Source organism: Periplaneta americana, chromosome 3 (genome assembly GCF_040183065.1).
Source record: "Periplaneta americana isolate PAMFEO1 chromosome 3, P.americana_PAMFEO1_priV1, whole genome shotgun sequence".
NCBI lineage: Eukaryota > Metazoa > Arthropoda > Insecta > Blattodea > Blattidae > Periplaneta > Periplaneta americana.
Window position 1 is genome coordinate 41326925 of NC_091119.1, and position 72089 is coordinate 41399013.

Below are 72089 nucleotides of genomic sequence, written 5' to 3' on the forward strand. Positions count from 1 at the left end.
CCATGCAGTTGGCCCTGCACGACCAATCCAACGACCTGGGAAACGCCGATCAAGTAGTTCACGAACCTCGACGCGGTAGTGAGGAAGTGTCTCATCTTGCTGGTAGTGAATGCGTCCATCTTGGTCACTTTCGTCAATCTGCGGAATGACGAAATTTTCGAGCATGTGTTGAGACATAATAACGTCTATGGTGAATTTCGTACTACGACACTACACGAGTTAAACTTGATGTATTGTCCTTTAAAATGACACCTGAAGCGATTCTGTAAGGTATGTGGTTAAATTTCTATAAACTTCTAAAGTTATAAAGTCCTTTTTAAAACAACCTGTATATTCAGTCTTTTGCAATTATTCCAAAGAGTGGAGTATCAGCCCTCATCTTTACCTAAAGACTAAGGTAGCTCCAATCTTCTAAAAAATATTAAGCCTATAATCTATACTTCATCAGTAATGAAATAGTGCAGTCGAAATCATGTTTGAATAAGCTACCATTACTGCACTTTCCCTTTTAAAACAAATGCTTCCAATCATTAAGTTTCATTAACAACGATTCACACATGTTAAATGTAATACACTTAATCGTAACATTGAAGTTTGCAACACCCACCCCATTAGTTAAAAAAGTAGGCCTACTAATGAAGTCATCGAGATTAAGACTATACATTTTGTACATTTTTCAATCCACCATTAAACGAGATCTCTAATACATGACATTAATTTCATTTCTCGTTGTTCCCATGGCACCGTGAAACAATTGAAAAGCAATATTTATGGTAGTTAAAAGACGGAGATAGAATATTACGACTCTAGTTCCGTATTTCGCCACATCTGTATGAAACAGTGGAGGGGTGTGGCGTTGTGATCTGTTGCATCTCCCTAACCACCCCCTACCCTCGCGTTCGCGGTGCCGGGATTGATCCAAAGTGCAAGGGGTCCGCGCGTCTGTGGGATGGACCATTATCTGACACAGCATCCAGTCACATCTCCTGCCTCTTCCATCAGCATCATGAAGAAATAAGACAAGTTAAACCTTCCAGTGAAACAAGCAACACGATTTTACACTTCAACCTGCAACGGAGGTAGTCTCATATATTTTTTTATCTTCACTACATTCTCAGCCATAATAGGTGAGGCATCCATGTTCATATCGTGAAAATGGCATGACGTTTACACAGTTTAAAGCAAATTTTTACGTAAGTACGTGAAAGATAATAGTTTGGTGTTAGAAAACATAGAAATGGAAGCATATTTCTAAAAATAAAATAAACTAAGGCTTAGGAGATAAAGAAAATAACCTTTCTGTAAAGGTTGTCTTCGTGCATTAAACACGTACTCTGTTACAACAGGAGGATTATCTTGGATTAAGTACCAAGTATGGCCGTGCTGAAAGAACTGCGAACTGTAGGGTCTCTAATTGTTCTAACTCTATACTATTGCAAAAATGTTTCAGTAATATAGTAAGGAAATACAGTATTAGAGGAAAGGAAAAAAAAAGCACGATATATTGATTGGAAGTCTGTAATACGCGGAGAAAAATTTGTGAGTGGTACTGGCACGTTGTTATTGATTTCATCACATGATTTCAACTACATTTATTTGATAAACTTGAAAATTTTCTCTATTTAGAATTGCTCTTTTACTATGAGTGAAAACTACAGCTGATTTCTATACCAGATAAAGTCGCAGTGTGAAAATCAATTACTAAAACAAGTGAAGATCAGAATCACAATGGTCACGTTCGGAAGTTTCACAGTGCCGCCCCTGAGGGCCACCCTTAATGTGGCCTGGGAGACATTTAAAGCCAGTATGCCGGACAGCAGTCCGTGCTTTGAAGTTATGCGTAAAGCTGCTGGTGGAGGCGGCGGGGGGCGACCCAGGGAGCCCGGCGAACATGTCAGGTTCGCACAATTCGGGGGCGAAGGTCACCAGAGGATGGGAGAGAGCACGGAGATGGCGACGATGCCGGGTGAAGGTGGCGACTACGGAGGGGCTGAAGGGGGAGTTGCCGAAGACGGATTTATAGAAAGACAGCAGAGCTACCAGCACTCCAGGGGCAACGGGAGTCTGACCAGCGTGGATTTCGGGAGCGACGGAGGGGGTGGAGGAGAGTTCGGCGAGGGCAGAAGCAAGCACAAGATCGACGAGTGGCAGGCCGCATGGAATGTCACCAATGCCATCCAGGTAAGCTCTGATATTACCACAGTCTACTATATACAGTCGCGAAGCTTGAGGTGATTTTTTGCAAATCTCGTGATAAAGCGCTCCAAGCGGTTAGCAACTAGAAACAATAGACTGTCCACGGTCGACTTTGGACTGTGTCGTATTTCCATCGAGTGCTAGCTCGTTGCGTATTTCACATTGATGCTTGTGAAATGTTCGTTATTGGTTGTAATGAAAATGTTAATGGCTAAAATACAATAATTGGAATAATTATATTTTACTAGAGACGTAGAAAAATCAAGTTTGTTTTAATGAAATTTATTGATCACGTTTTATTTTCAATTCTGGTGGGATTATTATTGCTTAGGCCTACTTTTTTTTTTCAAAGGATGTTTTTAATTATAGCTGTTAATTTTGTTGTTATTTTTATTTGTTACTTTACTAGACACGTAGAAAAAGTCTGTTACAATAAAATTTATTGATCACGTTTTATTTCCAATTCTGGTGTGATTATTATTGCTTAACCTCATCCCACTTTGTTAACTACGTAAGCCTACACTACAAGTACCGGTACACGTAAGTTACTTACTTACTTATTGGCTTTTAAGGAACCCGGAGGTTCATTGCCGCCCTCACATAAGCCCGCCATCGGTCCCTATCCTGAGCAAGATTAACCCAGTCTCTACCATCATATCCCACCTCCCTCAAATCCATTTTAATATTATCTTCCCATCTACGTCTCGGCCTCTCCAAAGGTCTTTTTCCCGCCGGCCTCCCAACTAACACTCTATATGCATTTCTGGATTCGCCCATACACGTAAGTTACTCCATTAATTCGTATTTCCATTATTATTGTTGTAAAGGGAAATGCAAATTAATATTTATTGGTTTCGTAGTTAATTGTCGCTATAATCTTGAATGAGTGAAACGATTATAGTAAATTTCAGTTTGTTTTGCACAAACAAAAATAATATTAACCTATTTCTTGCAGGTATCTTCGAGTTTATGGTGGAATTTAATATACTTCATTAAAATAATAAATTAACTTTATGCATTTAATATTTCAATAATGGAAGGAAGGTGTTAATATTTCCAAAAGAACACAGCGAAAGTGTAACATATTTTGTCGTCTACTAGGAGAGAGATCTGCGATGATGAGGCGATAGTAGCGATCCTAGTGGTGGGCAACTACCCATGTTTGCATTTTTACTACATATTGAGCTTCGCGACTGTATATAGTAGACTGTGATATTACCATGACAACCACAATCAAATCATCATATAGACACTATAGAATGCAATTTAATACAGTCTACAAGGAATTTAACACGGGAAATAAATTTTTACTAGTGGCTTGTGCAACAAATGCTGCAAACTAAGTTCATTAGACGTTCAAATAAAATTTTTTTCAGATTTCTTTTCAATTAAAAATACCGGACATTTCGAACGTTATTTGTTTCCATAACAATGAAACATACTCCCTCTGAATGATTTTTTTTTCATGTGGGAGTAAAGCAATAGCTATTTCAGGTCATTGCGGATTGTAGGTGAAATTTAAAGAAAGTCAGTTTTGCTATGCTTTCGAACAATAGACATAGAATCTCAGTTAGAGCTTGAAATGTGGAGGGTAAAATCATTTTATACTGCTAAGAGATATTGCTGAAATGATCATGAGACTACAAAATTTTGTAGGCGTCTTATTTTATCAGTAAGTAATACTGTCTTTCTTTAGGAACTGTAATTTTTGTGCTCTCTCGAGCCAATACTGAATCTACACCACACCGCCATTAAGTATATGAAAAAGACCCAACCCCACTTGATTAATAACTGTAACAATATTTGATTTTTAATAACAATATTATCTCTTTTTTTTAATTAACAGGAATATGTATGGTACATAAGTGTCAGCCTTAAAAGGCTTTTACTTTAACAGAGATGGTTAACAAACAGGAACATTTATATTTTTAATTGAGGTGACCGATCTTGACGGTAGTTATTTTATACTCTTGTTGCCAGGGCTCTTATCAGAGGATTGGGGTGGAACAGCAAGTCCTTATGAAAGTTTTCTGTAAATTTCTGTATAATGTCGTAGAATGATTCTATTTCAAGCATGTCTTGTAGTTGTTTATTGGTGGTTCTATAGTCTGCACCAGTGATAGTTAGGGATACTTTTCTCTGCATAGCATGAAGACGTCTGATAATTTGAAACTTTGCATTGCTCCAGATTTCGCAGCCATAGGTCATTTGAGATCTTATAACAGAAGTGTAAAGGATTTTTTTCAAGGGCAGTCTGTTGTAAGGTGACTTCAACAATGGATATAGATGAATGAATCTGGCTAATGCTTTGTTACGAGCTGCTTCAACATGGTGATGAAATCGAAGTTGTTTATCAAGTGTGATGCCGAGGTATTTTACAGATTGTTTATAGTAGATATCTTCGGAGAAGAGATTGAGGTGACCTGGTACTTTTGGCTTTCTTCTGGTAAAAATGATGGCTTGAGTTTTACTTATATTGACTTTTATTCTCCAGTTACTTAGCCACATTTCCAATATTTTTAGTTGTTTTTGCATAGTACGTTGTGCGATGTTGATTGAAATGTCACTGGTGAAGTAGGTGGTGTCATCTGCGTATAATCCCATATTGCATTCGGCAATCAATGGATTATCATGTACATAAACTGAATATAAATGCGGTGCTAAGACGGAACCCTGTGGAACTCAGGCTTTGATATTCTTGATTATTGATAATGTGCCATCCATTTTGACTTGAAAGGTTCTATCTGTTAAGAAATTATGTATTAGGTGAATAAGGCTATCATATATTGACAGTTTAATTAATTTTAATAAAAGACCCGAGTGCCAAACTGTGTCAAAAGCATAATTATGCTATATCCAGAAATGTAGCTATTTTACGTTGGCCGGCTTCAAAGTTATTTGTGATATGGGTTGAATATTATCTTACGCAAGTTTTGTAGTTTATATATTAACATCATGGCATTAACTATAATAATAATAATAATAATAATTCATTTCTAATGGCAATAATGTCATCAAACCACCTCAAGTTTTGTAGATTTTAATATCCAATACACAGTTTTACTCAGAAAATTACACACCGCAGAATCAGACCTGTAAATTATTTTTAGTAATTCTTGAAGCTTTTAATAACCAATTGATCTACATATGTCAGCAATCCTGCAGGTTATGGTCTTCGTGTAATAGCCTATTGTTTATTGTAGTGTGTGTTTTGTTTTATTTTGAAATGAAATTAGTTCTCAAAACTGACGAAAGATGGATTTTTGAAAATAGGAAAATTATGTAGGAAAACTGACATTTCACTGAAAACTACTATTTTTCTGAAAAACTTTGGGTTCCAAGCTTCAAAATGACGGGTCATTCATTAAAATCCGTTCAGTCGCTCTCCCGTAATTTCCATTACCAGTTCAAATTATATATATAGATATACGATCTTTCCATTCTCCACAGCAGTGGTTCCCAAAGTGTGGGTCGCGACATCGTGAGGGGTCGTGAGAAGTTCTGATGGGGGTGGCGAGAGGATTTACAAAATAAACAAAAAAAGGCGTTATTAACATAAATTTATGTTCTATTTAGAAGCATATACACGATTGAACATCAAAATAAAAATGTTTCAGTAGTAATACAGTAAAAATAATTTATTAATGCGACTATTTCGTTTATATGACGTCATTCCATTTTCGACCAATGAAGTATAATGAAATTTTGAATTCCAATCAATCACAGTCAAACGTCGCGATAATTTCTGCAGCTAGATTTATCGCTATCAATTTATCGCATGGTCGTTCTTTTGTTTAGTTGGTGTCGCCAACTGTTTCCCCTTAAATCGATGGATATGAATCCATTAAGATACATCTACACGGTTAAACTTTTCTCTCAACTTTAATAATAATAATAATAATAATAATAATAATAATAATAATAATAATAATAATGATTTATTTTAGCTGGCAGAGTTAAGGCCGTAAGGCCTTCTCTTCCACTCAACCAGCAAAAAGTATACATACATATGTATCAACTTACAAAGAATTCAACAATTTGATTTAGATAAGAGCTACATGTATACAATAGTTATTTACGATTAAACAACAAAATACTATGAACTATTAATTAAACACTGAAATACAAACTATGTAGCAGAATTAAGCTAAAATACATAGAATGTTAATATATTTCAAATAATGTTAGATAATAGAAAGAGATTATTATGAGACAATTTTGAAAATACAGCACTATCAGGATGATAGACGGTGATAATTTAAGTCAGTATGATTGGAAGAAGGTTATCTTTTAAGCTGCTTTTAAAAGTGTTTATTGTCTTGCAGTCCCTAATACTTTGTGACAGGGAACTCCATTGTCGCGAGGTGGATACTGTAAAAGATGATGAATAACGAGATGTTCTATGAAGAGGTATACTTAACGCGCCACAGATAAGTGATCTGGTATTTACGTCGTGGTTAGAGTATAGATAAGAGAAACGAGACGAAAGGTAATTTGGTGTTGAAGTGTGCAGAATTCGAAAGAGCAATGACAAGGAGTGTAAAGTTCTAAGTTCTTTAAGTCGGAGCCACGAAAGACTTGCGAAGGACGGTGATATGTGATCGTATCGTCGGATGTTGCATACGTATCTGACGCACATATTCTGAACTCGCTGTAACTTGACTGACAGATCAGAACTTAGGTCACTTAACAAAACGTGACAATAATCGAAATGCGGCATTACTAGGGTTTGTACTAGGGTAAGTTTTAGTTGCTGGGGCAAGAAGTTTCTTGAGCGTCTCAAACAGTGAATGGAGGAACAGATTTTTTTTATCGTTTCTTTAACTTGAAAATTCCAATTTACGCATTCAAGCAATGAATGCAAGATTGATATTTAATATTAATATATTTACGCAGTGAAGACGACGTTTAAAGCGGCGCACCATGTAGACACAAAATCTTCATGCATCTTAATTGAACCCTAGATCATATTTGTAAATATGATCTAGGATTGAACGTACGTTTTTAAACTTGATTATTTCAATATTCTTTCCAGACTGCATGTTATACGCGCATGGAAAATTAACTGTGTAGATGCAGCTTTAGTCCTGTTACACACTACAGTCTCCACACATATTGCATAGTTCTTAGTTCTCGGTGTAGTGTGCAATGTAACTAAATAAAGTACGAAATTCTACTTCCACATCTACATCTTCATGTTCTAATTCCATGTCCATTGTAGGCTATCTGAAGAAAATTACACTCCTTCATTCAGATTTGATAACTGCGTTTTCAACAATTCTTCATTTAATTAATGTATTAATCAGATTACTGTAATTATATTATAAAATTTTAAATTAAATTATGATTTCAGCACATAATGAAAATGTATTTATATTATAATAACAAGATAAAAGTACAGTACATGTAATTAACATTGTTAAACCTGTATTTCGGTTTTCGCAATTGGCATTACTGATTAATAACATCGAATTTCTTTTGCAGTAATCGATATTCATCTATTTCAACTTAATGTCTGAATAGGTTAAGTATTCGTAAATATACAATTATTAACATTTTGTAATCGAATTTTAGGGATATATTATTTACATTTTTATTTTATTCACGAAATAGTCCTAACAAATATCACTCGAAGTCTGAGATTTCCCAGATAAATCTCAGACCTCTCGTGACATTACTACAGACAAAAATGCGTCTGTTTTTGAGAAAGTAGCTTCTCAAATCTGAACTCTACATTTACATACTATTATAATTTTCGATTTCTCGCTTTTTGTTTGATGACAATCATATACTAGAAACTTATTTTGTGTAAATACGAATTTGCAAATAGGCCTACTATAAAAATTTAGTAGCTTCTTTCGCAAGGTCGATGTATTATTGCCTTCTTTTGATCCAAAACTGGTCTACACTCTACGAAAAAGTATTGTTTCAGCGTTCCATCAATTCATACATATTTCAATTAGTCTTATATATATATATATATATATATATATATATATATATATATATATATATAAAATCGAATTAAAGCCAGTTGAACTTAACTGTGTAAAAACGGATTCAGTATCCAACTCTGACAGCCACAGTAAGTTGTGTTGTATTTTTTCTATAAAATACGCAAGAGCTGTTGTTTAGAATTGTGCAGACTTAATTATAACTTATATCCATAAAAACAAACTCAGTACTTTTCGTATCATTACGGTACGCAGATAAAATTTTCCATGAATTTTTTAATGCACTGGAAGGTATAAAATTTCTTTTTTGTCAAGTGATGTCGACCAGAAATAAAGTTTCATTGTTAATCTCTTGATTTTATCTCTGGCTATTATTATGTTAACATCTTGGCCTTGCCAAGGTAGACTAGTATTCTGTAGGAACAAAAAATTAATCTTTACGTAGAGTAAGGTAGACTAGTCTAAGAATCCAAAGAGAATTGCAAAATAGGTTTGCATATTCCGATATTTGGTCTTGCAGCTACCGGTACATTAGCAGTTGGGTGGTTTTCGCTGGTTTTAGTAAAATTATAATTATTTTCGATTTTACAAGGATTTGTATTTTTCGAATGTGGTTATGTGCCGGTGCGATAGTGCAGGGTCGCAAACAAATGTATCGCCCAAAAGTGGGTCGCGCCTTCGAAAAGTTTTAGAATCACTGCTCCAAAGGAAAATCTTCCAAGGAAAAATGTTAAGGGACTAAGAATGCATCTAAATGCACTAACAATTACTATTTTTCTGTCCTAATAGGTTCAGAAAAATTAATAAAACATTGTAAAATGTAACTTCATTTACTTTTTAACATTTTATATTTGTTTCTTCTACAGGCAATTACTTTTTTTCATTTCTGTTGTACTTAACCCTTAAATTCGCAAAGTATCCTATAGGATACAACAGGTTAATAGGCTATATGCTATAATTTTAATAGAAAAATAGAAAAAAAAAATTGGTAGGAAAATTAAAATTTCACAATACTATAATATTGTACAACATATAAGATATGGACATTGCGATGGTTGTTTTCTTTACAGTCCGACACGGTTAAATAAACTAGTGTGAGAAATGAAGTTTTGCCAATTTAAGGGTTAACATCGATCTGGACCATCCGTTTCCGAGGCTAATTTGAGAACTTTTGCAAGAGAAAAAAAAAATTTACGAAGGACGGAGTGCAGGTCCGCCGCTACAACCCTCAAACTGAAGGACCAGGGCGATTGGCAAAACCGGAGTACCTGGAAGTTGAGAAGCGGGAGACGGCGACAGCCGTAAAATTACTCGCAATACATACATATAGGGTTAACATCGTATTTCACACATCGAGTTTCATGAAGTCGTAACAGAAATAACACAAAATTCAGTAACATTTTTAATAAAGCAAATGAAGTTATATTTTAGAATTTTATTTAATTATTTCATCTGAATCTAGTAAGAAAATAAACTAGTCAGTGTATTTCTATGCATTTTTAGTCCCTTAACATATTTCCTTGTAAGATTTTTCTGAGAAGTATATAGTGGAGACAGCATGTACAAATAATTGATTTTGCATGTTAAATTCCTATGTTTAGTAAACTGTGTTGCACACTGTAATATATGAACATTTTCGATACCTACCAAATATCTTTGCAATAAATTTCAACCTCAAAAATGTTTATTATACACAGGGTGGAAGTGAAATAACCCTTCAGAGTTTCAGAGCTCATGCTGTATGTAACAAAAAAGTGTGATACCATATTGATGGAAAGTTCATAGTTTTCTCAGAAAAAGAAGTTTTATCCCAAATGTTTAACGCCCTCTTATTCGGTAACTATTGTGAGTAGGATCTTCATTTTTGTCCATATCCATAGAAAATATAATAAAGATTAATTTCTTTCTCTAGTGTATTTTCATAGCGTGGACGATTTTCGTGTAAATTTAATTTTAAAACCACTTATTTTAAGCCACTGAACAATATGAACAGAGTGAGAAGGAGAGATTCACCAAGGCAAAGGCCACTCGACATTACAACAGAGTTGTAGCTGGCGTGGAAATTGTAGCAACTGTCTCCTATAATAATAATCTACTACGAACTACAACCTTGGAATACTTACAAATGTCACAACGTTCTTACGTTTAATGTTAAACTGATGATACTATACGTAAAATCCAGAACTCTATGTACAATATGTGCATAATGAAATAGATTCATACAAGCGATTTATTCTGAAACTGTAATATTAAGTATGCTTATTGAAAAAATATTTAATTAGTTAATTACATGATATATTATTTTCCCCCTCACATAATGAATAATACATTCTAAACTATTGCTATTTTTAATATTCTGAAGTATGGAAAACAGTCCACAAAAGTTTTCAGCCCATCTCTTCATTGGACGTCCAGTTGATCTCCTGCTTCTAGGTTGGTAATGCAGGATTGCATGAGGAATTCTAGTCCTCGACATACGCCTCATATACTGACGCCAGTTATCTTGATAGTGACATATGTCTGCTAGTGTAGAGTTCATTTCAAGTTCCTTTACGATGTCCTCATTTCTTTTATGGTTCCACTTAGTATAGCCATGAATCTCATTTCAATAGTAGTGATTCTACTTGCGTCACATTTACTCAAGAGTCCATGTTTCACTTCCTTAGCGTAGGTCTGGCCGTGCTAAGGTTTTATACAGACGAGTGCGTGTATGTCGCTGAACTAGAGATGGTTTCAAATGTTATATTTTATTTAACGACGCTCGCAACTGCAGAGGTTATATCAGCGTCTCCGGATGTGCCGGAATTTTGTCCCGCAGGAGTTCTTTTACATGCCAGTAAATCTACTGACATGAGCCTGTCGCATTTAAGAGAAGGTTTCATGATTCTGTTTATGATGCCCATTGATTTATTATACTGTAAAATTTTGTCATGAATGTCTAAATCTTCTAAGAAAGATAATTTGTAGTCAAGATATTTAAATTTTTTAATTATTTCCAAAATATTTCCATTAATACAAATCTTGCTAAGAACGGGTTCTTTGCCACAAAAACCCATAATTTTAGTTTTGTCGGTAGAAATTTTCATAGAGTAATAGTCTGCTGTGAGTTTCGAATTGTATATGGACCTTTGCAAATCGTCTTCTGAACAGGCTAGCAAAGCTAAATCATCTGCAAATAATAATACGTCCAAATTTAAATTGCAGTTTATTGGTATGTGACCATGTCTTGTTTTCCTAAATTCACGTATCATGGCATTCATATATATGTTAAACAGAAGGTGGGACAGTGGGCATCCTTGTTGGACACCAGAAGAAACCATCTTCTAGGCTGACAATTTATCTGCAATTTTAATTCTATAAGATGTTACGATTTACATGATCAAAAGCTCTTTAGAAGTCCAGAAATACAATGTGTGTTTCTATATTGAATTCTCGATTTTTCTCAATCAAAAGTTTCATTGTGAAGTAGCCATCGCAACATGATCTGCCTTTCCTAAATCTGTTTTTTTCTTCGCACAAATGTTCTCATAATATTGATATAATTTACCTTTTATTAAATATGAAAATATTTTGTAACTAGTATTTAATCAATTAATTCCCCTATAATTTTCACAATTCTTTCTATTCCCTCTCTTGTAGATTGATATCACAAGTGATTCTGATTAGCAGTGAGGATAATAATAATAATAATAATAATAATAATAATAATAATAATAATAATAATAATAATAATAATAATAATACCAGGCAAATTTATTTAGATATAAAATGACATTGACATCGACAGTAGATTCCAATCAATACAATTCTGTTCCGGTGATCTCATAATCTTTGGTGTTACTGTATGCATATATGATTGAACAGAGTTCATATTTCACCTTACATAGCAAGATAAAGAATTAAATGCTCTGCGGCATCCTGTTGACAAACACAATTCAGTTAAAACTAAGAAATAAGCACATTTTAAAATATTATTGTACTCGATACTGTGACGTAACTCATATTTGTATTATAATTAAATATACAATTTTATATTATTTAGTTATAACCTTTCCATCAATGAATCCTGGCATCACACCACAAAAAACTGCGCTAAAGTTTGTCGTGGCTAAGTCTCTCGTATTTTTGTGATCAGAAGCTGGCCACCTTAGATCCTGAATTTTTCAACAGTTAGAACAACCCGATCCATCTGCGTGACAGACTGTATGTTCAGGCATCTCAGCCACCAAAAAGTTCCCAACAATGTTACAAATACTCGTATTACAACGGTACACTAATTTGTCTTACAGAGATACATAACAGCAGATAGGCAAACAGCTTTAGGTCAATGTGTAGGGTGTGTTGCATACATTCTAGGAGATCTCAACATTGTTTTTTGCGAGAAACTTATTTCAGCTACACCTGTGACCAGATTACAAGACGAGAGATTAACGGCAGTGGAAATGGGTTTTTGAAGGAGGTCAGAAAAAATAAAATCCAAAATAATACAATTAGAGAAATTATGCAGGTGTATTGGGGTTCGACGGAGCATGAAGAGAAAAGGGCAGTGATGATGATGATGATGATGATGATGATGATGATGCTATGGACAGGGACATTTGGCAATAGTAGATTGGTTTATATTGAAGGGGACTCATTGTATAACGGAATATTCCTAATTATTATTATTATTATTATTATTATTATTATTATTATTATTATTATACTTTTATAAAACTACAACAAACTGTCGAAAAATCACAAGCGTCTCATCTTTACATCAAAACTAAAACCACTGCAAATAAGTGAGTCATTCTCCTACGAATTTGCTACATAAAGTACTATCGGAGGCATTCCCATGAAATGTTTACAGACTGAAAAACTGTTTCAAGGAAAATTACTTTTATAATAAACGACTTGTAATCAAGCCGACATTGAATAAATTAAATATGGTGCTTCAATAATTATTTATTATTCAAGTTACAAACGAATTTATTTCTTCTGAGAGGTCATTCACGAGACCAAGACGTGTGACAGCCTGGAGATGCGAGGTCTGGATTATAGTAGTACTGTCACAGTCTAGTATATGTAGTCACGAAGCTCAATACGTAGTAAATATGCATCCATAGATAGTTGCTAACTACTAGGGTCGCTAATATCGCCTCATTACAGAAAATGCGGAATAGTACCGGCACATTCTATTGTTCCTAGCACCCTCACAACTCAAGTTTCGTGACTGTATATACTAGACTGTGGTACTGTCGATCGATCAAAATATTTAATCGATTAAGGATTTGAATTTAAGATTAATCGAGCTTTGATCGATTTGAAAAAAATAATAGGCCTACATTTGTGTTTTTTGATAAGTATAAAATGTAGTATATATGTATATATTGTATCGTATTATAAAACAATATTATTTTAGTTATTTACTAACATATTATGTAGGCTTATAATTTATTGCGTCAATTCTCCAGGGATTTTTGAGACAAACACAAAAAAGGTATGAAGACTCACCTAGTTAAAACTGCTTCATCTATGACTTTAAACATGTGAGTGCATTCACATGCTTCGAATTAAGTGCTGCTCTACGTTTAGTAACAATGTTTCCTGCATCACTAAACACGACTTTTTCTGTCAAGCACTTCTTCACGATCGTTCATTTTAAATCTAAACTTCCACCGAGTTTACTTCTCAAATTCTCACAGGCCTATCACATAATGGAGTTTTCACTTTCTTCACAGACCACAGAAATCTGATTTTTTTTCTTTAGCAAACTAAATACACAAGCTTCATCTAGAATAGTACATTATGCAACGAGCCTATAATGAAGGTAATTAAGAAGTGAGTATGGATATTTATGAAACGAGCTTCTTAATTACAATTATAGGTGAGTTTCATACGACTTTTTATGCTCGACCATATTTCTAACTTGATATTATTAATTTTTTAGCAATGTCCCGTATGTTGTGAGATGTGCGCAGACGCGAAAGTATTGATTTTTTCCGAGGAACAGATATCCACATTGACCTTGCTAGGCCATAAGAACCTACAGAGATAACATTGACATTAAATTAGACATTGAAAAACGAGATGACAAATTGAATTTATTTGAATATTATTTACAATTAACGCTAATTATTATAGTAACAGAACATAACCTTCTGCGACAGTATTGGATTTCCAGCCTCCGTGACTTTTCGCTAATTCTCTTTCGATTGCATATCCGAGAATAATCGATACTTGCGGTTTTATAACGGTAGAAAGCTGACCTGTCATTGGCTGAACAGTTGTAACCTGAGTCGTCATTGGCCGAAAGACCTGACCTTTAATGAGTAGGTGTACTTTAATGACATGCATTAAAGGTCTGCTACCAGGTGTGTAATTACTACATTTCGGCATGGTCGAGCACAAACTCAGTAAAGAAACTGCAACAGAACAGCAGAATAGCCCCTATTGTAATCGGGTTACAAAATTTTAGAAAGAGAAGAAAATAGTTACACAGTGTAGCCATGGCTAAGGGATGTGGGAGGCGAATTCCAGATATGTATGTATTTGATATGGTAGAAAGAGGAGTTGACAAACTTAATAAGGGTTTCGCATTGTGTTTCAACTTTCAATGGGGCTAGCCCAGGTCACTGTCCTCATATCTTAATCTCTTTCTGAAGTGTTTGTGCAAAGATCTGCCCTATGATATATCGGCTACCTGCTTTACAGTTACAAAATAACGGTATTATCGTGTTTGAAGTAAGTAATTTCTGAGAGACGAATATTGTCGAAAATTTTACTCTGAGTCTGCATTAAAAATGATTAATATAAAGTACAACCGATTAATTTTCATCGATTCGATTATTCGATTAAATATTTCTTATCGATTAATCTTACAATAGAAATTTATCGATTAATCGATTAAATCCCACAACACTAGTTATAAGGAATATGTAGCAAAACTTCTCAGCCTAGTTGTTCAATACCTTCCAAGGTAGTCGGAGTACAGTGTACATCGGCGTTATCGTAAAGAAGAGACAAGTACATGGTGACCAATTCCAAACTCAGTCTTTTTTCAGACTAAATTATCTTCGGCCATTTTGAAGATACAAATTGTTCCTAAAGAAAATAATATCATCTTAAAAATACATTAATTCTGTTGCTTCTTTTTACAAAAGAGTAATTAGTAAGTAATATGATATTTCTTAAAACAAAAGTTACAAGTTAAAAAATATTTTTACACATTTATGTAAAAAGAAAGGCTGAAAATACACTTAAAACTTTAGCAATGTTAGAGCTTAGTTGCAAACAAGATTTTTAGTACACCAACGGGAAGAAACAGTAATTTACTCTATACTTTACTCGTGTATAGCACGTAGAAAATAATTTAGTTGCGAACAAAATTAACCACTTTCATCATAAAGACAATCAGAACTGTAGGCCTAAAATCTATTCAGGGAAGAACTAAAATTTTATTTTACTTGGAAATTTAAATTCGCGATTCTACTAAGTAACATAAGGATCATCCTGGATGAGCAAATTAACTCTCGGCCTGAAAGCAGCAAATCCAACTATCGAAGATCCCACTCCCACACCCTGGTTACGGCGACAGTGCAGTATCAGTGATTAGACAAACCACAAACTATTAAACTCGACCCCCAATCTAACTCCAGTGGCTTTTATCTCAGGAAAAACTATAAAAAAAAATCGAGGTAGGCTTTATCGGAGACAGCCGCAAGTTTTATCCGTGAATACGTCGCTGATAGAACTGCTGTTAAGGTAAACGCCAACAGTAATACTCAACATCCCTTCTTTCCAGATACTCTGAAAACCCGAAACATCTTCGCTGCTGGGACTCTCGGGAGTAGCCATTTTGTCGGAATTGAGAGTAAATATTTCGGTTGCTGTGGTAACCATCGTGCTCTATCATTTGCTACTCGTTGCTGCGTATGTCTCGACATTGTGAATTTTCCTTCTTTACTTCACTCGCGAATTTTTTTAATTTAATTTGTAGATGCTGATTATTGTTCAATTATTGAAATTGTATCTTGGCTCGTTATGAATCGTTTGGCACTATTGTTGAAGTGCTAAAGCTTCGCATTCTCAAGTTACCTTGCTCTGCTCCTGTGCGACCCGTCAAATCATGTATCAACCAACGAGTTAGATACTAGCTCGTTGGTATCAACTCCTCCCTTCTGCGTATCGCTAGATGACGTCACTCCAACTCAATGTCATGTTGGATACATTGATTCTTCGTCTGTCGACCGCCGTTTATTTAATTGGAAAGTGACATGTAATTTAGAAATTATAGGCGCGACAAAACTGGTCTAAAATATATCGGTCGACTTTCTGGGATGGAATTCTAGTACTGTATCAAAACTACAGATGCATTCATATCAAAATAAAGTATGGGAAAAAATCGCCTCCATTTCTCAATAGAATCTGCGGTAAGTAACTCGTCATTTCTTAAGAAAGCGTCAAAAATGTTTGGAATAAGAAATGAAAAAAATGTAGAATCTCCTTTCTTAATTGGGTGATTAAATAACATTTAATAATATTTTAAATTAATAATCTGTGGTGTATCGAATCACCGATATCGCGCTGTCTCCGTAACCAGCACGTGGCAGCGCTCCCGCCTACAGTCAAAATTGCCCCTCCCGGCTGGAAGATAATTTGCTCACACAGTGTAGTCTACTTGCCCCCAGGTGTTCAGGTCACACGTCCATCAACATGATAAAAAAATGGCACGAGATTCGTAGAATCCTTGTAATTGCATGGAACGTTTAAGTGGTTACTGGTTGTGTGATTTCAAATAATCTTAGATCACTGCTTGATGAGAATCATGAAAACGTTTCTCGTGGATCTTTTCGAAGTTCTCCTGATACCGAAATCACAGATCTACAGCAACTTTTTTAACACGGCTCTCTTGATTAAAGACATGAATCAATTAAATAAAGAAACACCAAAATGCATTATTCATTATTAATATGTGATCGTTATTGTTGAAATTGCCTATATAAGAGAAGACACCTGGATGGCTAGGTTGTTTCTTTCAGAAAATACTGCAATGCACATAATCTATTAAAATATAAAAACAAATGAGGACGGGGCCCCAACATATTAAGTAACTTATAGGTTACACATTCCATTTGATCAATGTTGTAGTTTTGGGACATGCTGCGATGCACATACCTTCTTAAAATAAATAAATAAATAAATAAATAAATAAATAAATAAATAAATAAATAAATAAATAAATAAATAAATAAATAAATAAATAAATAAATAAATAAATAAATAAATAAATAAATGAGGATAGATCTACTAACGCTGATCCGGAGCTGCGCTCGGGCTTGGGTTGGATCCCCCGTTTGGTCTCATTGATTGGTTTCTTCCGAGGTTTTTCCCAGCCGTGAGACTAATGCCGGATGGTCTATGGCGAGTTCTCGGCCTCACTTCATTTCACCCCCTTTGCTCTGATTGGGTTGGGTTTATTCCGAGATTTTCCTCAACCATAACGCAAATGCCAGGTAATCTTTTGGCGAATCCTCGGGCCTCACCTCATCTCACTACATCTCGCCAAAATATTGTAAAAATTGTATAACATCGCAAAATTGTAAAAGTTGTAAAAATTTTATAAAAATTGTAATATGTAATCTTGTAAAATTTTGACTTGTTCCACATCATTGCTAATGTAAGATCTATGGAACATAATAAATGAAATGAAAAAAATAAAAAATAAAATGAAATAAGAACATGTTGAGCACTCTACTAACTATACAGGGTGTTTCCGGGCTAGTGTTACAAACTTTCAGGGATGATGGGGACGGGCACATGTATCAATTTGAGATAAGGAACCCTGGTCCGGAAATGACCCAGTCGAAAGTTACAAGCAAAAATAGTTATGTGGAAATGAAACAATTTTATTCCTCTGTACACCTTATTTATGTGTATTTATCTGTACGTCTTACACATACTGTATTCATCTGACATTGTTTACGTTGTCTACTTACAGTATTCCATTCAGTGCGCTGTCTGAGGGATGGGGACAGGAAACTACACTAAAGCAATGCAGATAGCGTAATGTGCAACCACACAGTCGGTCCTGATATGCACGTCTGTAGACAGCAGTGTATGTGTACAAGTTACAGTGTCCAGTCGATCAGTCCTAGTGAAATGGTGAAGTATACACGAGAGCGGAATATTCAGACCTGATTTTCGAATACGTATTAGCCAATGGGAACAGTAGACAAGCTCACCGATTGTATCGGGCAAGTACCCACTTAGGAGACATCCGGCCCATACCATCTTTTCACGACTGTTCCAAAAGTTAAGGGAAGGAGGGCACGTGGTGCTAAATTACAATTCCATTTCCACACAACTATTTTTGCTCATAACTTTCGACTCAGTCATTTCCGGACCAGGGTTCCTTATCTGAAATTGATACATGTGCCCTTCCCCATCATCCCTGAAAGTTTGTAACACCAGCCCGGAAACCCTCTGCATACACAATTTAAATTACACACTTATAAATGCATCCACTTCATATTTATAAAACTTCCTTAAAGTAACACAAAGAGATTAACTACAAGCATCTATCAGCGAGGGAACGACTGGCAAATGTTTTGCAAGTGGACTATACAGGACTTTACGCCTGACCAGGTTAAATCTCAACGGTCTTCAAGCTTTAAGATCTTTCGCGCGAGCTGTACTGAATCTGGTGTCATGATGGGGGAAATGTGTCGAGAGACTTGGTTTCTGTGTTAAAAAATAGATAAAACCTGTAGCTTTTTTCAGCATTATTTCGTTTTGCTTACCTATTAAATACGTTGCCACAAAAAATTGTTGTACATTAATTTTCGATCCTCCCTCATATTACTGTTTATAGTTTGAACTGTTATATTCAAAATACATACGGTATATAAATTAAATCATTTAATAAGCACCAAAATAAAAATGCTCTAGTTTTCTACATTACACAAAACAGGAATTCTCTGCAACATTGAAATCGAGACTAACTTCGTTTTACAATTTGTAGGACTCAATTAGATATAAGCCTATGTGATTAATGCTTCACAAATTTATATAAAATAAAAATACAAATTTATATTAAGAGTAAGCGATTTCGCGTCTTTGTAAGGCAGGAATGGGGGAAAAGTAGAGGAACTCGCTTTTTGTTTTATTAACCCACACCACTTTTCAACAGCAACGATACGCTTGCTTGCTTACTTCCTTCTTTGAACTTCTGTTTGTACACAAGACGTCACGACGTCACCAATGGTGGAACGCGATCGGATTATAACTATTTCGATCTATTGTTATTCAAATCAATGAGGTACTGCACAACTACACATTAATATATTATATTTAATTAAATGTAACCAAAATAATATTCTTTCATTACAGAACATGAACATAGTAGGTACTATTTTATTACATAACATAAAAATAATACTCTTTTATTACAAAATATAAAACTATAATACTCATTGTTACGGTTTTTACGACTATCTGCATGACATTATCAAGACATCATGCTTTAGCACATAATGCCTCTCTATGTATTATGCAGTGAATTGCAACTAATTCATCTCATGATTCATTAATGGATTTTAGAAATCGTCGTAATATACTGTAGCTACGAAGCCATTATGTTTCCCTATCATTGCTGGGGTGCCATCTGTGGCTATACAAATCAATTTTTCCCAGGATAATTTATATTTTGTCACAACTTCAAAGACAGCTTCGAAATATCATTTTCCCTTGTATTGCCTCTCAAGAAAACCTCCAAATATATCGAGTTCAGAATCTACACTCCGTGGAAAAATGGCCATTGCACAGTGTCTTTTGTATCTTTTCGTAGATAGCTAAAGAGAACCATATCAACTCTCTCAATTTTACCTTTTGCTGATATTCAACGTCCTTAGCTATTTCCATAATTTTGTCTGTGATAGTTCGCCGAGAGAGACTTATTGATTTAAATACTTCAGTTTTTTTCCGAACAAAGATGCTCGGAGACAATCATCAAACATTCTCTAATAAATTCTCCTTCCGAGAAGCATTTTTAATTTTCGGCTATGTGCTTACGTTTGTTCCTAAACAAACTGAAGCGGGCTCATGTCTAGTTTCATTTAACTCATAACTTTCTAAGACGGTTTGGGCGTATACAGAAGGAATATAAAAAGTACACTTTTAAATATGCGTAATTCGGAATATCTTAAAATCACAAACATTTTGTAAAAAATAGTACACATTATATAATGAGACAGCCAACTATCTATATAACAACCACAATGTGAAAAATGAAATGAAATAACAATTGAAATACAATGAAATTAAAATGTCGTGGCACATTAAACAGGGCAGAATAGAAAAAACAAAATGTCTTATCATTATAAGCGACACAAAAGTACTTTAGTTCCCCTTCGAGTTTGAAAACATATTTTTTTGCTCTATCACGAGACATGACTCCACCACTGATGACCACTCAAATGTTATGAACAGGTTTCGGTCTTGGCACAGAAACGCAGGGAGTTCAAAACGCACGGACTATAGTGTTGTGTTGGTCGAGTGGAGTAAGTGATGAAGAGCAATGTTATTTCGTGTCTCAACATGTGAACAGTCCGTCACAGTACGGCACAAAATATATTTCACCCTGTACAGATACAGTATATACAGTACATTCCTAATGTAGACAATAAATGGCTACCATTAAAGTATTAACGTGAGTTGTAACCTTCAATCAGGTGTCCCTACGCCGAAGCCTGTTACACGTACCGTAGCCAAGCAGCAATACTGGGTGTTCATTTCAAATTTTGTCATGACGTCACTTGTTGAGTCACCGATTTGAAGCGAGTTTCAGCTTATATGTCAGAGAAGTTGCCTATTATTCAAGGCGTCCAATCTGAACTTGTGAACGTGTACGGTATAACTTGAACGTCGTAGCAACAGATGGCGGTCTGTACGGTCTGTGTGCTACCATAACCTCTTTCGAACTGTGTTTTGCGCCGGCAAGTCGTACGCAGGGTATTTGTTATCATCGGTTGCGTACGGCAACATTCCACAACACAAATCAAATGCTCCGTGTCCATGTTGACCGTCGAAGTTAATGTCAACAAATACGTAAGTAATCTCTTAACCCTCTCCCCATATCCCGACAGCACGTGTTTCCAAACAGTTCACATTCCTACCACTACCGGCGTCACCGTACGTATCGGTAAGTACTCTTCAGGATGAACGCCGTATTTGCTAGGCAACTTCTCTGGCTCATAGGTAATATACATCTGCGGAAGTGTAGGAAGATTGAATTCTCTAGGCTCATCGGCTAGCCACATGACGGCATACAGCGAACCATGACACACTTTGAACTGAACACCCAGTACACACAACGGTAATGCACATTACGGACCCACATGTGCTGTTGCAGTCACCCTTTCACACGGGTCATGACGTCATTTATACTCCGTGTACTCTAAACCTCATACTGTCTGTCTCCTTAGGCCGAAGCCTGGTTATGAAAGACATACTGGTGCTTGCCTAGTAAAGGCAGGCAAGTCGTGGTAGTGGGTGAAGGGGTTAAAACACGGACAGAGGGGAGGGAACACAATGAGGCATTTTTCCCCATGACTGTTGTAAGGGAATTGGAGGCTAGGAGGAGGTCTCTATGTGAGCTCCAAGCCTGTTGGTCATTTGTCCCACTCCGATTTTCGCGTTCCGTTCTAAGAAATGAGAATAGGGAAAAGCCAAAAATGGACTAAGGTAATAGATACCACATGAGGGAGATGACTGTGTGGAAAATTTCCGCAAAACTTATAGTCGTGCTGTGTTCGATTTGAGACCTGAAACACACAGCAACACTCCTATTCAGAGGCGTACCAGGTGAATGTACGTAACATGATGAGCTCCAAGGCGCATTTCAGTATTTCAAAGAGGCATGGGAAACCTAATATTTTGTTGTTCTAAATAATGCTAAAGCTGAATGTCTGATCTGATCTTTTCAATTACACTGCGTTACATAAAGCAACTGGCCTGAAGATTTCACGGAGAGAGTGTTGCTTCCAATACCGAAGAAAAATAATGCCAAGAAATGTAATGAATTCAAAACTATCAGCCTGATATCGCACTCGGCGAAGATTCTTCTGGAAATACTGAATCGACGTTTATATTCTAAAATGGAACAATGGTTGGAAGAAGAGCAGTTTGGCTTCAGGAAGGGAAAGGTACGAGAGATGCAATTGGACTGCTACGAACAATCGGCGAAAGATACCTAGAGAAGAATAAAGAAGTGTATGTGGTATTTGCGGACCTAGAAAAGGCGTTTGACAGAGTGGATTGGAATAAACTGATGGGGATCCTAAAGAAAATTGATGTGGATTGGAAAGAGAGGAGGCTGTTCAGTAATATTTATATGAAACAACGAGTAAAAGTCAGGATAGGAGAAGAAATGTCAGAAGGAAGTGAAATAGGGAGAGGAGTACGACAAGGATGCCCTTTAACATCTACTCTTTTCAACATCTACTTGGAGGATTTAGTGAAGCACTGTTTTCAAAACACAGGAGGAGTGATAGTAGGAGGAAGAGGAATAAAGTGTGTAAGATTTGCTAATGACAGGCTACGGCGTTGTTAGCAGAAGGGGAGATGATATTAAGGAATATGCTACTGGAGCTAAATGACAGCTGTGAGCAGTATGGAATGAAGATAAATGCAAATAAGAGAAGACCATAGTCATAGGAAGAGAAATAAAGAAGGTAAACTTGCGAATTCTAAATGAGGCAGTAGAGCAAGTGGACAGCTTGAAATACTTGAGGTGTACTATAAGCAGCAAAATGAGCTGCTGCCAGAAAGTCAAAAGGAGGATAGTTAGCAATGGCCAAATAAGTTTTTAATAGAAAAAGAAGCATCTTCTGTGGACCTCTGGAAAAACTAACAAGGGAAGTACCCCAGCTCGAACGGCTAAAACAGAGTGTAAATGCGTTTAAAATACAGAGCTGTGCTTGTTCTACCACCCATCAAGGTTATTTATCTGTAAAACTCCGCAGTCGTGTACAATCAATGACTGAAGGATAACGAATCTAATGACTAGAGAAGCACAAATCGCTGAAGAAACAACACCGTGTAACAGACAGTTATGACAAGCAGACCCACAAAATACATAAATGAGGTATTATGTGGCAATGAGCTACACGGCATTTGCTTTAAATAATATACGAGCATAGGGTATTTCGAAAGTCAGTTCAAACATTAAACCGCTATAAATATTATAATATGAGACAGGGGAAAAAACAAAAAAACATCACAGTGTTGAGTAAACAACGGGGTTTACAAAACATTGGGAAGATTTCCGCCGTTCTCTTGTTCAACGTACAGCATTCTGTCTGCTACACCATGCACAGCATTTTGCAGATAATGTCTTGGAATATTGAAAATTTCTTGCGAGATGGCATCTTTCAGTTGTAGTAGAGTTGTTGGATGTGTGAGGAAAACTCGTTTATTAAGATAACCCCGCAACCAAAAGTCGGCCGGATTGAAATCTGGAGATCGCGGAGGTCACATCGTTGGAAAGTGCCTACTGATGACACGATCGCCACACATCTGCGTAATTAATTGTTTTTCAGGGATAAAGATGTGGGTTGGAGCGCCATCTTGCATGAAGATTATGTTTTCCATACCGTGATTCCTCAGTCTAGGGATGACGAAGTTCTGTAACATGCTGTAGTAGCGCTCCCCGTTTACTGTAACAGTCTGTCTTATTCCATTATTGTCCACACTTTTAGAGTAACGGTTAGCGCGTCTAGACGGGAAACCAGGTGGACCGGGTTCGATTCCCGGTCAGGTCAAATTACCTGGTTGATGTTTTTCCGGGGGTTTCCTTCAACTCAATATGAGAAAATGCTGGGTAACTTTCGGTTGTGGACCCTGGACTCATGTCACCGGCATTATCACCTTTATCTCATTCAGACGCTAAATAACATAAGATATTGATAAAGCGTCGTAAAATAACCTACTAAAATAATTAATGGTGGAGTTAACACGCGCAATTAAGGTTCGTTTTCCGAACAAAGCCATCAGTAGGCACTTTTCAACCATGTGACCTCTGCGATCTCCAGGTTTCAATCCGGCCGACTTTTGGTTGTGGGGTTACCTTAAAGAACGAGTTTTCCTCACACATCCAACAACTCTACTACAACTGAAAGATGCCATCTCGCAAGAAATTGCCAATATTCCAAGACATTATCTGCAAAATGCTGTACATGGTGTCGTAGACAGAATGCTGTACGTTGAACAAGAGAACGGCGAACATCTGCCCAATGTTTTGTAAACCCCATTGTTTGCCCAACACTGTGATGTTTTTGTTTTTTCCCTATCTCATATTATAATATTTATAGCGGTTTAATGTTTGAACTGACTTTTGAAATACCCTATACTCATATATTATTTAAAGCAAATGCCGTGTAGCTTATTGCCACATAATACCTCATTTACGTATTTTGTGGATCTGCTTGTCGTAACTGTCTGTTACACGGTGTTGTTTCTTCAGCGATTTGTGCTTCTCTAGTCATTAGATTCGTTATTCTTCAGTCATTGATTGTACACGACTGCGGAGTTTTACAGATAAATAACCTTGATGGGTGGTAGAACAAGCACAGCTCTGTATTTTAAACGCATTTACACTCGGTTTTAGCCGTTCGAGCTGGGGTACTTCCCTTGTAAGGAAGAGATTAGTGAAGTGCTTTGTGTGAAGTGTGGCACTGTATGGGACAGAAACATGTACATTAGGAGGAAGTGAAGAGAAGCGAATGGAAGCATTTGAAATGTGGATATTGAGAAGAATAGAACGTGTGAAGTGGACAGACTGAATAAGAAATGAAGCTGTGTTGGAAAGAGCGAGTGAAGAAAGATTGATCCTGAAACTGATCAGGAAGAGGAAAAGGAATTGGTTGGATCACTGGCTGAGAAGAAACTGCCTACTAAAGGATGCAGTAGAAGGAATGATGAACGGGAGAATAGTTCGGGACAGAAGAAGATATCAGATGATAGAAGACTTTAATATATATGGATCATATGCGGAGACAAAGAGGAAAGCAGAAAATAGGAACGATTGAAGAACGCTGGGTTTGCAGGGAAAGACTGCTCTTGGCCAGAACACTGACTGAATTGTTATTATTATTAATATTATTATTATTATTATTATTATTATTATTATTATTATTATCATTATTATTAGGCTATCAATAGCAAAGGAAGCTTTCAATAGAAAAAGGAGCATCTTCTGCGGACCTCTGGAAAAAGAACTAAGGAAGACACTGGTGAAGTGCTTTGTGTGGAGTGTGGCATTGTATGGGACAGAAACATGTACCGGTACATTACCGACGAAATGAAGAGAAATGAATAGAAGTATTTGAAATATGGATATGGAGAAGAATAGAATGCATAAAGTGGACAGATAGAATAAGAAATGAAGCTGTGTTGGAAAGAGTGAGTGAAGAAAGAATGATGCTGAAACTGATCAGGAAGAAGAAAAGGAATTGGTTGGGTCACTGGCTGAAAAGAAACTGCATACTGAAGTATGCAGTGGAAGGAATGGTGAACGGGAGAAGAGTTCGGGACAGAAGAAGATATCAGATGATAGACGACATTAAGATATATGGATCATATGAGGAGATAAAGAGAAAGGCAGAAAATAGGAAAGACTGGAAAAAGCTGGATTTGCAGTGAAAGACTTACCCTTCGGCAAAAAACTGAATGAATTATTATTATTATTATTATTATTATTATTATTATTATTATTATGATAGCAATAGCAAACGAAGCTTTCAATAGAAAAAGGAGCATCTTCTGCGGACGTCTGGAAAAAGAAGGAAGAGACTAGTGAAGTGCTTCATGTGGAGTGTGGAACTGTGTGGGACTGAAACATGTACATTACGACGAAGTGAAGAGAACCGAATAGAAGCATTTGAAATGTGAATGTGGAGAAGAATGGAACGTGTAAAGTGGACAGACAGAATAAGAAATGAAGCTGTGTTGGAAAGAGCGAGTGAAGAAAGATTGATGCTGAAACTGATCAGGAAGAGGAAAAAGAATTGGTTGGGCCACTGGCTGAGAAGAAACTGCCTACTGAAGGATGCAATGGAAGGAATGATGAACGGGAGAAGATTTCGGGACAGAAGAAGATATTAGACGATAGACGACATTATTAAGATATATGGATCATATGCGGAGACAAAGAGGAAAGCAGAAAATAGAAAAGATTGCAGAAAGCTGGGTTTGCAGTGAAAGACCTACCATTGGGCAGAACACTGAATGAATTATTATTATTATTATTATTATTATTATTATTATTATTATTATTATTATGAGAATAGCAATAGCAAAGGAAGCTTTTAATAGAAAAAGGAGCATCTTCTGCGGACGTCTGGAAAAAGAACTAAGGAAGAAACTAGTGAGTCCTTTGTGTGGAGTGTGGCAGAAACACGGACATTATGACGAAGAGAAGAGAAGTGAATAGAAGCATTTGAAATATGAATATGGAGAAGAATGGGACGTGTGAAGTGGACAGACAGAATAAGAAATGAAGCTGTGTTGGAAAGAGTGAGTGAAGAAAGATTGATGCTGAAACTGATCAGGAAGAGGAAAAGGAATTGGTTGGGTCACTGCCTGAGAAGAAACTGCCTACTGAAGGATGCAGTGGAAGGAATGGTGAACGGGAGAAGAGTTCGGGACAGAAGAATATATCTGATGATATATGACTTTAAGATATATGGACCATATGCGGAGACAAAGAGGAAAGCAGAAAATAGAAAAGATTGGAGAAAGCTGGGTTTGCAGTGAAAGACCTGCCCTTGGGCAGAACACTGAATGTATTATTATTATTATTATTATTATTATTATTATTATTATTATTATTATTATTAAGCTTCATTTATATTACATATATTTAAAAGTATCTACATATGGAACTAAACAACTTTTAGAATGCTATTCATAGGCATTTCGCTAGCCCGCAGTACAAGCATGCTAAGCTAACCCTGGCTATCGACTGGTTACTTGTACGGGATTCATATGATATCATATCGCTAACACTGATTTATGAATACGAGAAACGTTAATTCGCTGATCATCCACCAGAAGCCCGCGCTAGGAATGTCTATGAATAGGGCCCTTAATGTCTAATTGTAAAACATACGAAATACTATACTGAAATGGCATGCACGCCACTGTTGTCGCTTACTTCTACAACGAAGGAACACAGTGAATACTTGTAAACAACACACAGAGTCCAAGACTGTGGGGTGAGAGAATATTATCATCTACCGCCCCTCCATCAAGTCTAAGGAAATACATTAAAATCGTGCACTACTGTAATCATAAGTGCTTGAATTTAAAAGCAAGCACACTGCTATTTAGGACTAATGTATTTCAAACCATTATCTACATGTCTTGTAGGACGTAGCTATGATCTGTTGCACGTGTTAATGGTTAAGTAGCAAAATATTAATAAAAAGAAATGAGTCTTCTGGTTTCAATCCTCTAACTAGAATTTTTAGTTCAAGCGCAAAAAATTCTCCTAGGCCGAACTTTATACAGAATTTGCAGTTTACACCTTTTTTCGAATCATAAAGCGTCGCCATCTTTCAAAATCAAATATCAATTGTTTGTGAAAGTAAGCTCAGGACCCAAATGACTAGAATATTTTTCACACAGTCATGGAATTGCTGATTAATATTTATTACATATAATGAAACTAACATCTGTCCATTCTTATTATTATTATCATTAATTTCTCTAAATAGATTTACAAAACCTCTAATGGCAATTACATTAATGTTCTCATTATAGAAATATATTTTAGATTTATATATATATATATATATATATATATATATATATATATATTTTTTTTTTCATCCTGTAACATAGTTCTAGTATGCTTATATTAAATTAATTTCATCATTTTACTAGCTATCACAAATCTCAAATTAATTATAATTGATTGAATTAAATTAGCTCATAAATTAAGTTACTTTACCTTATAGGTTTATCTAAATTTAAATAAATATGTAGTCTACTAGTCGTTAAAACTTAACTGAAGAATAATGCTGGAGAACCTTTTAAGTGTAGTCCACACCTGTGGAGTAACGGTCAGCGCGTTTGGCCGCGAAACCAGGTGGCCCGGGTTCGAATCCCGGTCGGGGCAAGTTACCTGGTTGAGATTTTTTCCGGGGTTTTCCCTCAACCCAATACGAGCAAAAACTGGGTAACTTTCGGTGGAACCCGGACTCATTTCACCGGCATTATCATCTTCATTTCATTCAGAAGCTAAATAACCTAGATGTTGATACAGCGTCGTAAAATAACTCTTTTTAAGTGTAGTGTAAATATTCGTAATTTAAATATGTATTGTATTGTATTGATTAAGGCTGGTTGAGTGGAAGAGAAGGCCTTAACTCTGCCAGCGAAAATAAACATTATTATTATTATTATTATTATTATTATTATTATTATTATTATTATGGAAAAGGAATTGACATTCCTTTGCGCGAATTATGGACCATTTTGCACACGTACGCACGCACACACACAAAATAAACCGAATAACTTCGCCATACTTTATCCACATAATTTGATTTCACTCCCCCCCCCCCACGTTAAAAATAAAGAGTTGTTACTTACAGACAATAAAACATAGCCTACTTGTTGGAACTCAGTGCGATTTTTTTTTTTCACTAGCATGTAGGGCCTACTCATTCAAAATTGATATGTTTAAATTCATTACAATTTCTGTATTAGATCTTACAGTGCGACACATTATTAGCAGTAAATTAAATATCAAAATCTCATTTTCGAAACCTTTCCAATAATGTTCATCTATTCAATCTGACAATAACTTAAACATAATACAAATTGCATAATATACATATAGCTACTGTAAATGTAGACTGGTTCAAATTACAAAAGAAAAGAACAAGTTGCGTACCAGTAACTTACCTGAATGAAGTCCGCCAACAGCACAGAGCAGTTCCTAGTTCTTGTAGATGGATGTAAAACTTGTTTCACAATACACTTTTAAATATATTATCAACAAATGATCAATAGTATTAGAATGTCATGTTTCGACATAAAATTAACACTTTTAAGCAAGTAAGAATGCCGATTATAACCGATAAAACACTTACTAACCCGCACGAAACGAACACACGCGCCATTACCGGTTTCAGTCGTACTAACGACGTCTATTTTTTTTACAGTATATAGTCTATTCCCTCTATCTCCGGTTACATGGCTTTGGACTGGGCATTTTTTGTCATCGATAAGTTGGCATTGCATTTTCTTACAGATATCAGGAAATCCACCGAAGCTCATCGGAACCGTTCTAAAATCATTATGAAATTCACCATCACATGCAAATACTTGCACAAATTTCCCGTCTATATAATACTCAATTCCTAAACTCAACATTACTCATTAGAACAGGACTTAGCAACAAATTAAAAAAAAACTCAATCTACTGTAATACAGTATTGAATTTGTCTAGTAATTAATTACGTTTAGAAATTACTGCAATAAATACAACAAATTTTATATACCGTACCTGGCAAAAACTTGTTAAATTAAACCGTATCAAGTACTCCTAATCGTATCATCATTATCATACTAGTCAGTGATGTATGCAATGAGAGGAGAAAGGAACTGGCCATTCTATTCCATTAGCTTCTGGCTTTTTTTAATTTAGTAGGTTATTTTACGACGCTTTATCAACATCTTAGGTTATTTAGCGTCTGAATGAAATGAAGGTGATAATGCCGGTGAAATGAGTCCGGAATCCAGCACCGAAAGTTACCCAGCATTTGCTCATATTGGGTTGAGAGAAAACCCCGGTAAAAACCTCAACCAGGTAACGTGCCCCGACCGGGAATCGATCCCGGGCCACCTGATTTCGCGGCCAGACGCGCTAACCGTTACTCCACAGGTGTGGACTCTTCTGGCTTTTTTTTTAACTTGGTTATTTAACGACGCTGTATCAACTACGAAGTTATTTAGCGTCGATGGGATTGGTGATCGCGAGATGGTATTTGGCGAGATGAGGCCGAGGATTCACCATACATTACCTGACATTTGCCTTACGGTTGGAGAAAACCTCGGAAAAAACTCAACCACGTAATCAGCCCAAGCGGGAATCAAACCCGCGCCCGAACGCAACTCCGGATCGGCAGGCAAGCGTCTTAGCCGACAGAGCTACGCCGGTGGCTTCTCTTCTGGCTTAGTTTCCTCATAAGTGATGCCTTATTACTGTCACTTATGATGTTCCAACCTGTTTTCGAACAGTTGACTAAATAACAATAAACTTTATCACAATCTTTCACGATTTTAGACCAGGTAATTTGCTTCGGCACACAAAATGATGTTTCGACAGTCTTGCTGTTATTATTTTTTTATATTATTATTATGGTGACACTTCAAATATTTGTTTACGTAAATCACAGGTCTCTTGAGGACCCTTGCTTATTGTTCAATAAATTAAATCAAAATGTTATTTTCAACTATTTTAAATAGTGTGAGTTTTCAACAAAGATTAATTTTTTAACTTTGAAATTTTCGAAGTTTTTATTTTATTTTAGTAGGTTATTTTACGACGCTTTATCAACATCTTAAGTTATTTAGCGTCTGAATAAGATGAAGATGATAATGCCGATGAAATGAGTCCGGGGTCCAGCACCGAAAGTTACCCAGCATTTGCTCATATTGAGTTGAGGGAAAACCCCGGAAAAACACAACCAGGTCACTTGCCCCAACCAGGAATCGAATCCGGGCCACCTGGTTTTGAGGCTAGACACGCTAACCGTTACTCCACAGGTGTGGACTTTTCGAAGTCCAATATGTGCAAAGCCAATAAAAATAAAGTAATGATTAAAACAGTGCAGTTGCTTAACATTAAAATGGATTAGCGAAATTGTACGTGAGAAAAGGACTTCATACAATCCTTGTTGGACAGAAAAGTGGTGTAAACCGTCAGGTTCATAGGCTAGTACTTATCTCTATACTTCGTTCCGTAATGTCTGACAGGAGAAGTAAACATTGCCGGCAGAGGAGAAGAGAAGTATAACTGCTATTCAACCAATGGCAGAGGTCTCACTCCGCACTTATCTTGAAGTTGAACGGGGATAGAACGCTTCAGACCGCCCAACTTCAAGACAAGCGTGGAGTGAGTGAGACTTCTGCCGTTGATTGAAGAGCAATTTTATACTTCTCTCCTTCTCTGCCGGCAAAGTTTACTTCTCCTGTCAGCAGTGACGTCGCCAGGATCAGAGCAAGGGGGTGCGGATGGGGTGCGAGATTTAAAAATGGGGTGCGAGCTGTAAAAATGTGGTACATAAAAAATCCAAAATGTTCTTTCATGCACTTGCGCGCATAATATACATCTGTTTATTAATATTATTATTATTATTATTATTATTATTGCTCATCACATCCATTACGATACACTATGGGACGTAGTTTTTTCACTATTATTATTGCTCATCACATCCATTACGATACACTATGGGACGTAGTTTTTTCACTATTATTATTGCTCATCACATCCATTACGATACACTATGGGACGTAGTTTTTTCACTACTATTATTGCTCATCACATCCATTACGATACACCATGGGACGTAGTTTTTTCACATCCAAGAAATTGTTTGTTTCTTTTTGTTCTTCAAAATAACTTATGCCTTGTATTTTGTTAATAAATTGGCCTTTGGGGTGCGGAAAGGGGTGCTCCGATTTTTATGGGGTGCTTGCGCACCCTTTCGCACCCCCCTACCGACGTCCCTGCCTGTCAGACATTATGGAACAATGTATAGTATCGGTAATAATCGCAGTCAGATGTAAATAATAATTCAGATAATAATATGAAAGACACTTTTAGCTTTCCCAATAACGGGACTGCCTCATTGGACAAAGCATAACACACAGAGTGAAAACAAAAACAGACCACAAAAGAGAAATGTGGGGAACGAACAAAACGGGGAAATTGAGTACAGGAATGATAATAGCATACATATAACAGGCCCAAACATAGTAAACAAACAGATTAGACGTTCAAACAAAAGTTCTTCCTTTTTAGGAAACAAAGTACAGGTAGTATTTTAAAATGGCAAGTGATCCTCTGATAGCAGTAAGGGAAACATCACGAATGAAGTCTTTGTTCAGCTGGAACTTCTTGCAGAAACTGACAAAGAGGCGAGGTATTGTGCTCCTAGCGCCAACCATCAGCCCAACTACTTCAATGGAGGTGAGGTGATATTTCTCCAAATAGAGTGGAACTGTGGGCTCATAAATTCTGCATTTTTCTGCGTGGACTTCAGCGGGCTGTTGTTTCTGTGCCTCGAACCTGACTGTCAGGTCGATAATATAGACAGATGTAGAGCCTGGTGGAATGGCAAGCATATCAATTCAACCGACAGGATCCTTCTTGAGAGATGCCATGGGCTTCTTCATGTACAGTGAGACCTTTCTTCCTCAAGGCTTCGGCAATCATGGATCTGATTCTGTGATGTCTAGAGTTCCGCAGCGTTTCGTTGAAAGGACAGGCACCCAAAACGTGGCCAAGAGTTTCAATCTCACTGACCCAACGACGACAGTGGTTTCCGTCTCGGGACCTTCCTGGTATAGCACGCAGCGGACAAACATTAGCTGTCATTTTAAGATTGCAAATGAAAGGCGTGTAAAAGAAAACAGCATTGCAATAATATCTGCTAGAACGCCGCCACAGTGGTTCAGTGCTAGAGCGTTGAGCTTCGAACCTGGCAACCTGTGGTGCACTCTGGAACTGACAAACTAAATGATTAAATGGTCTACGCTTCTCGGCACTGGCGAAATCTATGAGTTCTCTCGTAAGATCGGGGTGAAAATAATAATACATGTTAAATGCCCTGCACGTGCTTATATTATATTACATATTATCTGATGGAACTAACCACTTTTCCTCTTTCTTTCTTCTTGTTTAAGGAATAAACATCTGTTAGATAGAAACACGATCTCTTAATATCAACTGCCAATTATATTCCAGAAGAACAATAACCACACTTTCTCGTTTGGATATGACCTATATAATTAGAGTCTGGCTGGGTGGAAGAGAAGGCCTACTGGCCTTATCTCTGCCAGATTAAATAAATAAATTATTATTATTATTGTTATTATTATTATATATTTTTACACAGAATAAATATGGGAAATGCCTGTTATTATTCGGTTGAGAAGCTTTTGTCATCTAGTCTGCTGTCAAAAAATCTGAAAGTTAGAATTTATAAAACAGTTATATTACCGGTTGTTCTGTATGGTTGTGAAACTTGGACTCTCACTTTGAGAGAGGAACAGAGATTAAGGGTGTTTGAGAATAAGGTTCTTAGGAAAATATTTGGGGCTAAGAGGGATGAAGTTACAGGCGAATGGAGAAAGTTACACAACGCAGAACTGCACGCATTGTATTCTTCACCTAACATAATTAGGAACATTAAATCCAGATGTTTGAGATGAGCTGGGCATGTAGCACATATGGGCGAATCCAGAAATGCATGTAGAGTGTTAGTTGGGAGGCCGGAGGGAAAAAGACCTTTGGGGAGGCCGAGACGTAGATGGGAGGATAATATTAAAATGGATTTGAGGGAGGTGGGATATGATGATAGAGACTGGACTAATCTTGCACAGCATAGGGACCGATGGTGGTCTTATGTGAGGGCGGCAATGAACCTGTGGGTTCCTTAAAAGCCATTTGTAAGTAAGTAAGTAAGTAACTAAATTGTCATGAAGCTACAATAAGACATCTGATTCATTTCAATGAGAACAAAGGAGTGAATGACACAGCTTTCAAAACGGATTGCTTTAGTTTAGTACCAACAAAAATAAATGGCACAATATTACTTTCCACATGGAGTCAAGTAATAATTTTCCTTAATACGGTTAAAAAAATCGTAAATTGGATTTAAGGGCCGTATTCATAGACATTCTTAGAGCGGACTTCCGGTGGATGATCAGCGAACTAACGTTCTACGTATTCATAAACCAGTGTTAGCGATATATTGTGGTATGATATGAATCCTGTACATTAACCAGTCAATAGCCAGGGCTAGTTTAGTATGCTCGTAGCGCGGGCTAGCGAAATGTCTATGAATAGCACTCTAAGAGTCTAGTAATGTATTTCTCACCTTGTTTTTCCAGGGGATGTTCATAGTCTCGCTGCCATTTGCAGTCTTGAGAGGTGGTTACTGGGCCATCGCAGCCATGGTAGGGATTGCGTACATCTGCTGCTACACAGGAAAGATCCTGGTGGAGTGTCTGTATGAGGAGGATGCCATCACGGGCCAGAAGGTGAGGGTTCGAGACTCATACGTCTCCATCGCACGGGAGTGCTTCGGCCCCCTGTGGGGTGCTCGGGCCGTCAACATCGCGCAGATCATAGAGCTGCTCATGACTTGCATCCTCTATGTCGTGGTTTGCGGAGACCTCATGATTGGAACCTTCCCTGAGGGAGCAATTGATTCCAGAAGCTGGATGATGCTAATAGGAATATTTCTTATACCTCTTGGTAAGTCTCAGAAATAGCTGGTTTCTAGATTAAGAAAAGGTTTTTGAGGACCACCCTCTATTGTCTTAAGTTTATTGCTATAATTCAGTACACTAAACGGCGTTTGCAAAAGTTTGTGAATTACATAGTGATGATCACACAAGGATGCCATATTTAAACTTTCACAACACAAAAGCACTACGGTATATATCTGTTTCCTCGGTCTTACTGACTTAATGTCTGTAGAAATGTAGATAAACCTTGCTTACTGACACAATGAAAATCCCGTTATTTCACTAACCTTCTCAACTCCCACCCTTAGATCTTTCAGTGTTCATCCACACTGAAGTCGAGAAGGGGATAGAACAACACTGACAGCTGATAAGTGGAATGGGAGAGATATTAATTATGATCTGGATATTCTGAAAAGGTTTTGTTGGCATTTTGCTAAACAATCTCATGTGCTTCAGTGAGTTACAGAGATTGCATACACAATTTGTGGCATTATATTTTCTTGACGAGTTTAATTTTTCTGTCATCTAATATTAAATACCAACTGCAATATATGTTTTATGATAGTACGTAGAGTTACATTTTACCATTGCTATCAGTGCGTAGAGTAAGCTGGTACTATGAAGCCATCTCACATCGACCCCACGTACAAATTCATCCTGATTCAAAAGCATTGTATAAACAGGAAATTAAATATAAGAAACAACAAATAATATTTTTTTTTTCCATGTACAAATGAAAAAAAAAACTTTCTTTTAAAATAAAAGGGGAAGCAATGCGCTTCCATCACATCCATGGATGCTATGTGCTTCTTTTCCATATTATTGTTGTTTTAGAACATTTCTTGTTCGTTAAATAATATCTCTCTCACCTTTGGGTTGGACACTTTGACGACTGCAACAAATAGTATTTCTTTATTTTCAACCCCTTTTTTTTCACCTGAGAACAAAATGCAAGTTCACCTTCCTATTTTATTTAAAGATATTATTTTTCCAGACCTAAATTCAAAATATGCGGAATTTATGGTGTAAGTAGAGGCAAATGAACAAACATGTTTTTTAAAGAAAAAATAAAGTATTTCGATATAACGAAATTTCACTATAATGAAGTAATTTCAGAGATTCCTAGGATTTCGTTATTCTGTTTTTTTTTTTTTAACTAACTAGCTAGTAAGTACAAATTACATTTATAAAGCAAGAATGTTTCTAGCCAGTACCGTAAGAGCCAGGCTCGTGTACGGTGTGGTCTTAGTCAAAAATATAACATAAAATTTACAAGGACAGTTTACTAAATACAGTAAGTAACTTAATTTAAACCAATAAATACAACACAAGAGCAAGAATAAAGAAGAAAGAGAAAAAGAGAGAAAAATAGACATTTAATATAAATTGACAATGCGACAGAAGCCAGTAATATTCAATAAAAACATGAATATAGTCGACAAAAATAAAAGGTAAAAAATAATTTTTGTTAATATTACCGGTATATATCATGGATAATTTTACAAATTTCTTTTTTAAAAGCTTCAATTTTAAAATATTTCAAATTTGGAAAATGGTTTGTAATTTTATTATAAAGTCTTGGGCCGAAACTAACACCATGTTTAAGAGCTGCACTTGTATGACATTTAGGCTCAATTAATGGGAAGGTAGACTTTTGTCTTCGAGTACGATATTCATGTCGATTAGATTTATGTTTTATTTTATTTCTGTGGTAGTAAGTTAGTAAACTATATTTATAAATTTCTTCAATAGGCAATACATTAAAATCTGTATAAATTAAATGAAGGGTACACAGGAAAAACGATCAAGGTCCATCAAAAATCGAAATTGAGTTAATAATGCCATCTTATAGTGGAAAGGAAGTACTATCATGTGGTCTAGCTAGTAATAAGAAATAATCGTTCTTGACATTCCACTACGTCAATTTCTATTAATACACACATAACAAAGTATTAAGTGCTTAAACTTTAAATTCGTTTTTCTCGAAACTTTCTAAAATGGACCTTGATCGTTATTCCCGTGTACCCTTCAAATTTGTTGGGTAATCCATATTTTTGGTCAGACAAATTTTTAATTATATACTGTATAATGGCTGGGAGATGATTACTGTAAGTGCACAGGAATTTTGTCCTTTTCTCCCAACTTTAAGACTTTCAAGGTCTAAGCGGAGCTCAAAGAAAAATTAATTATTAATTATTTCTCGGTTTCATAATGAAAAATACAACATAAAGGTGCCAGAACACCATTCCAGCATGTTTTTCCAGAAAAAAGCAATGGATTGATTGACGATGATGATGATTAATGATGATGACGATGATGATGATGATCATGACGATGATGATAATAATAATAATAATAATAATAATAATAATAAAAATAATAATAATAATAATAATAATAATAATAATAATAATAATAATAATAATAATAATAATAATAATAGGAAAAACTGTAAAAAACAGGAGTCTTGTAGCTATTCTCGTGGCATTTATATCCCTGTGTTCTGTATTGCAGGATTTCTCAAGTCGCTGCACATGGTATCTGTGTTGAGCTTCTGGTGCACTATGTCCCATCTGTTCATCAATGCTGTCATCCTCGGCTACTGCCTCCTGGAGATCCCAGACTGGGGATGGTCCAAAGTCAAATGGAGCATAGACTTCGAGAACTTCCCCATCTCCCTGGGTGTGATCGTCTTCAGCTATACGTCGCAGATCTTCCTGCCCACACTGGAGGGCAACTTGATCGACAGATCGAAGTTCGACTGGATGCTGAACTGGAGTCACATAGCGGCCGCAGCTTTCAAGTCTCTGTTTGGGTACATCTGTTTCCTCACTTTCCAGAACGACACTCAACAGGTCATCACTAACAACCTGCACTCCCCAGGTTTCAAAGGCCTTGTCAACTTCTTTCTGGTCGTCAAGGCCGTGCTTTCGTACCCTCTGCCCTACTACGCCGCTTGCGAGCTGCTGGAGAAGGCTTTCTTCAAGGGCAGACCAGAGACATTATTTCCCACCATCTGGGCACTTGATGGAGAGCTCAAAGTGTGGGGACTTGCTTTCAAGGTGGGAGTGGTAGTATTTACGGTTCTTATGGCCATCTCCATCCCCCATTTCGCCATCCTCATGGGTTTCATCGGCAGCTTCACTGGTACGATGCTATCCTTCATCTGGCCCTGCTACTTCCACCTCAAGCTGAAGCGTCCTCAGCTAGACTGGGGGACTGTTGCTTATGACTGTTTTGTCATATTCTTGGGTTGCCTCTTCGGGATCATTGGGGTATATGATTCGGGTTCAGCTCTGATCAAGGCATTTGAAATTGGGTTACCATTCTAAAAAAAGTCAATATTTCCCTCTCATTGGTACATCGATTTGTTGATCTGGCACACACCGACAATTAGTTTGTAGTAACAGGAAGTTAAATCTTGTTATGCAGGTAGGCTAGAAGTAACAGGGTGACACAAAAAGATTAATAGTAATACGCAATCGCCGAGATGGAAAGTAATCGTAGATATTACATAGTTGATTTGAAAAGATTACTTGTGTCATCCGCAAGTTGTCCTGTGACTTTCTCTTTCCTATAGTTTTATAGGATAGCAATAGTATTAAACAGAACATAACCCACATTGAGAGAAAGAAAGTTCACCATAAATTCAAGTGCCGTTGACAATAAATTAATATTATTAAGCTGAGATGGATGCTTGTAAAAAAAAAGGTTGGCTTGTATAAGGATTAAACAATTCTTATAAAAGCCATCTTTGTTAAATATATAGGTTGTTAACGTGTGTATGTGTATATATAAAAAGGAGTCTTCCATTTACAAAGAAATATTGCTGCCAAATTAAATTAAGAATTCTAATTTATAGAACATGTATTTGCCTAAATGAGAATCGCATATATTGATATAAAAATTAAAAAAAATTCTACTGATTCATGCATGTTAACAACATGAACAAAGCTTTTGTTCTAAAAACGGAGTCTTCCACAAATGTCTTCCATTCAAAAGACAGTATAATTACTTTAAAATATAAGAAAAGTATATGTAATACATTCCAAGGAATACATAAATAATAATTACACTTATATCAAAACATGAATCTTTTGTGTAATTAGAGGTTTTGCCTTCAATGGCTAAATACAATGTAACCAAGTCTTCCAAAATATCGTTCAAATGCATATATGCCAAAAAATTAACGTCTTCCAATTAAAGAACCTGTATCACAGGGGAATCATGCCTTGGGATGGTGAATTAGGCTACTCGATCTATGTCTATCAAATTTTACGATATGGCTTAGACATTAAATACAAATTCCAATAACCTCAAACTTTTTCATATTCTTTGTCCATTAAAATTTTTGTGTGATTGTCTATTTATCTCATACAAGGTATCCTTTTCACCATCCCTATATATGATAAGATAATGTTTTATATTATAATTTACTTCTTTTTATAAATAAAATTTAATTTGTTCCTTGTTAGACATAAGTATAGAAATAAGTGATTTATTTTCAGAATGTGAGAATAATGTTAAAACTATATAAATCCAATGTCTTCCAAATATAATAAGAAAAATGTTAAATGTACAGTTGGTTTTTGTATGTTTCATTCATAATTGTGTGATGGGCTAGATGCAAGGGCCTTGGAAAGCATAAAACTTCAGAGTACCCAGTGTACATGACAGATAACATTTCTAGTAAAGCAAGACGGAATGAGTACCATACACCGTACAGTATCTACAATAACAGTTCGAAAAGCGGAGAAAGAGTCATTTAAAAATAAACACGTAAAATCGGCAAGAAACTAGATGCATTGTCATCATCTCCTTTCGCCCCTATTAAGGAATGTACCATTTTCATACACCTACACCTAGAGCATATATTAAGATTCCTGGATACAATAAAGTTTTTGAGTGCAAGTATTCGTACTTATTCGCAAAAATATATTTAGGCTACTGATCATAGCAATACGAATTATATATCACATTAGACTAGGGTGACCAGATTCCCAAAATAAAAAAGGGACACTTATTAAAGTTGACACAAATCAACATTTTATCTAAACATTCATTATTACTTGTATTTATATAATGTCAGTGAGCACTAAGGTCCACTTTTATTTATTTTAAAGTAACACTACACTGTTTACAGTAACAAGGCTACAGGCCTAATAATTATACATAATAGATTAGCATGAATACTTGGCTTAAGTCATTTGAATCATTTTTTTATATTGCAACTAGACTGGATTAATTAGGTTAACCTATCTATTTAAAAATACTCCAGGTTAATTGGACCTTACATTATATCCATGTCACTGTATTCTGAACTTGTTCATAACAAAATTTTTTGTCTCATATTACCTTGTAACTACTGTATTTTACAATTAGCATCATATTTCTTTGATGAGTGAATTTACTCTAGACATGTTGGCCTTTCCTTCAGGAAACTATAGAAGTCCATGTAAGACACATTTTTGAAATGACATTTTGTGATTAACATGGCCTTTATTGAATTCTTTACGGTGACGCCTGATTGAAACAATATAGAATTAATCAGTGTTTTACGTGATTATTAAATAAAATAAAAGAAAAAGAAATATTTCAACAATAATTTAGGGAAACGGGACGCCATTTTTAAAAAACGGGACATTTGGCATCTCGAGCATACTTTTCTCTGGACAGGGGACAAAAGGTTGAAAAAAGGGACAATCTCGTTAAAAACAGGACGTCTGGTCACCCTACATTAGACATAATTGAATCAGGGATTGCAGAAACAGCACTTGTCACTATTTGTGGCGAAATGAGTTTATTCGAGTTTCATGAACTGTTGATATAGGGCTATCATTCCATGCAGAAACCACATATCAGTATAGCCGTCTCACATTTGGAGATCTGTGAAATCCTGGAAGCGCGCAGAAACAACTCATGTCAAAGACATGTGCCGACACATTGGTTCCAATTCCAGATGGTAGACATCTACGACACAAGGATACAAAAACTGATCCCACTGAATGACAAATGTCTCAATTCTGGTGGTCAATACGTTGAAAAATAACACAACAACTGCTATATCTGTTCCAATAAAACTTTCCACGAAATTTTGTTCTCTTTCTGTAAACAGCACCAGGGAAACTTATTTTTACAGTCTTTGTAATTGCACTCGAGTGGCCAAAATTTGTGTAAGCACTTCTTTTGACATTATTAAAATGATGGAAGAAAAAATATTAATTTTTTTATCTGCCCCCATGAGATTGTTTGCTTGTAAGTACAAAGGAGAATACCATATTTACCTTCTTCATTGGCATTCCAGACAAAATCGTGCCAATTCAAGGAGAGAAGCTTGACGATATACGCAAACTAATGCGTTACATACCGCATGAATATCAAGAATTTTACAATAATATTCTTCAGTGGCCTATTGTGGAAAAATAAGTTCATTTATATGCTGAACTTATGTATTAAGTACACTGTAGGCCTATGCATATATTATATCCCTAATTTGACAAATAAACTTTAGTTGAACTGAAATTATTATACTACAATTTTGATTCCTTGCAGAAACAGCACATGTCAAGCTAATATATATTGATTTATTTCATTAACAATTCATTAGATTCCAATAAATTTGGTATAAAACGACACATCTATTAGGCTTCTGTCTGAAGAAGCCAGTACTATAACCAATGATATGGTCTACCACCAGTAATATCGTTTTTTGTGTCTACTGAAAAATTTAGTTTTCATGACATGTGCCGTTTCTGCAATCCCTGATTCAATTATGCTCAATATGTGTGCAACTGCCAACAGAGCAGCTTTTGTTGTTTTGTGCTGCTCTATTTTCTGGTGACATCTTTCAGATAATTTCGAAATGAATATTTCATAATTTCAATTAAACCAACAATTTTTAGTGCTACCAGTATCATGTTTGTTTTCGTGTTCAGATCCATACATTTCAAGATCTTTTCAGCTTCTTTTCTGTAATGATTAATTATTACCAATATGGTACTGTACTAGTATTTTTGTACACCAAAACGTTGCATCCTTACAAAAACAAAATGTTGAGATATTTTTAATGAGTATTTTCCAGCAACTCTTTAGTTTAAGTAACTTTTTTCATGAAATTACATTATATTATTATGTGTGAGTGCTAGTAAATAAAAAAGAAAGAAAGAAACGTAAAATAAACAAGAAACCAACTGCATCACCACCATCAACATAATTTCTATTCGCCCCTATTAAGGAACATATTATTTTCGTAAGTCTAGAGCGAACCTTTCTCTTGAAGTTCGTGAATATAATAAAGCTTACGGAACAGTTACAACAAATTTAAACTTGGCTCTTAAATCTAATTCTAATGAATTACATTCTATCAGTCTGTCTATACAATTTTGGTAGAATACTGAGTAAAAAGTAATAACCAACATTATAATCTAAACAATAAAACCGCGACTGAATTAAACAAAACATGAAATACCAAAAGTCTGTTCATTACTCTGGGTATCACAAACAAAAAATAGGGATTGCCAGAATAAATTTCCAAACATCATCGCCATCGTCCTCATTCTAGCACATCACGAACTAATCTGATATTTTCCTACACAATATTTTGAGTCTTTGTAAAGTGATTCACAAGCCAATCTTCTAAGCAGGAAGATTATGGTGTGAGAGCTAGGATAAGTAGGTGTTGATACTTCAAGAGTTTTTACTAAATGTTTGTCCAATGTCGTCATTATTTCATGAATGCAAAAAGCAATAAATCAGTCATTTCGTGTGTAGAGCTGTTATTAACTGTTGTTACTTATATTCGATTCTGCTGCTGGTACTGCGTGTTAAAGATGCAGACACTGGAGTGTTTTTAGCTACAAATTCCTGAACTCCCACTATTCACTGAAAGTCTACACAGGTTTTTATATTAACTTCATTATCATTATTGGATTTACATTTCATACAAGCTAGTTATTTGTTCAGTGTTGACTTAGGCTTCTACAGCCGGTGTTTATAGGTTGTAGGTTTCCGGGTTCTTGCCGCTTTGACATTGGTTTCTATAAGCTGACGTTTCGATCATTGTGATCTTCTTCAGAGCTGCAGAGATTTCTGACTACTAGCGAGGATGTCACTGCAGCTCTGAAGGAGACCACAGTATGATGGTCGAAATGTCAGCTTCTAGAAACCAATGACAACACGGCAAGAACCCGGAAACCTACAACCTATAAACATCGGCTTAGAAGCCTAAGTCAACACTGAACAAAGAACTAGCTTGTAGGCAGAAAAATTATAGAGAGGACAATTAATCAGGTTGTTAAAAGAGAAATATTTGAAGAAAAACCACAATTTAAATACAAGATAAATTGAAAAATGGTATTACTCGTAAAACTATGTAGTATAATAATTATGTGAAGAACACCTCAGAGCATATTGCAGGATAAATTTTATAACAACAAGGAATTCATTCAAGAATGTTTTTACTCACAGGTCTAAATAGTGGAGGTGTAAATTGGATATCATACAAGTACTGTGTGAAATAACATTCAATGAGCAATAAATTATGAATTGCTATGGAAATAGCGCAGAGGTCGAAAATATTTGTTATACGTATTAGGCTTACAACAACTTTATAGTAATATTACCAGTGGCAGCCGGTGAGGCATTCTGGTGATGGTGCCAAAAAAAAAAAAAAAAAGTTGCATGCAAATCACCCTAGTGAAAGGTGATAATCACAGCTCACGTTTACATTATGTTAAATAAAACACATTAATTAAACCAGCTATTTTACCAGGTGTGCAGTTAATAATGCATCCAGTAACAGTTACAATAACATTTCCGAAACTAATAACGAAATTTACAAAATAGGCTTACAAAGATTTAAGACGGCGCTTATTCCGTCGGATCCCGGCCAACTAGTCACTCATATCGAGTGCACCTCAGCACATGTGTGGACTTCGGTCCTGCGTTCATAGACATCTATGACGTAGTGCAGAGGGCGGCCACTAGAGGGAACCCAAGAGTTGGAGCTTAATCTGAGACGATTCTAACCGGTGTCGGAGTTGTATCCGGTGTGGCTTAGTGGATAAAGCATCAGCATGTAGAGCTGAAAACCCAGGTTCAAGTCCCGGCGCTGGAGAGAATTTTTCTCCTTTCCATTACTCTTTCATCGTTTCTCAGTATTGTTAAGTCAAATACAAACGACTTTTATAACTAGTAAAATTACTGGCAAAAACACACGAGAATAACAATGATATAGATAATAAATGAACACGTTTGCACTACCGGTATATTTAAACAGGCCAATGAATCCAAGGCCGCAGCCTGAATAACGCATGTTCATGTCCTGCACAGATCTCATGTATTGTTAACAAAAGCATCAACACTAGCAACAGTGTAGCGATATTTAGTTGTCGCGAAATAAAGAAAATATTACACAGAATTAACAAATAGTGTTACATAATATGAAACAAATATTTATCGTTCTGAAAAGAACCATGTCTGACTATCTCTGCATTCAATATAGTTAAATGGGTAATAATTTACACATTCAAATCCAAGTTGTGTGCATTTGTTTTGAATTGGCAATATTACATTAAGATTTGGCGCGGAACTTTAACTTGTGTTTTCCTGAAAGCCTACGCTTGATGGTTCCCTACCTAACATCTCCAACAACCCTGCCATCTAGCGAAATTTCTGCAATACTGCACTCTAGCAGGCGGAATGTTAACTATTGAGTCAAATTGAATTCGGCTCAGTGTCTGCCATAAGAAATTCTTATAAACTAGAATCAGTAGCCTTTTGTACAGTGTTATATGGACGCAGATAGTGCCACACTGAACTGGCTCCAGTGTTTGGAGAAATGCTGCAAGAGTGCATCGCGATCTGTGCGCGTGCTCATTCAGATGACATAAGAATAAAATGAGTAGAAATAAACAACGACAACTCCTTTTTAGGAGTGGCACTGCCCCAAAAGCCGCCCCTGGAAATTACAATAAAATACATTTTCTTGTAAATTTACACAAACTAAAAACTTGTACAGTTTTGAATAGGCCTATAATATATCTCAGTTATGAAATTTAAGAATATAAAGAAATTTGAACAACTTCACTTCAATACGGCCAGTTTTTAATCAGAGAGTGATCCAGAAAATGACACATTTTACAAATTAATGTAGGAAATAATAATTTTAAAATGATTACTGTTATGGCATTAATTTGAATAAAATGGAAATATCCTGTTCTAAAGCTTCTGATATGTTCTTATGATTTCATTATTCACTATTTATGTAGGCCTATATAAGGTTATTTTCATTGCAATATATTTTTTATCCAAACACACACAACACACAAAAAGGGTTTAAACAAAAATAATTTAATACCTGTGTAGACGAATTTACAAATTTAACTCTAACGAATGTGACTGATGGCTGAAAACTATCAACAAAATGAGAAAAATTTAGGAAAAGGCTTGCACTGCATATGAAAACCCAACTAATTCTAAGTCGGATCATGATGTTAGAACACAGATATATAATGTATTTCTGTATCATGGTCCAGTACATATTATGCATGTAAGTTCTTTGGTACAAGTATATGTTTGATGTGGAATGTAATGAAATGTGTAAGTGTAGAAACTATGTGGATTCAACAGCAGGATCACAGTGATAATGAAAATGACCTGAGTGCAAGACTGAACAGATAAACCATGTTTCATGTGATACGATACCGGTAACTTATCAATTGTGTGGTGGTTCTTGATGTTATCACAAAGTACTATAAAATGCTCGTGACTGTGGAGAATGGTTAGAAAATTTGTAACTGTATATAGAGTATATGAGTGGATATTGGGAGAAGTTGATGTAAAATCAACACATCATGATAGTTAAAATGTTTTACATGTACTACAGAAACTGTCGTCTTCAAAACGGATATAGATTACTAATGCAATACAGAAATTAAAAACATAAAATGATGATGATCTTCTTCCCTTGATCCATACAGAGCGTTAAAAAAAGAAGCATCCAATATTTTAGGAGGTGCTAGTATGCATCAAAAGAAGAAAATAACGTCCAATAAACATGGGTCCTACAACACTTTCAACACTTTCTGAGATCTGAACACTTGTTCATAGGAGGTGTTCAATGTGACGTCCATTCATGGCAATGCATTTCTCTGTCATACAATACAGCAGACTACCAGATAATCACACCATAGTTGACACCCCTGGCATGGAATAATGATACGTCACAAGGAATACTGAAAACAAAAGTCTGGTTGAGGATTTGAGCAGGGTTCAGCAGAGATGATGATGTGAATTTTCGTAATCAGCATGTGTGGGCAGATGAAAATCCACATGCAGTTGAAGAAACAAGGCATCAACACAGATTCTCAATCAACTTATGGGCAGGCATTCTTGGTGATAGATTAATAGGGCTATACGTGCTACCACAGAAATTAACTGGAGATCGTTATCAGGACTTTCTTATTAACGTATTAAAACAATTTTTAAAAAGTGCGTGATTCCTTACGCAGAGAGACAGAGGAATGCATTGTCATGAATGGATGTCACATTGAGCACCTCCTATGAACAAGTGTTCAGATCTCAGAAAGTATGTGTTGTAGGACCCAGGTTTATTAGACATTATTTTCTTCTTTTGATGCATACTAGCACCTCTTAAAATATTGGATACTTTTTTTTTTAACTCCCTGTATATAAAAAACATCTACTCAGGGATGGCACTCATTCAAAATTATGGTCAGAAAAAATTTTCGGCTGGTTTCTAAAGAAAAAAATAGTGAAATGATCTGCATTGTTTGTCGTATATTTGCATACGTAAGATAGCCAACATGATTTTGTCTGAGAGAACTTTAATGCATTTTATATGAGTGCAGGCAATTTTATGTATATAAAGTTATTTTCAGCGAATGTTAAGTCAGCAGTCCGAAGACTGGTTGGAACCTTATAAATGACACGAATAAGGCATCACTTATGAGGCAACTAAGCCAGGGGATAATGGGATAGCGTAGTTCCTTTCCCCCTCCATTGCATACATCGCTGACTAGTAATATAGTTCAGATTTGAGATGTAACAATTATTTTTCCTCTGACACATATCTTCAAGAGAACTTGTATTGCCTAATAATAGATGTATCAGCCAGAATCTCAATCAGTGGACTTTTTTCAGTATAGTATTTTTTAACCAAAAACACACTAAATGGTTTTGAAATAACTTAACCCTTAAGCCATCGCGCAGGGTGTTGTGAACACCTCAGTCAGATATTACGGAGCTCGTAACTTCATATTCAGTAAGCCTATACTTCTGAAACTTCCAGTACCTTTATTGGAATTGGTAAGGCAAAAATAACCGTAAACATTTTTGAAATTGGAATTCGCATACTCGAGATAATAATGGTTTAAGTGGATGGGAGTGGTTAAGCACGACTGCTTAAGGGTTAATACCTGTGAGGTGTAGTTACTTCATTTTACTTCATGTCATATAGGCTTCTTCTGCGTCACTGGAAGATAAAGAATGATACAGTACCAGTATAAGAATGATTAATTAAATTCACAAAAAGATTAAATAACTGTCAAATTAACTTATACATAATATTTATGAGTAAGTAGTTCGTGTCTGTTCAACACTAAACTCTTACTGATACGGATAATTCACGTAAACACTTCAATTCTGACTAAGCACCCAGAAGAAGAAACTTTATGATACATTGTGTTTCATTTGCAACTCTTCAATGATTGCTAATTTAATTTGCTGGATCTGAAGATACGCCGTACGTACTTCTTAGTTTAACATGATGTGACATTTATAGCCAAAACTATTGCAAGTTTTGCTGTTTTGCTTGAATTTGTAACAAAACATATCGATGGCAAAGAAGTGATATCTCGTACATACAAAAATGATAATTTAGTTTAGCCACATTAATATTTAAATTTACATTATTATTATTATTATTATTATTATTATTATTATTATTATTATTATTATTATCATGTTAAAAAACTGTACAGTTAACTAATATTTTGTCCTCGAGTAGAAGATCTTACAAAGCAGAAATATATATAAAAAGTTTGTCTATTTTGAGAAAAATTAATTTTTAAAAGTTTTTTAATTCACCTGCAAATTTACAGATACGAGGTTTCGCTCCTTAGCCATCAATATATAAGAAATGCATTAAAATAATATTCTGAACTTTTGTGAAGAGTAAACTTTCTTATTCTTCTTTATCTATTCGACTTTTACTGAATTTGTAAATACAATTGTCAGACTTAATTTATTCATATCTCCGTTGTGTATTCTCGTGGATATAACAAGGTTTTTATCTATGATTATTTACAGAAATATGTTAGAGGCACACTTACCACATATTACATTCGCTTACATTGTAGTCCAAGATCTATTTTTTTATAAATACCGGTTTCATAAATTTATTTTTTTTAGGTTATTACTGCTACTGGCGAAGTTTCCGTAGGCCTGTCTATAAAATAACACCCAAGATCGTCTACAATATCTTAATAATTTGAAAATATACATTAATAAAACGTTTAGAATAATTTGGAAAACACTTATTCTAAAGTATGGATAAATAAAAAAAAAAAACTATTTTATTCCCCTATAAAACAATTTACCTTCAAAATATTTTGACCAAATAAAAATAAATAAATATAGATTTTTATAATGTTGGCAACATAGTAAAGAAAAAATGCAACCGATATAAATACTTGAGCTTTCACATTCTGGTATCAAAGCATTCAAGTTTCATGTCATATCCTGCTGTTTTATATGGAATCCACTATAACAGTAACATGTATCAGTTTAGGAAGTAAATGATGATAAACTAGATATCAAATTCTGTAGGTTAATACACGAAAATATTGCATACTTTCAAATTTTCAAAATACATTCATGAAATAATTCAAATTAAAAAATTATACTGAAGAAACAAAGTAACTTACAAATTTGTGCTGCATACATAAAATCTTAAAATATCATTTACGAGAAGAAACAAAGTCATTTAATAACAACATGCATTCTAAGCTATTTTTCTCACGTGTCTTTGGAAGAAAGATGTTTTTCGATGTTGACTTAGGCCTACCATGAATTACAATTTTGCATTTTTAGTTCAATTAATTAAATTACAGTGAAATGAAATGAAAACAGAAAATTATGTGAAGTAGGGAGCACGCGATAGCGTAGTGGTTGAGGTGTTCTGCTACAATACTGAAGGTTGTGGATTCGATTCCCAAAGGAGTCATGCATTTTTTCCAATTGACCTAATCTCTCCAGTGCATTATGGCCTTGGCATCAATTCGTTCTTTAACAGAAATGAGTACCAGGAAGTTTTCCTTGAGAGTAGTGGCAAGCACATAAAGCTCACATCACTACTGCTACTAATGCCAATTATTGTGTGTATAGACAGAACTTTTAACTTCTTGCTATCCTGTGAGTCTCTTATAGTCTGTGAATATGAGAACTTTATTTAACATGGTATTCACTACATTAACATCAAGTATTTTCTCCAAACTTGATATGTCATGTAATGGTATGATAGTGGCTCGAGGAAAAGCTGGCCATAGACATATTTACAAAACAGATCGTAACGAGGGAAAGCTGGCATAAACATAATTGCAGAACAGATCGTAACATTAATACTCGCAAGTAATATAATGGCGAGCTTCTTACTCATCTTTATCCATAAATGCATGCTCTAAATTAACACTTTCACTCATCAATTTACTCTTTCAATGAAAGTGTGTCTATCTGAATGATGGAATGACTCGTAGATCAGCATAATTTCTAAAAAGTATCAAGTCATATCTTTCAGCATATCTATTCCACGCCTCTGGAACTCTCTCCTTGACCATGTCAGACAATATCAAAATTCAAATTTAACTTAAAAAATCACATTCTAGTTCATGGAATTGCTTGTTGAACACCTGTCAGGTTGCGCAACTTCGGCTTAACCCATGACATACAGTAAATATTGTACCTATACTGTTGTAAAATTGACAATTAATATGCAATGCATTTATTATTATTATTATTATTATTATTATCAGTTATCACTATCATCATTGCTATCTCTGTTTTTCTTTATTTTTTTTTTTCTTGTATTAGCTCAATGAGAGCTCTATAGTGTTCTTTTGACCCTGTTGATGCTCTATAGGGCTTTAATTTAATTTGTATTATTTTCATCAGCGTCTGTATTTCTTTTTTGTATTTATATGTGCTATCTGGTAGGATGGAAGAGAAGGCCTTATGGCCTTAATTCGGTCAGATTAAATAAATAAATAAATAAATAAATAAATAAATAAATAAATAAATAAATAAATAAATAAATAAATGTCATGTTGTATACAGTGGTAAAAGAATGACATTTCTAAGTTAGAAACAAGAATTTGACATTCTTAGTGGTTTGTTGTTTTTAAAATTATTAAGCGAAAACTTTCGCTGTTGCAAAACAAACAGTTGTCTGAGAGAGGAAAGTACGGTCACTTGAAATTACTAACGGAGCTAATAATTTAAAAATCACACAGAAATGGATGCTAACACTTTTGATAAACTTTTACATCTCGTGGGACCATATCTAAAGAAATAAGATACCAGTATTTCAATATGCCTAAGTATTTCCTCAGAAGAAATAATTCATACATTAACATTTTTAGCTACTGGTTGTACTTACGAACACTTAAAATTTATATGGTTCTGTATAAACTTTAGGGTATATTATTCCAGAAACGTGCAGGATATTATTTCAATTTCTCAGAAAGGATTATTTGGAGGTAAGGGTAACTTTATGAACAAAATTACATTAACATTTCAATTAACTCTGCCATGATGTTCTGTCCACGTCGATGTTATGGACAGCAGCCCACGAGTATACTGGTTGCCTCACATAAATGCATGCTCGTGTTCAGGCTTGTCCTAGTTTTGTGAGAATATGGCTCGATTCGTGAAGATTCACATGAATACAAAGTTTTACTTGTGGATTCGAAATGTCCCAAGGACTTCCGTGACCTTATATATCTCTATGTCTATGGTCAGCTAATAATTTCATGATTTTGTGCAGCATAAACAATTATAATTTGTATAATTCTGGCAGTTTATATCGATTACACCCTGTATACTGTATCTTACTGTCTGATCATGACAACTAATGATTTGTGGTGAGGTCAATTTTATTTATTTTTCAATCCCAGTTAAACTGCCAGTGTTAAGAACTTCAGACTTTGCAGTAAATTACATAAACTGAAAGATTAGAAACTATGATACAGGGATCTTATGAGTGTTTATACTGCACCATTTATTTATCTCTAATTTGTATAGCATTTTGTCAAGGAAACTTGAGAGGAATGCTTAGAATAGCCTACGGATATTGTCAATTATTTCATGATTTTATTCCACAAGAGTAATTGTACGAAATTACCATCGATGTAAGGGGTTGTCATTACACAATAAAAATAAATTGAAATGTGGACAATATGTAACTATGATAAGAAATGCTACCAAATGTAAGACTTCAGAAGGTATAATTTGTGTGTCATTAAAACTTGAGCTTGAAGATATAAGAAGGATGTGTTATGTACAAAAGTATGATTTGATAATGAATATAACGTTATGTTGGGCTGTTAACTAGAAATATTTTAACCTACATAGAATACTAACTACATACATGTATTAGTAATAACTGTTGTAATTAAAATGCAATAAAATGTGTTAATTTAACTAAACAGTCTGTTTTATGAAACTTGGTCAGAGCACGGAGTTCAGAGCATGATCCTCCTGTTATGTATTACTATCCAACATTTCTGCAAATGTCTTTGTGTCATTTTCAATCCATCATCATCATCATCATCATCATCATCATCATCATCATCGTCATCGTCACCACCACCACTACCACCACCACCGCCACCATCACCACCACCAACAACAACAACAATCCCATATCGGTATTTCAAATAATTCCACAAAGAATGAGTTCTCTGCCGACATGTCCTTAAAGGCTTAAAATATAATAGACAGACAGATAGGAACAGAAGAGACAAGACACACATAGGCTGAAAAATTAAGAGTATGAAGCAAGAGAGATGCTAGAAAAGAAAGTGGGAGAAAAGAAGAAAATTCGAGACAAAAGAAGGGAGCAGAGGAAAACAAAAATAAAGCAGCAGTAAGAAGGAAAATAAGAAAGGATGAAAGAGAAAGAGAGGAAGAAACACAGAGAAAAAGGAAGAGAATGGACGAAAGTGAGAAAGAACAATAAAGATAGTGAGAAAAAGAAAGATAGAAACACAGATAGAAACAAAAAGAAACGCAGAACAAATGAAAACAGGAAAGATAGAGAAAGAGAGAAAAACACAAAGAGAAAGAAAGAAAGATGTGGGATGATATAAGAAGACAAAAAAAGAGAGAGCCAGGACAAAAGAAAGTGAGAAGGGATGATAGAGAAAGATCGAGAAAAAGAGAGAAACACGAAGAAGAAGAAGAAGAAAAAGAAGAAGGAAGGGACAGGATGACGAAGGGATGATAGAAAACGACATAGAAAAAAGGACAAAAGTAGTATAGGGGAAAAAGAAACAAAGAGACGGAACGAAAAAGAGAAAGGATGATATAGAAAAATAGAACAAAAAAACACAAAGAGAGATCAAAGAGAAAGGCAGAGAGAGACAAAGAAAAAGAAAAAAGAGGTAGAATGAGAAAAAGTGAGAAAGGATGATAGAAGAAAAGAGATAGATACATAGAGAAAGAAAGAACAAGACAGAACCAAAGAAAGTGAAAAGGGATGATACAGAAAAACAGAGAAAACAGACACATAGAAAGAGGAAGAACGAAAATGAGAGGGATGATAGAGAAAGGAGACAGAACGAGAAAAAGTGAGAAGGAATGATAGAAAAAGATAGAAACACAGATGAAAAGAAAAAAAGAGGCAGAACGAAAGAAAGTGAGAAGAATGGTAGAGAAAGAGACAAAGAGAAAAATAAAAATAATTGGCAAAACGAAAGTGAGAAGCATGATATAGAAAGACAGAGAAAGAAAGCGAGAGTAATGATAAAGGAAAAGAAAGATGAAAGAAAAGGCAGAACGAAAGAAATCGAGAGGGATGATAGAGAAAGAAGAGACAAAAAAGAAAGGCAGAACGAAATAAAATGATAGGAATGACAGAGAAAGATGACGATAGAAATAAAGAGAAAAAGAAAAAAAACAGAACGAAAGTGAAAAGAAATGACAGAGGAAGATAAGAGGAAAAAAGAGATAGAAACGCAGAGAATAGGAAAGAAAAAGGAGAACGGAAGTAAGTAAGAAGGGATGATGAAGAAAGATATAGAAACAGACAGACAGGAACACAGAGAAAAGCAGAGCGAAAGAAAGTGAGAATGGATGATAGAGAAATATAGAGAAAAGAGAGATAGAAACACAAATAAAAAGAAAGAAAAGACAAAACGAAAGAAATTGAGAAGGGAGACAGCGAAATATAGAGGAAAAGAGAGATAGATACACAGAGGAAAACAGAACAAAAGAAAGTGAGGACGGACGATAGATAAATATAGAGAAAAGAAAGATAGAAACACAAATAAAAAGAAAGAAAAGACAAAACGAAAGAAAGTGAGAAGGGGTGGCAGCGAAAGATAGAGAAAAAGAGAGATAAAAACACAGAGAAAAAGAAAGAAAAACAGAGCGAAAGAAAGTGAGAAGGGTTGCTAGAAAAAGATAGAGAAAAAGAGATAAATAGAAACAAAGAGGAAAAGAAAAATCAGAACGGAATTGAAAAGGAATTATAGAGAAAGAGAGAGAGTTAAAAAGAGAGAAAAAGAAATAAAAGAACAGAACGAAAGAAAGACAGAGAAAAAATGATAAAAGTATAGAAAAAAGAGAGTTAGAAATTCAGAAGAAAAAAAGGCAGAGGAAGCAGAACGAAGGAAAGTAAGAAGAGATGATAGAGAATGATAGGGAAAAAGGGAAAAGAAGAATGAAGGACAGAGAGAAGGGATGACAGAGAAAGATAGAAAGAGATAGAAACACAAACAAAAAGAAAGAGCAGAAGGACAGAATGTGAGAAGGGTTTATAAGGAAAGCTAGAAAGAGAGAGAAACGAAGATAAAAAGAAAGAAAAAGTAGAACGAAACAAAGTGAGAAGGGATAAGAGAAAAAGATATTTGGAGTGAACTTTTGTAACCAATGTGGCATCTCGTTTTCCATTTGTTGCTTATGGTACAAACTGAAAGTCTGCTCTAGTCATTTTGTGAATTTTGATGATGACCACTTTGTGAAGTGTAACTCCTAACTCTTAATAGAAGATTTTCCTGTACAGAAACAAGTTGATCTCTGTACTGCGCTTGCACAAACTTTCCATCATCCTCCAGTGCACACAGTGATCCATTAGCAGCTAATGTTTACTGGCAGAGTGGCAGGGTGATGAAAAGGCATTCGCTACAATGCGTTGTCTTAGTTCACGCACAACATGTTTTAGCTATAATCCAGAGTTCCTAGGTTCGAGTCACTTGAATCTACGGGTTTTTTTTTAAGGTAAGTTAAGTAATGGATATTCTACAATTAAAATCCTGCATGCATTTTAGACACTGACATAAGAAACTAAGAAGGAAGGAATGTATTATTTTACAACAAAAACATAACTGTGACGCAAGTAAAAGCATTGTCTTCTATAACTGAAATAAAACAATTTGAAATAAGTGTTTAAAAAGTCACTTTTTTTTAGTAGAAAGTTCATCTTTCATGTCAGTAGATGACTTCCTGCAATTCCTGGTACACGGACCATATCATATTTGACATTTTATCTAATCTTTCTGCCAGGTGATCACATGCATTCTGAATTAGTTATAATTCATCAGCAGTTGCAGGGGGTGCACATGACCAATTCTTCCAAGGTGTTGAGGAGAACGCATTTAATATACACAGACATTTCAGGAGATGGTCCTGTCTCTGAAAAGACTTTATCAGTGTAGTTTAGTTCTAGAGTTTCTCAAGTGTTCATGATGTGTCGTACAACAGAAATGGTATAAACTTAGAAACAATAAATCACAGAGAATGAAAAATTATGCAGGGTGGATGGTAATCTCTGTACCAAAATGAAACTGACAACAGATCATGAGAGTCGGCCTCGGTAGCGTAGTTAGTATAGCACTAGCCTTCTATGCTCGAGGTTTCGGGTTCGATCCTGGCCCAGGTCGATGGCAATTAGGTGTGTAATTGCGACAGGCTCATGTCAGTAGATTTACTGGCATGTAAAAGAACTCCTGCGGGACAAAATTCCGGCAAACTGGTGACGCTGATATAATCTCTGCAGTTGCGAGCATTGTTAAATAAACCATAATTTAGAATTTAGAACAGATCATGAGGAGAGATTTTAAAAATCTATATTAAGTTTTTTCTCTAACATTTACCACTTTAGAGGAAACTGTTATGTTTCTAAGAAGCATTTGGCAACATCACAGCTACTGCAATAACTCTAACAAGCACGACCTGCACTCCTTACCTCCCTCTCCCCCTCTGCTGTAGTCAGCTGGTGATACGCGACAGTGCGCTGCGTTGCAAGATTTATTTTAATGATTTTTTAAATTATTCAATTTAAATTCATGGTTAAATAATTTAATTTGCAAAAAAAAAAAAAAATATTTAAGACATTAACTGTTCAGATTATTTTCATTTATCTGCTTGTATAGCAATCAGCCATTTCTCTCGGGTCATTACCGCAATAGAGCGCTGCAAACATTGGGTAAATACTATTTCTTTTCCTGCTTCCTATCGGTGTATCAAAAAAGGGAAAGTGTAATAAAATGTTGTTATATTTAACATGTAGAATCACCTTTTAAATCTTGGTGCATAATCAATCCCCTTCCACCTTGTATAATAATAAAAAAAAATTTTCCAGCTGAGGTTGAACTTCAATTTGCTGTATATGAGACCAGAGTTCTATCTACCACAGTCTGTGTTGTGAAGGTTATCCAATTAACCTTCGATTATCAATTATCAATTATGAGGCCACATATTTTAATGGCTGAGAAGAAACTGTCTGCTGAAGGATGCACTGGAAGGAATGGTGAATGGGAGAAAAGTACGGGGCAGAAGAAGATATCAGATATAGACAACATAAAGATATAATATATCTTTATGTTGTCATATCTTTATGTTGTCTATATTATAGATCATATGCGGAGATTAAGAGGAAGGCAGAAAATAGGAAAGATTGGAGAATGCTAGGTTTGCAGTGAAAAACCTTACCTTGGACAGAAACTAGGAATGGATGAAATGAAATATATCATATCATATCATATCATATCATATCATATCATATCATATCATATCATATCATATCATATCATATCATATCATATCATATATCATATCATATCATATCATATCAATCATGTCATGTCATGTCATGTCATGTCATGTCATGTCATGTCATGTCATGTCATGTCATGTCATGTCATGTCATATCATATCATATCATAAACTGATCAGGAAGAGGAAAAGGAATTGGCTGGGTCATTGGCTGAGAAGAAACTGCCTACTGAAGGATGCACTAGAAAGATGGTGAACGAGAAAAGAGTTCAGGGTAGAAGAAGATATCAGATGATAGACACATTAAGATATATGGAGCATATGAGGAAACAAAGAGGAAGGCAAAAAATAGAAAAGATTGGAGAAAGCTGGGCTTGCAGTGAAAGAGCTGCCCTTGGACAGAACACTAAATGAACGAATCATATGATATCATATATCATATTCTAAGAATATGTTTTTATCTTTGTTCGTTGAACACCTTAGTTTTTCTTGTGGCTAATTTTAAACATTTTATTTATAATTGCATAAAGTCAGTTAAGCATGGTGCATCTTACACATATGACTTGGTATCAAATTTCCCACACAGTCATGGCTGGTACTTGATGGCAATATTGCGGTTAAATAACAGAGTCATTTTCCTAGAAATCCATTAGTTTCATCTTATTGCCCTATGAAAAAATAGATGTTGATAAATTGCTACATATGTACAATTGCAAATATAAGAAGAAAGAAAAGTTTACAAAAAATCAGTATATTTCTGCTACTTATATACAATTAAAATTACCTCTTTCAGAGTTATACCAAGGTTGCACTCCATTTCACCAACGGCTGTCATACAATACGAAACAGTGAACATGTTTATACTAATATCTCAACCATTGGTTCATACATGGGGAAAAAAATCCACTCAGTTTATAATTCATACTAATATACTAAAATGTACAGATTAAATACAGGGGCATGTTTCCACCATCTCAACAGTCAACACATTCAATAAACACCTTTACTGTAGATATTCTTTCTTGTCTCACAATTGACACTGCACTTTAATTTTGTGAAATATCGAGTGAACATTTTCAGCTTTTTTTTTTTATATGAAACAAACCTTTTCAGGCAACATATGGTTATGTCTTACCAATTGTCCAATCATATGAATTTTAAAATAAAACTGCGATTAAATCCACGCCATTCTCTTATTATTTCATTTGTCTCTATACATACCTTATGTTCACATTTGGCAGTATGGCATACCAACACTATTTTTCACAATGACAATGTCATTCTGATTTCACTGTGTATTCATATTTTGATTGTTGACTTCATAGGAAAGAAAATGGCAAAGTAAAGAGCAGAACAGCAGATGTAATATTAATGGTCGGCATTCATGTAATAGCTACACAACGGAAGAAGTTGTGCCCTGAGGAAAGTCAAGCATATAGTGTATGAGAAATAAGGTTGTGATTGACACTGCGTGGGTGAACGTGCATGTGTGGATGCTTGGAGTCACCTTTCCAAATCGCAATCCATGAACCAGGAATCACATAAGGGATCAAGCCCTCAGAGTTGTCACAGTTCACATCAAATCACATGCCTATATCAGGGGCGTATTTTGCGGGCTACCGGGGCTACCGGCGGTAGCCCAAGGAAATTACAAAAGAAAAAGTTTATAATGTAACATAATGTAATAATTTTGTGTTATTAGTTTTACCATAGTAATTAAAATTAAAGTAATTGTTAGATATATTTTGTGTAATAATAGGGTCAGCGGTAGCCCAAACCCTTTAACCAGTATACGCCACTGGCCTATATTCTACGTCCAGTTCTGAGTGTAGTTCATTGAGCTCTGTTTTGTTTAGAGTTGGCAACGTAATACCACAGTCTACTATATTCAGTCACGAAGCTTGAGTTTTGAGGGTACTAGAACAATTGACTGTGACTATACTATTTTGCATTGCCTGTAATTAGGCGATATTAGCGATCCTAGTGGTGAGCAACTACCTAATGTTTGCATATTTACTACGTATTGAGCTTCGCGACTGTATATACTAGACTGTGGTAATACCACAGTCCAGTATATAAAGTCACGAAGCTCGAGGTGATGAGAGTACTAGGAACAATAGACTGTGCTGGTACTATTTCGCATTGTCTGTGATGAGGTGATAGTAGCGATCCTAGTGGTTAGCAACTATCTATGGATGCATATTGCTTACGTATTGAGCTTCATGACCGTATATACTAGACCAGTGATGTCAAAGCAAGCGCATTTTTCTGACATTGACGTCGTGCGCAGGGAGCAAGCGCTAAGTATGGAAAGAGGAAGGGTTGTGTATATGAATAAGCAACCTGTTGGATTAAGAAAACAGTGGTGCACAAACTTCAAACGGAACGTGAAATTTTATTCGTTATTTTTATATGGCTTCTTTCTGTTTAATATTATCTATATTGTCTGTAAAACAAAAGTACTAACACTGATTTCTTAATATTGCACTTGTGTTTTAAATCTTAATAACATAATAGAGAGTTAAGAAGGAATATTCACTTAAATTCCTTAGTAGTATAATATTATACTGTATTAAGTGGATGAAACACATCATTCATAAAGAAGTGACATTCCAAAGAAAGAGATTGAGTATGACATGATAAGTTGGAATTTATATTGATGGTATCTTTAGCCTTACAAAAGTAATCAATAAACTAATCAAAACAATATTACAGTACAAAGCAAAGTTACCTAGGTACTATACCTGTTTTAAGTGTAACTAATATTACATAACAAAACTCTTATCGCATTATGCTTTTAAGGTGATATTTGTTAGCAACTTCCTATCATCAGAATATTAAATTATTTTCTCGAAATCTGCTGAAGCTATAGAGCTGACATTTTTACAACACATGGGCACGTATCTTTTGCTTATGATGTAATAGTAGTTGCTTTGTTAATTCATTTGCTTACAAACAATTTTGATGCAAATATTTTAAAAATTTTCAATACACTATCTTCAGTAACACATATATAAGGTATATTAGATTTACGAAAACATTCTGTAAGGCTACTGAATAAATAGGCCTATACCTGAAAATTTCACTTTTCTATACGAAAAGTTGAGAAAATATTTCTTTTCAATAAAAAAATCAAACTTGTGAAAAATGAGCATTAAAATTAAAACTTACATTCTTATAATGCACTTATACTTCTCAGGCAAATCTAAAGATTAACATGGATAAGTTTTAATAAGTTCTCTTCCCTTTATCTATTGAATCAGTGCTGGCCATCCCTGAATATAGCTCGACCAAGCGGCATATACCACCTCTTTCGTCTGTCTCTTTCCTTTCCACTGTAAAGCGCTCAGGCTCTCCTGGGCTCTAAAGCGCGCGCTTGCTCCTGTGGGCATCAATTGACATGGCTGTACTAGACTGTGGTAATACACTAAGTTTCATATATAGACTACTCAGAACATCCAATTAACTCAGCAGTTATTGGAATGCAGTGAAAACAGTGATAGTGATAAAGAAGATGATTAAAATGTTGCGCAATTGGATATGAACAGCGAGTAAAAGCTGTGACAACACTGTGCTTCTGCACCAAGGGGCTACAGGTAATGTCAATCATAACCTTATTTCTCATGCACTGTAGGGAATGCCAACATACTTTCTCTCTTTCATCCGCACTCCCCCAGTACCTCTCAAAACACAGAAAAAGGCAATAACTGGTGGACTGTACGAGGTGTGTCCAAAAAATAATCTAACTTTCATAATGAAACACCAACACAACAAAACAAGGTGTCGCCTAGAAGAGTTTTCTCACAAGCCACAAACTGCACCATTCTACTGTATCTTATGCTTTGTCATTATGTTGTTTCAACTTGAGTGGATATTGTTTGGTGGTTTCTTATGTTTTAAAATTAATCATTATCAAACGCAGCATTTTTATTATTATTCGAGGAGAAAAATTCGCTCTGGCGCCGGGAATCGAACCCGGGTCCTTGGTTCTACGTACCAAGTGCTCTGACCACTGAGCTACGCCGAATTCAATCCGAAGTGCCGGAACGAAACTTCCTCCTTCAATGTTTCCCTTCGTGGCCTGACTCCAAGTTAGGCATATATGTTGACATATATGTCCAATGTCAACTGCCATTATACTAGGAGCGCACTCAGCTGAGTGACTTGTTTGGCCGGGATTCCGCAGTTAAGTGCACAGTAATCTGTACAAACATATGCACTGCAGCTATGAGAATATTATAGTTTTATTAATTTGTCCTACAGAATAATATACAGTACAGATTACTGTGCACTTAACTGCGGAATCCCGGCCAAACAAGTCATTCAGCTGAGTGCGCTCCTAATATAATGGCAGTTGACATTGGACATATACGTCAACATATATGCCTAACTTGGAGTCAGGCCACGAAGGGAAACATTGAAGGAGGAAGTTTCGTTCCGGCGCTGTGGATTGAATTCGGCATAGCTCAGTGGTCAGAGCACTTGGTACATAGAACCAAGGACCCGGGTTCGATCCCCGGCGCCAGAGCGAATTTTTCTCCTCAAATATTAATTGTCAATATTACAGACATTATTCTGTAGGACAAATGAATAAATCTATAATATTCTCACAGCGTTTTTATGTTATACAATACTTTATTTTAAATTGAGGGGGTCAGAAGCAAAGAGTATAAGTGCATTTTAGTTACTTTTGAGAATATGTGATTGAAAAGTTTTTAAGCTTTGTAAATTCCGTGAAATTTTTAATTTTAATTTTAATGTGCGATGTGGTTAAAAGATCCTTTGCCACTAAAATTTTAGTTGCTTTAATTTACTCTGGATACACTTAACTCATTTTTTTTAGAAATGTCATTTGTATCCCTTTGTGTCTGATCCCCTCAATTAAGAAAGACATTTTCGTAGGTTTATGACGAAATGCTGACGCAATTTTTTTTTTTAAATAAAACCATAAGCACAACAGAAAATTGATAAGCTACAAAGGTTTGAAGTCGCATTTTATTTAACAGTGCTTTAAACTGCACAGATTCCGTATCTAAATTCAGTAGTGGCGAGAAATGGCCAAACAATTTTGCTTCAAAATCTCCTACCTGGGACAGGGTTCTTTAAAGTGCCATATACTGAGGGACCCAAAAAATGTATATGCACTTAATACGTACTGGTACAATGTTTATTTTTAGTACTGAATACGGTAATGTATTCATCAGTTCATAATTTACTGTAATGCATAATAGCATAAAAAATACTACACGTTTTCGTAACCTTACGACAATTTTAAATAGCTGCCATGTGATGTGAAGAGCAGTGTAGCCAATATCCCAACTGTGAAGATGAAGTAGCGCTCGATGATTTGAACCTCTTTAACATATCTCTAATGTCTTCTTGTTTATATATACTATCTATAACTCAAATGAAACTTTTATGTCCTGTAGGAACAGAGAATCACACTTTCCTATTTAGACTCATCCAACACCCCTTCAAATGGGAGAGTTCAAGTGTAAAGTTAAAGATGTTGTCTCTGCGAATTGTTTGCAAGGCCAAAGTCACAGCTTACTGATCTCCAGGGCCATAATGGGGTTTTCTGTCTATGTTTCACACGTGAACAATGTAAAGAGTAAACAATATGCAGCATGTGTGATCCACGAAAATCACTCACATCTTCGATTCTTTCCTTTTGCACGAATGACTTTTATTTTACCTAGCCGAAAGCGCCATTGTTTTGGCATTGCTGGTTATTTGGGTGCCGGATACGAGGGATTTTACTGTATATTGCTGAAATGCCCTCCAAAAAGAGAAAAATTTGAAGTGATATTCCATTATTTTTCTTCCAATGTAGATGGACTTAACCTGAATGAGATAATTTATTTTATGAAATTTCTTGCTTGAGTAAATGTGAGACCAGAGAAAATGGCAAAGTGGAATAAAGAAAATGATTTTCTATGTACAATTCCGGAAGTTGATCGAAATATCTCCGCATCTTCCTGAAGTAATGTTCAGTGATAAAAATTGTTTCTTCTATGAACATGATGTGTAGATTAAAAAAAAAATTCCAGAATGAGTTTAGAAACTGTTCCAAGCCATGCTTTCTAATTTAACCAACTTCAACACGATCTATCAGGAATTTGCTGCAAAATTCGGATACAGGGAAAGACTTGCTTAAAAAATTCATTCTTCTGAAATACCAGCAGCTTAAGAAGTAATTAAGTAGAATAACTATTTTTAATGTGTGAACAGAATGCAGAATGAGTACCGTATTTTAATTCTTTAAGATGTGTAAAAACAATATAAGCGAATGGCAAACTAAGACCAATGCTAAAAATAGTTTTTCTGTCGCCGAAAATTGTGAAAAAAATCTGGTAACTTAGGATAGGATGAAGAGATGCTGATGAGTTCCCTCCAAGCTCACTCGATTGAACTTTGTGTCACAGAAAACCAAATATAAAGAATCTTCCAATAAGAGTATCACACTTTTAAAATGAAATAAATTGTATAAACGAAAGAGATTTATTTGATTACAGTAATTACTATTATTTTGAAGCACACTTAATGCCATTACATATGGGAGAACATCAGTTAAATGGCCACTGAGGCTTTGTTGGATTGCTCATATATGGGCCTTCTAATTTTCAATAACAGACAAAAATAAACCAGGCTCAATTTCACGAATAATACACGTGACATTGTTCCTTAGGTCATTAACTGTTCCTGGCTTGTTGGCATAAACCCGTAATTTAACATAATCCCATAAGAAGTAATCCAGCAGCGTTAAATCACATCATCTCAGGTGGCGGTTAACATCACCACCACGCGAAATGATGAAGCCTCTGAACTTCTCTCTCAAAAAGTCGACTGTTTCGTGAGCAGTATGACATGTGGCGCCATCCTGCTGAAACGAGATGTTTCTGAGATCCATACCTTCCAATTGAGGTAAAAAATAATCCCTTATCATAGCCCGGTATCTTACACACACCATACACTTCACGTAATGCATAGAATGCTTGGCAAACAGATGACTTTTTTTTAATAATAAATTTTAATGATTTCTACGCATTGTGGAATGGTATAATGTTCCATGATTATTTGTCAATGACAACTATAATCATAGGAAAAATATGACTGCTATAGCTTCATAAACACGACAGCTGTTATATGTTATCTTATTGGAAGACTCTTTATTAGTGGAGCTACAAGAAGAAATTTAAGTGGCATGTGCAATCATCATAATGGCCACATTGATTAATGTTGCACATAGAATAGTTCACTGAACCCAGAAGTGTCTGTATGCTGATGGGTGAGGACTTCGAGCACTTACGATAGTAGCTGTTAAACATGTCTCACAGCCACTGTATCAATTTAGTAATAACATTTTTAACTCAGATATTTTGCACCTTGAAGTGTACATACATTTTTTGGGTCCCTCTGTATCTACGACAAGAAACTCACACCTTTGCTTCCCTCCTCATAAGAAACCAGGTTTGAACCCTCGAACCTTGGATCCAATAGCTAGCTAGCATGGTATCTGCTAGGTCGGTGATATTCAATCTCTTTTGTTAGCATACGCCAAAACACATTTTTTTTTTACCTTGGTACCCCAAACTGCGCTGCAGCTATATAAGAAATAACAAAAGACTACGATTGGTGTTGTATGCAAAATATATGATTACTATTATTATTATTATTATTATTATTATTATTATTATTATTATTATTCACAGCTACAGTTATTATTGATGCAATTATAATAGTAATAATGAATCATGTAAAATATTACTGAAACAAGGAAAAACAAGAGTTATATTGTAAAAGAAAATATGTGAACTGCAGTAATTGAAGCGTCGGCTGGAACAACGTTGTAAGTTACAAAATTTTCATTCGGCATGTTTCCGTGTAATAATGTTGTATGTCATGTTACTTTGCTATACCAAATGTAACTTATAACGTTGTTCCAGCCGACGCTTCAATTATCAACAAGTATAATAAAATAAATTATATTATTTTTTACATACCTAGTCAATGGGATGCATACCCCTAGAGATAACCCCACAGACTCCTACCACTGAGGGTATGCAAACCATACCACTGTGCTAAACCACATATAAATCACAGATAAAATTTTTTTTATTATTTTCCAGACAGACCTAGTACGCTGAACTGCAAGCATGAACTGTTTTGAAACCATCAAAGCTTTAAAAAAATTACATAGACCTAGGTTTCAAAAAGCCTTAATATACCAACAAAATGCTTATCTCAGGTTGTTTGCTGCCAATATTATTGCTGCTTTTGTATAACTTTCATACACAGATTGATTCAAACTAATAACTGAGAAATGAAGGACATTCTGTTTCACTAACAAACATCTGCTTGCATAGTTAAAAGTAACCACTTGGGAAATGACACTAGGTTTTATTATCTCATAAAAATAGTAAATAAGTGAAAATTGTATATGCAACAAAAATAACTACATTGGATACAAATAATTTGTAAATACATTCACTATTCTTTATTATACTGCCTTCATTTACAGAACGAATGTGAACAGAATCACTTGTTCACTTCTCGTGTATACACAATTTCCTACGTATTGCAGGTAGTATTACTTGTTTGAATTTGCAACTGACATTTTTTCTGACTCTTGTTTTATACTTCAACACTGTATGGGCCTAAAAGAGTCGGGATGAGGTTTTTGGATTAAAAAATTTAACAAGGATGACCCTTGTGCATATGTGAAGGAGTTTAGGACGCAAGAAGATGGAGTTATTTACACTGGCTGTTTACCTCAAGAAAAATATATGGCCACAAACTAATACCTGCATTTCACAATTTGATTGTTTCATATGTGTGTAAATATGTACACAAACACACACACACATACAAATGTAATTGATTAATGATGTTATATCGACAGTTACGGAGTTATTTCTGGAGTCTTTATAGTTCATGTAAACATGAGTCAGTTTCTAAATTCATTCGTTGCTATGATGATTTGAATCTAGTAGATGTGTTAACTATAAAATAAAAACTGACAAAATATAAAAACAAATGCATTTTCATTACAGCACAAGCACATGTTTACAATACAGATTGTTACAAGTTTTTCCTTGTTATTTGCACTTCAGGAAGAAAAAAAGATTTTGTATCATTATTTTATTTCAGAGAGTATGAAAGGATTATCAGTACTTTGCGTGTCAGGCAGAATTTCTTCTCTTTAGAGCAGAAATTGTTATGTGTACATTAAGTGTACAATTATGAGTGATATCTATAGCCAGTCAGTGGCACACTTCGCAGTATGAATAAATAGAACAGATGTATGCCATTAGAAATTATGTAAAAAGTTGGGTTTTCATTCTAATCATTATCAGCAGTACTAAAATCTTAACTGTTAGTGATAAAAAAAATATATTTCTGTACTATCATAGTGCTTTTATTCATCATCACAAAATTGCACCTCCAACACTATAACATTGCCAGAAGTCTTTTAAAAATGAATGACGAACATCTCCATTTCTGCAGGAATCTTGAAACTGAAAAACAAGCTCTTTCACAATTAAACATTCCCTCAACACAGATTCGACACATTCGATGACAGGCTGAAGTTTAAGATCTGAGTTACGGCGGAGATCGTTTAATAATTGGTGTTGTCTTCCACAAAAAGGCAAAGGAGTGGTAACTTACAGTGAAGATCCAAAAAAACAACTCTTGGATTAGTAATAGAAGAGGGATATCATCCTCAGAGCAGACCAATGCCATAAAGATGTCCACAAACATCGCAGCAGTACAATCGGTGCCAGGTCGTTCCTTTCAAGATCAAAACTGTCGTCATCCAGGATGCAGCGAAGTAGAAACCCTTGGGTATGATTTGGGTTATTGCCCTACTACTGAGGAACAATCCCCACCATAAAGTGAGAAGCTCCATTGCAACCACCCCTCTGGAAGGCAAAGTGGGAGGTTTATGAAGAAGTGCACTGCTTGGCTAAGAATGGGTCAACGAGAAGAGCAGACATTATAGCCATCGATCGGCGGAATCAAAGAAGCCTCATTCTTGACCCCACTGTCCGTTTTGAGAAGGATGATCAACAAGCGAATAATGTTAATGATGAAAAGAAGTCTATTTACAACCAAAATGCAAAATGAATATTAATACATGGGAAGTGAAAGGACTTCTTTTTGGCGCTAGGAGAACTTCATTTAAGTTAACCAAAAGCATTCTCCTTTCTCTTAAATTTTCTAATGAGGACATTAACAAAATTTGTCTAATGGTATTGAGAGATTCATTATCCATTTTACACAATCACTTGTATAATACTATGTAATTTTTTTTTATTTCATTTCATTACTCTTCAATGTATTTTCATCTCATGTTTCTCCGAAATCAAATTGTACTTTATTTTTAAATTTATCATTGTTCCGTATTCTCTCCGCAATCATATTGTATTTTTCATTTAACCTCTGCTTTGTATTCTGGATCCTAGTGGTCAGCAGTAGATTTCGGCCAGATGTCCCAAATTGTGGAATTTGTTGTTAAATTGTTTATCACTTGTCATTTGGATTGTTGTGCTTGTAAATATATATTCAATTTTGAGAATTCGAAGAAAATTTGTGCTGTTTGTGGGCTAAAGAAGGTGGAGTATCAAATGGAGAAAAACGAACACTTTGAAAAATTCTTCTGTTTAAGTTTAAAAGGAGAGCAAAAGCAGCAGAGGTGACTCAAAACATTTGCGTCATGTACAGGAAGAATTCCAACGGAAAAATCACTGCAAGAAAATAGTTCTGTCTTGATTCGCCACATTCAGGAAGACCATCGGGCTTTAACGAAGATCTTCTAAACTCTTTAATCCATGATGATCCACGTAAGTCAATTCAAGAATTGGCAAATGTGATGAACTGTGACAAAGTCAATCATCGTGCAACATTTACATTCCATAGGCAAGGTTAAAAATCGGGTGTATGGTTACTGCACACTTTAAGTGAAAACAACAGAAATGAAAGGGTGGCCATTTCTGTTTCTCTACTTGCTTGTCATTGGTTAGCTCATGAACAACATCGACCATTCTGATCCAAGATTGTTACCGGTGACGAAAAATGGCGCCTTTATGTCAACGTCAAGAAAAGAAAGGAATGGCTGAACCCTCACTAAACAGCATACATGTATAAAAGTCATTGTTCAAATACAGAAGATGATGTTATACGTGTGGTGGATAAAAAAGGCGTTGTGTACTATAAATTGCTTCCCAGGAATGAACCATAACTGTTGACATTTAATACCAACAATTCAGATGCCTTGCGGCCGCAATTGAAGAAAATGGAATGGGAAGACTGCATCAAGTGCTGCTGCAACTTGATAATGCCCCCCACTCCGATATTCCACTAACATGATGATGAAAGCAGATATCCAGGAATTTGGTTGGGAGGTAATTTCACATCCCCCATACTCTCCCGATCTTGCGCCCTTAGATTTCCACCTTTTCTGTTCTCTATCCAACAACTACAAGGGAACTCCATTGATAACGAAGATGTTTTACAAACTTGACTTGATGACTTCTTTAACTTCAAACCTGCAGATTTCTTCAGACAGAGAATCGAAAAACTACTCCAGAATTAGCAGAGCGTAATAAGTAATGTAGGAGAATATATTACTGATTAATTTATATCTTCTATCACTGCCTGCTGGATCGCATCCTATAGCTGCATAAACGGCCTGATCAATCAAAGTTATTTTGCCGCTAGGTGGCAGGCAGTGCCCACTGCTAATAACATTGAGCGTATTCCGAATCTCAGCGCTGAGCAATCTGATGGCATCACGGTGTTCCGAATTTCACCGATGGCTTCACTGATGCTCCTACGGTGTCGCACCAGTGCCATCAGCTTGCAGAGGTGGTAGCAGTCTCCATCAGCTGCCATCGGTGAATCTGATTGGTTCTTGTATAGGGCGGGAATTAGCAGACGAATGACATCGTGCACTGTTGTGTCATGGCGGTGTGTTCTGCTTTAGTTCTGCTGTATTGTTTGTAATGAGCACAACGTAAAAACAATATGTTAATGGCTTATGAGCAAACATGTCAACGGACCAGTTATTACTACCTGTTCAAGAAATAAATTGTTTATGCTCTCTTTTTCTTTGAATGAGATGGCAGTACGGAAATTTCGCAAAATTTTGCTAGCGTAGCACAGACAACAACTTATACAGTCGCCATGATAGCCATCAATCCTTCCAGCAGTTTTTTTCCTATTTCGCTGCAGTGTGACGTCATTGTTGCCCACAGGTTCCGGTGAGATTCGGAATACGCTGACTATCAGTATATGCAAAGTCACTACCTGCCACCTAGCGGCTACTCGCGCATAAGATTGATTGGGCAGGCAGTGTAAGCAGCAGGATGTGATCCAGCAGGCAGTGCTTCTATTCGTCTCAAATAAAAACTTTGTCACAGCGAAAAAACACTACGGATTTTTTGCATCAACTCAATATAAAAAGTAACCATTTCATAGAAAGTTAAAAGTCTATGCATAAATATAATATTAAATAAATAAATAACAGTAGAAAAAGAGATTTAAAGAAAAATAAATCGTCCGGCCTTGATTAAGGATGACCAATAGCAAATATAATGAATTAAAAATGAATATTGTTATAAAAATAATTTGTAATAATTAAGCACCATTGATATCAATTATAAAATAAGATGTTAAAAAATAACCTTAAAATTAAACTTATAAATAAAAGATTTTAGTTAAAATTAGCATATGGCATAACCTTAATTAAGACCTTCTGAGTGGTAGAGGTCAGTCATTAACCAATTGAAACGACCCCAATGACCAGGCTACCCTTCTAGCCCTTTCCTTTTTTGTTCACCTAAAAAGATGTCACCAGCAATGGAAAAAATCCGAACTATACCTCTTCTTTCTTTTATCTCTATCCCATCTTTCGGGATCAGACAAGCGCATTTATCCATTTAAAACTACCACAACGAGTGGGCTACCCTTCTCCTCTTTTCTTTTCTGTCATTATGAAATCACTTCATTACCAGCAATGGAAAATGTCCAAGCTATACTGTTCTGAACAATCCACTACTGCTTCCTAATTCAATAAGAATGATACAACCAGTATGAACTCCAAATCTATCCTATCTCCTGGAGTCAAGTGAAATGTATGCACTCATGGCAGGTACATGGACTTGCAGAAACTGAAACTGCTGCATTAAAACAAACTACATTTACAGATTCAAAGGCCCTCACTTTCTGCTTCAGTTTACCTTGTTGCACATTATGTAAATTGCTCATATTGATAACCTTGAATGAAGTGTAGCCCGATCAACTGATGCTCCCATTTTATATTTATTACATACAGTATGTGTGGTTAATCTATATTTAATAAAACAGACGTGAACCAGCCACAAGGTCTGATTCACAGTCATGTACTTCTGAAAACGAATTGAAATTGGACCCATGTTCATACAAACTCTTTTTCAATACTAAAAATGAATTCAGGAATAACTTATTTCAAGTGTCGGTATAACTTCATGAATGACCTATATATTGTTATGTAATATGCACATGTGTGTGTGTTTGTGTGTTATTAACGCACCATTTGGTTCAGTATTATGGACTACTCACAGAAGCACTTGTAACAACATTATGTGGCTTTTCTTTTTCGCAAGGAATTTAATTGAAGAGTGTGATTCCAAAACTCACTCAGTCCCTTTGGCATTTTTACGATTTATACACCCATATGATTGTTTTTTTAGGCCTCTTTAATTCGATGGTGTTTAGGTAAATAGAGATGTCATAAAAATGAGTTATGAGATAAATGAAAATTAAACTTCGGACCCTAATTGCAAACAATTTTCTACACAAATAAAACACATCAAGTGCATTTTTTTGCATTTTGCTCACCCACTTGTAGAATTTAACTTGTGTATTCACTTGGGGAACAAAACTCTATTTACACAAAAAAATTACAACCCCCTTTAGGGCTATACTACAAGAACGTTAAAAACGTTACGTTGACAGGCATTGGAAATATGTGAAAACTGTATAAACTACATGTTGCGTAATTGCGTCGACAGGCATTGGTAACGTATGAAAAATGTATAAACTACATGTTACATTAGGGACGCTGTGTTTGATTTTAGAACTGCAATGGACGTTATACAAGTTGCATGTGTAGTTCAGCTACGTGTTTAATTTATAAGTCTGTCTCAAAAAAAAAGAGGAAAAGGAGATGGTGGATTCATCCCGCAAACATTAAGAGACTTTCGACAGGAAAGTTTTATACTGCATTTGAAAATCACCGACAGTATCCCGACAAGTTTTTTCTCTACTACAGAATGTCAATAAAAAGTTTTGATGATCTTTTGAATTTAATGTCTCATAAAATTAGGAAAACTGATACTGTAATGAGGAAATCAATTCATCCTGTCGAAAAGCTGGTTATAACATTAAGTAAGTAATAAAATTTGCCTTAATTTGTAATGATTATATTTTTATTTTATGCATAACATGTTGAAAATTAAGAACATTACAAGCTGCAGAAATCAGTACTGGTTGTAACATTAAGTAATAAAATTTGCCTTAATTTGTAATGATTATATTTTTATTTTATGCATAATATAAAATTAAGAACATTACAAACTGCAGAAATCAGTACTGACTGAAATTAACAATGGTCCCGATTTTGTTTGGGCATTGTTTACATTACTCTCATAACTCGAAGTAGCCTGAGAAATAATACCATCCGGTATGTCTTCTTCTCTAGATGGAGGTATATTCGAAGTGGTTTCATTCTCACCAAAAGTAGGTAGTAAAAACTGCATTTGTTCGAAATATATGTACCGTCTCTTTTTCGTTGCTGGCTGACCACTTTTTGTGTTACGTTTCAATTTTACATCTCTCATAAAGTTGTCTCGAATTGTTCTCCATTTTTAATAATTCTTTTCCTGCAAATAAATTAAATGTATTATCAAAATTTATCCGGGGCTTTGCTTTTGTTGAAATATTATCAGTGAAACAAATTTAATTATGTATAGAAGTGACAATATCCAGTTTGTTGTTGACGTTGCGTTGGTGATACACATGTAGTATGAATACGTTTGCAAAAGATGGTGTTGCCAACGCTGGCTCTGCGTTGAAACTTCCCAACATCGAAGCAACGCAACCAAACACAGCATTTTTAATGCTTGTGCAGTATAGTCATGCAATTATACAAGCGATCATATTACCAAAAACCAAGTTCCTATAAAAGAATGTTGTCAATGCAATGTTTTTAACGTTCGTGTAGTATAGCCCTTACATGAACACCATCGAATTACAGTATATTTTAAGCTTGTTTTCTTCCAAAACAATGCCAATCCTTGTCTAAAAGTTTGTGTTATTGTGCATGTCACTTGAAAATTCGCTCTGTCTGTAAACCGGTGGATTAAAAACTACCTTAGTCGTTTCATAAAAATGGACTGAACGTGTTTTGAGATCACAATCTTCAATTATAAATACCATGATATTGGCACATTATTCTTCATTTCATATTAATTGTCCTTGGAGCAACTGGAAAGATGCTGTTACAAACTCGATGTACAAATTTCATTACAAGTTTATGGTGGAAGAACAACACTTATGTTTATTTACTTATTAAAATGCAAGTGATTTTCATTTTATATCTTGTAATGGAGATTGGGTGAATGTTGTCACTACAAAAATAAGTAAAGTTAATTGTTGTTAGCTATGACCGAAAGATAAAATTACAACATTTTTTAATGTATGAAATTATTCACAATGTGTGAAATATTAAATATAAAACATATCTGAAACATTTTAGTCATTAATAAATAAGATTAAGATCTGTTTGTACTCGTAATAAGAAGTGGACAAAAGGATATAGCCGCTTTGTAAGACAGACACTCAAAAAATAATGCAGCCTTTTTTTATACTGTATTTGCAAATATGATTATAAAAACTAATTTAGGCTTTGTTGTATGAATACTTGAACCTTTCCATGCATACCCTGAAGTAGAGATGGGTAAAAAAAAGCTGGAACAGTTTATTTGAAACTGTTTCACAATTGAAACTGTTTCGTCAGTTTCGTGATATAAACTGTTCCAAAGAGTGTTACACTGCTCCAGTGATAACTTCAAC

General features: G+C 35.3%; 1 protein-coding gene across 1 annotated transcript; it reads left to right on the forward strand.

The window, feature by feature from the left end:
- Window positions 1–924: 924 nt before the first annotated feature.
- VGAT (vesicular GABA transporter) lies at window positions 925–51415 on the forward strand. The gene is made up of 3 exons (XM_069820365.1): window positions 925–2181; window positions 34323–34689; window positions 37197–51415. The coding sequence occupies exons 1-3, from the start codon at window positions 1729–1731 to the stop codon at window positions 38012–38014; spliced, it is 1638 nt and encodes a 545-aa protein (XP_069676466.1). The 5' UTR covers window positions 925–1728; the 3' UTR covers window positions 38015–51415.
- Window positions 51416–72089: the final 20674 nt, after the last annotated feature.

Bases quoted from the DNA above. Each gene is read 5' to 3' on its own strand.
- VGAT (XM_069820365.1), top strand. From the start codon at position 1,729: ATGGTCACGTTCGGAAGTTTCACAGTGCCGCCCCTGAGGGCCACCCTT. The intron at 2,182-34,322 runs GTAAGCTCTGAT...TTGTTTTTCCAG, and splicing joins ATGTCACCAATGCCATCCAG to GGGATGTTCATAGTCTCGCT. The intron at 34,690-37,196 runs GTAAGTCTCAGA...TCTGTATTGCAG, and splicing joins AATATTTCTTATACCTCTTG to GATTTCTCAAGTCGCTGCAC.